The following is a 72089-nucleotide window of genomic DNA, read 5'->3' as shown; positions in this document are numbered from 1 at the left end:
CCTAACCCAAACACTAACCCTAATCCTAACACCTAAACCTAATGCTGACCATAAACCTAACCCTACCTTACCCCAAACCAAACTTAACTCTAATCCCAAACCTAACCCTAACCCTAAGCCTAACCTGAACCCTAATCTAAACCTAACCGTAACCCTAAACCTAACCCTATCCCTAAAGAACCCTAACCAAAATTAAACATAACCATAAACCTAAGCCTAACCCTAACCCAAACCTAAACCCTAACCCTAAACCTAAACTCTAACCATAACACAACACTAACCCTAACCCTAACCCTGACCCATACTCGAAGCCAAAGCCTAACCCTAACCCTCACCCTAACCATAACCATAACCCAAACCCAAACCTAACAGTACCTCTAACATTTAACCTAACCCTACCCCTAATAGTATCCCTAACCCTAACCCTAACCCTAACCCTAACCCTAACCCTAACCCAACGCTAACCCTAGCCCTAACCCTGACCCTAATGCAAAGCCTAACCCTATCCCTAACCCAAACAATAAAACCTAACCCAGCCCTAACCCTAACATTAACACTAAACCTAATCCTATCTCTAATCCTAACCCTAGCCCTAAGCCTAACGCTAACCCTGACCTAACCCTAAACCTAACCCAACCCTAAACCTAAACCTAACCCCTAATCCTAACCCTGACTCTAACCCTAACCCTAAACCTAACACTTACCCTAACCCAACCCTAACACTAACACTAACACAAACCGTAACCCTAACCCTAAGCCTAACCCAAACCCTAAGCCTAATGCTAACCCTAACCCTAACCCTAAGCCTAACCAACCCTAACCAAACCTAACCCTAACCCTAAACCTAACCCTTGCACTTACCCTAACCCAAACCCAAATGCCAACACCAAACCGTAACACAACCGCAAACCCTACCCTAACCCAACACTAAACCTATCCCTAACCCTAACACTAACCCAACCCTAACCCTATCCCTAACCCTAACTCTACCCTAACCCTAACCCTAAACCTAACACTAACCTTAAACCCAAACCCAACCCCAACCCCAACCTGAACCACAACCCCAACAGCAACCCTAACCCAACCCTAACCCTAACCCTAAACCTAACCCAACACGAACCCTAACCCTAACCCTAACCATAACCATAACCCTAACGATAAGAGTACCCTAACCCTAACGCTACCCTAACCCTACCATAAGCCTAAACCTAACCCTAACCCTAACACTAACCGTAACACAACCCTGACACTAAACCTAACCCTAAATCTAACCCTAACCCTAAACCTAACCCAACACGAACCCTAACCCTAACCATAACCATAACCCTAACGATAAGAGTACCCTAACCCTAACGCTACCCTTACCCTACCATAAGCCTAAACCTAACCCTAACCCTAACCCTAACCGTAACACAACCCTGACACTAAACCTAACCCTAAATCTAACCCTAACCCTAAACCTAAGCCTAAGCCTAGGCCTAACCCTAACCCTAACCAACTGAAACCAACACTAAATTAACCCTAAACTTAAAACTAACCAAAAGCCTAACCCTAACCCTAACCTGAAACCCAACCCTAACCCTAAACATAAATCTAACCCTAACCCTAACCCTAACCCTAACCCTAACTGTAACCCTAACCCAACCGTAACCCTAACCATAATACTAACCCTACCTTACCCATAAACCTAAGCCTAACACTTACCCTAACCAACCCTAACCAAATTTAAACCGAACCCTAACCCTAACCCTAACCCTAAAACTTGCCCTAAACCTATCGCCAACCACAACCACAACCCTAACCCCAACCCCAACCCTAACCATAACCCGAACCATAACACTAACACTAATGAAACCCTAACCCTAACACTAACTCTAACCCTACCCTTAACGTTAACCGTAACCCTAACCCTAACCTAACCCAAAATCTAACCCAAAGGTATCCCAAACACTAGCCGTAACCCTAACACTAAAGCAACCCGAACGCTAATACTAAGCCTAACCCAAACCTAACCCCAAACATAACCATAACCCTAACCCTAACCCTAACCCAAACCCAACCATAAAACCTCACACTAACCCTAACCCTAACCCTTACGCTAAGCCTAACCATAACCCTAACCCTAACCAAACCCTAACACTAACCCTATCCGTAACACTAACACGACCCGAACCCTAAACCTAACCCTAAGCCAAACGTAACCCTAACCCTAACCATAACCATAACCCAATAATATTAATCCTAGCCCGAACCCTAACCCTAACCCTAACTCTAAACCTAACACTAACACAACCCTAACCCTAAACCTAAACCTAACCCTAACTCTAACGCTAGCCCTAACCCTGAACCCGAACCTGATTCTCACCCTAACCCTAACCCTAATTCTCACCCTAACTCTAACCCAATTCTAACCCTAACCTAACCCTCACCCTCACCCTAACAGTAACCCCAAGGCTAACCCTAACCCTAACTCTAACCCAACACTAATCCTAACCCTAGGCCTAACCCTAAACCTAAACCTAACCAAACCCTAACCCTAAACCGAACACTACACCTAACCTGAGCCCTAACCCTAAATTTTACCCTAAACCTCCAACACTATCCCTAACCATCAAACCCTAAGTTAAACCCTAACGCTAGCCCTAACCCTTACCCTAACCCTTACCCCCACTCAAAGCCTAACCCCAACTCTAACCCTAAACTTAAACTAACCCTAACCATAACCGTAACACTAACTCTAAACTTACACCTAATCCAACACTAAACGTAACCCTAACCCTAAGACTAACCCTAATCTAACCCTAACCCAAACGTTAACCCTAAACTTAACGCTAACCCTAACCCTAACCCTAACCCAACCTTAATTCTAAACCTAACCCAACCCTAAACCTAACCCTAACCGGAAACCGAACCCAACCCGATACCTAACCCTAACCCAAACACTAACCATAACCCTAACACCTAAACCTAATGATGACCACTAACCTGACCCTAACCCTAACCCTAACACTAACTCTAACCCTAACCCTTACGAAAAGCCTAACCATAACCCTAAACCTAACCAAACCCTAACCCTAACCCTAACCCTAACCCTAACACTAACTCTAACGCTACCCCTAACATTAACCCTAACCCTAACCCTAACCTAACCCAAAACCTAAACCAAACGTAACCCTAACCCTAGCCCTATCCCTAACAGTAACTCAACCCGAACCCTAATACTAACCCTAACCCAATCCTAACCCAAAACATAACCCTAACCCTAACCCTAATCCAAACCCAACCATAAACCTAACCATAACACTAACCATAACCCAATAACACTAACCCTAACCCTAACCGTAACCCTAACCCAACCCTAACACTAACACTATCCCTAACTCTAACACAAACCTAACCCTAAAGCTAACAATAATCCTAACTCTAACACTAGCCCTAACCCTGACTCTGACCCTGATCCTCACCCTCACCCTAACCCTAATCCTCACCCTAACTCTAAACCAATCCTAACCCTAACCTAACCCTCACCCTCAGCCTAACACTAACCCCAAGGCTAACCCTAACCCTTATCCAAAACTAACCTTAACCCTATTCATAAGCATAACCCCTAAACCTAATCCTAACCATAAACCTAACCCTAACTCTAACTCTAACCCAGCACTAATCATAAAGCTAGCCCTAACCATAAACCTAAACCTAACCTAACGCTAAACTAAACCAACGCTACACCTAACCCGAGCCCTAACCCTAAATTTTACCCTAACCCTCCAACACTAACCCTAACCCTCAAACCCTAACCCTAGCCCAAACCCTAACCCTAACCCTTACAACCACTCAATCCTAACCCCAACTCTAACCCTAACCTTAAACTAACCCTAACACTAACCCTAACTCTAAGCCAATACCTAACCGAACACTAAACGTAACCCTAACCCTAACTATAAGCCTAACCATAATCTAACCCTTACCCAAACGCTAAATCTAACCTTAACGGTAACCCTAACCTTAACCCTAACCCTAACCCAACCCTAATTCTAAACCTTACCACACCCTAAACCTAACTCTAACCCGAAACCGAACCCAACCCTATACCTAACCCTAACCCAAACACTAACCCTAAACCTAACACCTAAACCTAATGCTGACCGTAAACCTAACCCTAACCTAAACCCAAACCAACCTTAACTCTAATCCCAACCCTAACCCTAACCCTAAGCCTAACCCGAACCCTAATATAAACCTAACCGTAACAATAACCCTAACGCTATCCCTAACGAACTCTAACCAAAACTAAACCTAACCCTAACCCTAAGCCTAACCCTAACCCAACCCTAAACCCTAACCCTAAACCTAAACTCTAACCATAACCCAACACTAACCCTAAACCTAACCCTGACCCATACCCGAAGGCAAAGCCTAACCCTAACCCTAACCATAACCATAACCATAACCCAAACCCAACCCTAACAGTACCTCTAACATTTAACCTAACACTAACACTAATAGTAAACCTAGCCCTAACCCTAACCCTAACCCTAACCCTAACCCTAACCCAATGCTAACTCTAACCCTAACCCTGACCCTAACCCAAAGCCTAACCCTATCCCTAACCCTAACCCTAACCCTAACCCTAAAACCAAACCCAACCACAACCCCAACCTGAACCACAACCCAACAGCAACCCTAACACAACCCTAACCCTAAACCTAAACCTAACCCAACACAAACCCTAACCGTAACCATAACCATAACCCTAACGATAAGAGTACCCTAACCCTAATGCAACCTTTACCCTACCATAAGCCTAAACCTACCCTAACCCTAACCCTAACCGTAGCACAACCCTGACACTAAACCTAACCATAATTCTAACTCGAACCCTAAACCTAAGCCTAAGCCTAACCCTAAACCTAACCAACTGAAACCAACCCTAAATTAACCCTAAACTTAAACCTAACCAAAAGCCTAACCCTAACCCTAACCTGAAACCCAACCCTAACCCTAAAAGTAAATCTAACCCTAACCCTAACCCTAACTGTAACCCTAACACTAACCCTAACCCAAACCTAACCCTAACCCTAACACTAACCCTACCCTACCCATAAACCTAAGCCTAACACTTACCCTAACCAACCCTAACCAAATCTAAACCGTACCCTAACCGTAACCCTATCCCTAAACCTTGCCGTAAACCTATCGCCAACCACAATCACAGCCCTAACCCCAAACACAACCCTAAACATAACCCGAACCATAACACTAACACTAATGAAACCCTAACCCTAACAATAACTCTAACCGTACCCCTATCCTTAGCCCTAACCCTAACCCTAACCTAACCCAAATCCTAACCCAAACGTATCCCTAACCCTATTCGTAACACTAAAACTAACCCAACCCAAACCCTAATACTAACCCTAACCCAACCCTAACCCAAAACATAACCCTAACCCTAAACCTAACCCTAACCAAACCATAAAACCTCACACTAACCCTACCCCTAACCCTTACGCTAAGCCTAACCATAACCCTAACCCTAACCAAACCCTAACACTAACCCTATCCCTAACACTAACACAACCCTAACCCTAAACCTAAGGCTAAGCCAAAAATAACCCTAACCCTAACCATAACCATAACCCAATAATATTAATCCTAGCCCGAACCCTAACCCTAACCCTAACTCTAAACCTAACCCTAACACAACCCTAACCCTAAACCTAAACCTAACCCTAACTCTAATGCTAGCCCTAACCCTGAAACTTAACCTGATTCTAACCCTAACACTAACTCTAATTCTCACCCTAACTCTAACCCAATCCTAACCCTAACCTAACCCTCACCCTCACCCTAACACTAACCCCAAGGCTAACCCTAACCCTAACTCTAAGGCAACACTAATCCTAAACCTAGCCCTAACCCTAAACCTAAACCTAACCTAACCCTAACCCTAAACCGAACGCTACACCTAACCTGAGCCCTAACCCTAAATTTTACCCTAAACCTCCAACACTAACCGTAACCCTCAAACCCTAAGCCTAACCCTAACCCTAGCCCTAACCCTAACCCTAACACTTACCCCCACCCAAAGCCTAACCTCAACTCTAACCCTAACCTTAAACTAACCCTAACCATAACCGTAACACTAACTCTAAACTTACACCTAATCCAACACTAAACGTAACCCTAACCCTAACTCTAAGCCTAACCCTAATCTAAACCTAACCCAAACGTTAACCCTAACCTTAATGGTAACCCTAACCCTAACCCTAACCGAACCTTAATTCTAAACCTAAACCAACCGTAAACCTAACCCTAACCCGAAACCGAACCGAACCCAATACCTAACCGTAACCCAAACACTAACGCTAACCCTAACACCTCAACCTACTGATGACCATTAACCTAACCCTAACCCTAACCCAAACCAACCTTAACTCTAATCCCAACCATAACCCTAAACCTAAGCCTAACCCGAACCCTAATCTAAACCTAACCCTAACCCTAACCCTAACCCAACCCTAATTCTAAACCTAACCCAACCCTAAACCTAAGTCTAACCCGAAACCGAACCCAACCCTATACCTAACCCTAACCCAAACACTAACCCTAACCCTAAACCTAACCTTAACCCTAACCCTAACCCTAACCCTAACCGTAAACCTAACCCTTACCTAATCCCAAACCAACCTTAACTCTAATCCCAACCCTAACCCTAACCCTAAGCCTAACCCGAACCCTAATCTAAACCTAAATGTAACCTTAACCCTAACCCTATCCCTAACTAACCCTAACCAAAACTAAACCTAACCCTAACCCTAAGCCTAACCTAACCCAACCCTAAATCCTAACCCTAAACCTAAACTCTAAACAAAACACAACACTAACCCTAAACCTAAACCTGACCCATACCCGAAGCCAAAGCCTAACCCTAACCCTAACCCTAACCATAACCATAACCCAAACCCAACCCTAACAGTACCTCTACCATTTAACCTAACCCTAACCCTAATAGTATCCCTAACCCTAACCCTAACCCTAACCCTAACCCTAACCCTAACCCTAACCCAACGCTAACCCTAACCCTAACCCTGACCCTAACCCAAAGCCTAACCCTAACCCTAACCCAAACAATAAAACCTAACCCAACCCTAACCCTAACACTAACACTAAACCTAATCATAACTCTAATCCTAACCCTTGCCCTAAGCCTAACGCTAACACTGACCCTAACCCTAAACCTAACACAAACCTAACCCTAACCCTAACCCCTAATCCTAACCCTAACTCTAACCCAAACCCTAACCCTAACACTTACACTAACCCAACCCTAATCCTAACACTAACCCAAACCTTAACCCTAACCCTAAGCCTAACCCTAACCCTAAGCCTAATGCTAACCCTAACCCTAACCCGAAGCCTAACCAACCCTAACCAAACCTAACCCTAACCCTAAACTTAACCCTAGCACTTACCCAAACCCAAACCCCAACGCCAACCCCAAACCGAAACACAACCGCAAACCCTACCCTAACCCAACCCTAAATCTATCCCTTACCCTAACACAAACCCAACCCTAACCCTATCCCTAACCCTAACCCTAACCCTAACCCTAAAACCAAACCCAACCCCAACCCCAACCTGAACCACAACCCCAACAGCAACCCTAACCCAACCCTAACCCTAACCCTAAACCTAACCCAACACGAACCCTAACCCTAACCATAACCATAACCCTAACGATAAGAGTACCCTAACCCTAACACTACCCTTACCCTACCATAGGCCTAAACCTAACCCTAACCCTAACCCTAACAGTAACACAACCCTGACACTAAACCTAACTCTAAATGTAACCCTAACTCTAAACGTAAGGCGAAGCCTAAGCCTAACCCTAAACCTAAACCTAACCCAACCCTATGCCTAACCCTAACCCAAACCCTAACACTAACCCTAACACCTAAACCTAATGCTAACCATAAATTTAACCCTATCCCTAAAACAGCCCAACCGTAACTCTATTCCTGCCCTAACCCAAACTCTAACCCTAAACCTAAACCTAAACCTCAACCTAAACCTAACCCTAACCTAAATCCTAAATGTAACTCTAACCCTAACCTTAAGCCTACCCCTAACCAGCCCTAACCATCACGAAACCTAACCCTAACCCTAAGGCTAACCCTAACCCAACACTAACCCTAACCCTAACCCTAACCACTAACCGTAAACCTAACACTAACCCTAACCCTGACCCTTACCCTAACCCAACGCTAACACTAACCCTAACCCTGACCCTAACCCAAAGCCTAAACCTAACCCTAACCCAAACAATAAAACCTAACCCAACCCTAACCCTAACACTAACACTAAACCTAATCCTATCTCTAATCCTAACCCTAGCTCTAAGCCTAACGCTAACCCTGACCCTAACATAACCCTAACCAAACCCTAACCCTAACCCTAACCCTAACACTAACCCCTAATCCTAACCCTAACTCGAACCCTAACCCTAACGTAACACTTACCCTAACCCCACCCTAACCTTAACAATAACCCAAACAGTAACCCTAACCCTAAGCCTTACCCTAACCCTAAGCCTAATGCTAACACTAAACGTAACACTAAGCCTAACCTACCCTAACCAAACCTAACCCTAACCCTAACCCTAACCAAAACTAAACCTAACACTAAACCTAAGCCTAACCTAACCCAACCCTAAATCCTAACCCTAAACCTAAACTCTAACCATAACACAACACTAACCCTAAACCTAACCCTGACCCATACCCGAAACCAAAGCCTAACCCTAACCCTAACCATAACCATAACCATAACCCAAATCCAACCCTAACAGTACCTCTACCATTTAACCTAACCCTAACCCTAATAGTATCCCTAACCCTAACCCTTACCCTAACCCTAACCCTAACCCTAACCCAACGCTAACCCTAACCCTAACCCTGACCCTAAACCAAAGCCTAACCCTAACCCTAACCCAAACAAGAAAACCTAACCCAACCCTAACCCTAACACTAACACTAAAGCTAATCCTATCTCTAAACCTAACCCTAGCTCTAAGCCTAACGCTAACCCTGACCCTAACATAACCCTAACCCAAACCTAACCCTAACCCTATCCCTAACACTAACCCCTAATCCTAACCCTAACTCGAACCCTAACCCTAACCCTAACGCTTACCCTAACCCCACCCTAACCCTAACAATAACCCAAACCGTAACCCTAACCCTAAGCCTTACCCTAACCCTAAGCCTAATGCTAACACTAACCGTAACACTAAGCCTAACCTACCCTAACCAAACCTAACCCTAACCCTAACCCTAACCCTAGCACTTACCCTAACCCAAACCCCAACGCCAACCCCAAACCGAAACACAACAGCAAACCCTACCCTAACCCAACCCTAAACCTATCCCTAACCATAACACTAACCCAACCCTAACCCTAACCCTAACCCTAACCCTAACCCTAACCCTAACCGTAACACAACCCTGACACTAAACCTAACTCTAAATGTAACCCTAACTCTAAACCTAAGCCTAAGCCTAAGCCTAACCATAACCCTAACCAACCGAAACAAACACTAAATTAACCCTAAACTTAAATCTAACCAAAAGCCTAACCCTAACCTGAAACCCAACCCTAACCCTAAACCTAAATCTAACCCTAAACCTAACCCTAACTATAACCCTAACACTAACCCTAACCCCACCCTAACCCTAAACCTAACACTAACCCTACCCTACCCATAAACCTAAGCCTAACACTAACACTAACCAACCCTAACCAAATCTAAACTGTACCCTAACCCTAACCCTATCCCTAAACCTTGCCGTAAACCTATCGCCAACCACAACCACAACCCTAACCCCAACCCCAAGCCTAACCCGAACCCGAACCATAACACTAACACTAATGAAACCCTAACCCTAACACTAACTCTAACCCTACCCCTAACCTTAACCCTAACCCTAACCATAACCTAACCCAAAACCTAACCCAAACGTAACCCTAACCATAGCCATAACCCTAACAGTAACCGAACCCGAAACCTAATACTAGGCCTAACCCAACCCTAACCCAAAACATAACCCTAACCCTAACCCAAACCCAACCATAAACCTAACTATAAGCCTAACCATGACCCAATAACACTAACCCTAACCCTAACCCTAACCCTAACCCTAACCCAACCCTAACACTAACCCAACCCGAACCCTAATACTAACCCTAACCCAACGCTTTCCCAAAACATAACCCTAACCCTAACCCTAAACCTAACCCAAACCCAAACATAATCGTAACCATAACCCTAACCATAACCCAATAACACTAACCCTAACCCTAACCGTATCCCTAACCCAACCCTAACACTAACCCTATCCCTAACTCTAACACAAACCTAACCCTAAACCTAACCCTAACCCTAACTCTAACACTAGCCCTAACCCTGACTCTGACCCTGATCCTCACCCTAACCCTAACCCTAATCCACACCCTAACTCTAAACCAATTCTAACCCTAACCTAACCCTCACCCTCACCCTAACGCTAACCCCAAGGGGAACCCTAACACTAATCCAAAACTAACCTTAACCCTATCCATAAGCATAACCCCTAACCCTAATCCTAACCATAAACCTAACCCTAACCCTAACTCTAACCCAACACTAATCCTAACCCTAGCCCTAACCATAAACCTAAACCTAACCTAACGCTAAACCTAAACCAACGCTACACCTAACACAAGCCCTAACCCTAAATTTTACCCTAACCCTCCAACACTAACCCTAACCCTCAAACCCTAACCCTAGCCCTAACCCTAACCCTAACCCTTACACCCACTCAAGCCTAACCCCAACTCTAACCCTAACCTTAATCTAACCCTAACCCTAACACTAAATCTAAGCCAACACCTAACCGAACACTAAACGTGACCCTAACCCTAACTCTAACCCTAACCCTAATCTAACCCTAACCCAAACGCTAAACCTAACCTTAACGCTAACCCTAACCCTAACCCTAACATAACCCTAACCCAACCCTAATTCTAAACCTAACCCAACCCTAAACCTAACTCTAACCCGAAACCGAACCCAACCCTATAGCTAACCCTAACCCAAACACTAACCCTAATCCTAACACCTAAACCTAATGCTGACCATAAACCTAACCCTAACCTTACCCCAAACCAAACTTAACTCTAATCCCAACCCTAACCCAAACCCTAAGCCTAACCTGAACCCTAATCTAAACCTAACCGTAACCCTAAACCTAACCCTATCCCTAATGAACCCTAACCAAAATTAAACATAACCATAAACCTAAGCCTAACCCTAACCCAACCCTAAACCCTAACCCTAAACCTAAACTCTAACCATAACACAACACTAACCCTAACACTAACCCTGACCCATACTCGAAGCCAAAGCCTAACCCTAACCCTCACCCTAACCATAACCATAACCCAAACCCAAACCTAACAGTACCTCTAACATTTAACCTAACCCTACCCCTAATAGTATCCCTAACCCTAACCCTAACCCTAAACCTAACCCTAACCCTAACCCTAACCCAACGCTAACCCTAACCCTAACCCTAACCCAACCTTAATTCTAAACCTAACCCAACCGTAAACCTAACCCTAACTCGAAACCGAACCCAACCCTATACCTAACCGTAACCCAAACACTAACCCTAACCCTAACACCTCAACCTAATGATGACCATTAACCTAACCCTAACCCTAAACCAAACCAACCGTAACGGTAATACCAACCATAACCCTAAACCTAAGCCTAACCCGAACCCTAATCTAAACCTAACCGTAACCCTAACCCTAACCCTATCCCTAACGAACCCTAACCAACACTAAACCTAACCCTAAACCTAAGCGTAACCCTAACCCAAACCTAACCGTAACTCTAAACCTAACACCTAACCCTAACCCTAGCACAAACCCTAACCCTAACCCCAACCCTAAACCCTCACCCTAACTCTAACCCTAAACCTAAACCTAACCCTTATGCTAAGCCTAACACTAAGCCTAAACCTAACCCAACCCTATACCTAACCCTAACCCAAACCCTAACACTAACCCTAACACCTAACCTATTGCTAACCATAAACTTAACCCTATCCCTAAGCCAACCCAACCTTAACTCTATTCCTACCCTAACCCAAACTCTAACCCTAAACCTAAATCTAAACCTAACCCTCAACCTAACCCTAACCCTAACCTAAAAATAAATATAACCGTAACCCTAACCTTAAGCCTACCCTAACCAACCCTAACCATCATTAAACCTAACCGTAACCCTAAGGCTAACCTTAACCCAACCCTAACTCTAACCCTAACCCTAACCCCTAACACTAACCCTAACACTAACCCTAACCTGACCCTCACCATAACCCAACGCTAACCCTAACCCTAACCCTGACCCTAACCCAAAGCCTAACGCTAACCCTAACCAAAACAATAAATCGTAACCCAACCCTAACCCTAACACTAACACTAAACCTAATCCTATCTCTAGTCCTAACCCTAGCTCTAAGCTTAACACTAAACCTGACCCTAACCCTAACCCTAACCCAAACCTAACCCTAACCCCTAATCCTAACCCTAACTCGAACCCTAACCCTAACCCTAACACTTACCCTAAACCAACCCTAACCCTAACACTAACCCAAACCGTAAACCTAACCCTAAGCCTTACCCTAACCCTAATCCTAATGCTAACCCTAACCCTAAAACTAAGCCTAACCAACCCTAACCAAATCTAACCCTAACCCTAACCTAACCCTAGCACTTACCCTAACCCAAAACCCAACGCCAACCCCAAACCGAAACACAACCACAAACCCTACCCTAACCCAACCCTAAACCTATCCCTAACCCTAACACTAACCCAAACCTAACCCTATCCCTAACCGTAACCCTACCCTAAACCTAACCCTAAACCTAACCCTAACCTTAAACCCAAACCCAACCCCAACCCCAACCTGAACAACAACCCCAACAGCAACCCTAACCCAACCCTAACCCTAAACCTAAACCTAACCCAACACGAACCCTAACCCTAACCATAACCATAACCCTAACGATAAGAGTACCCTAACCCTAACACTACCCTTACCCTACCATAGGCCTAAACCTAACCCTAACCCTAACCCTAACCGTAACACAACCCTGACACTAAACCTAACTCTAAATGTAACCCTAACTCTAAACGTAAGCCGAAGCCTAAGCCTAACCCTAAACCTAAACCTGACCCAACCCTATACCTAACCCTAACCCAAACCCTAACACTAACCCTAACACCTAAACCTAATGCTAACCATAAATTTAACCCTATCCCTAAAACAACCCAACCTTAACTCTATTCCTGCCCTAACCCAAACTCTAACCCTAAACCTAAACCTAAACCTCAACCTAAACCTAACCCTAACCTAAATCCTAAATGTAACTGTAACGCTAACTTTAAGCCTACCCCTAACCAGCCCTAACTATCACTAAACCTAAACCTAACCCTAAGGCTAACCCTAACCCAACACTAACCCTAACCCTAACCCTAACCACTAACCCTAAACCTAACACTAACCCTAACGCTGACCCTTACTCTAACCCAACGCTAACCCTAACCCTAAACCTGAACCTAACCCAAAGCCTAACCATAACCCTAACCCAAACAAGAAAACCTAACCCAACCCTAACACTAACACTAACACTAAACCTAATCCTATCTCTAATCCTAACCCTAGCTCTAAACCTAACGCTAACCCTGACCCTAACATAACCCTAACCCAACCCTAACCCTAACCCTAACCCTTACACTAACCCCTAATCCTAACCCTAACTCGAACCCTAACCCTAACCCTAACACTTACCCTAACCCCACCCTAACCCTAACAATAACCCAAACCGTAACCCTAACCCTAAGCCTTACCCTAACCCTAAGCCTAATGCTAACACTAACCGTAACACTAAGCCTAACCTACCCTAACCAAACCTAACCCTAACCCTAACCCTAACCCTAGCACTTACCCTAACCCAAACCCCAACGCCAACCCCAAACCGAAACACAACAGCAAACCCTACCCTAACCCAACCCTAAACCTATCCCTAACCATAACACTAACCCAACCCTAACCCTAACCCTAACCCTAACCCTAACCCTAACCGTAACACAACCCTGACACTAAACCTAACTCTAAATGTAACCCTAACTCTAAACCTAAGCCTAAGCCTAAGCCTAACCATAACCCTAACCAACCGAAACAAACACTAAATTAACCCTAAACTTAAATCTAACCAAAAGCCTAACCCTAACCTGAAACCCAACCCTAACCCTAAACCTAAATCTAACCCTAAACCTAACCCTAACTATAACCCTAACACTAACCCTAACCCCACCCTAACCCTAAACCTAACACTAACCCTACCCTACCCATAAACCTAAGCCTAACACTAACCCTAACCAACCATAACCAAATCTAAACTGTACCCTAACCCTAACCCTATCCCTAAACCTTGCCGTAAACCTATCGCCAACCACAACCACAACCCTAACCCCAACCCCAAGCCTAACCCGAACCCGAACCATAACACTAACACTAATGAAACCCTAACCCTAACACTAACTCTAACCCTACCCCTAACCTTAACCCTAACCCTAACCATAACCTAACCCAAAACCTAACCCAAACGTAACCCTAACCATAGCCATAACCCTAACAGTAACCGAACCCGAAACCTAATACTAACCTTAACCCAACCCTAACCCAAAACATAACCCTAAACCTAACCCTAACCCTAACCCTAACCCAAACCCAACCATAAACCTAACTATAAGCCTAACCATGACCCAATAACACTAACCCTAACCCTAACCCTAACCCTAACCCTAACCCAACCCTAACACTAACCCAACCCGAACCCTAATACTAACCCTAACCCAACCCTTTCCCAAAACATAACCCTAACCCTAACCCTAACCCTAACCCAAACCCAAACATAAACGTAACCATAACCCTAACCATAACCCAATAACACTAACCCTAACCCTAACCGTAACCCTAACCCAACCCTAACACTAACCCTATCCCTAACTCTAACACAAACCTAACCCTAAACCTAACCCTAACCCTAACTCTAACACTAGCCCTAACCCTGACTCTGACCCTGATCCTCACCCTAACCCTAACCCTAATCCACACCCTAACTCTAAACCAATTCTAACCCTAACCTAACCCTCACCCTCACCCTAACGCTAACCCCAAGGGGAACCCTAACACTAATCCAAAACTAACCTTAACCCTATCCATAAGCATAACCCCTAACCCTAATCCTAACCATAAACCTAACCCTAACCCTAACTCTAACCCAACACTAATCCTAAACCTAGCCCTAACCATAAACCTAAACCTAACCTAACGCTAAACCTAAACCAACGCTACACCTAACACAAGCCCTAACCCTAAATTTTACCCTAACCCTCCAACACTAACCCTAACCCTCAAACCCTAACCCTAGCCCTAACCCTAACCCTAACCCTTACACCCAATCAAGCCTAACCCCAACTCTAACCCTAACCTTAATCTAACCCTAACCCTAACACTAACTCTAAGCCAACACCTAACCGAACACTAAACGTGACCCTAACCCTAACTCTAAGCCTAACCCTAATCTAACCCTAACCCAAACGCTAAACCTAACCTTAACGCTAACCCTAACCCTAACCCTAACATAACCCTAACCCAACCCTAATTCTAAACCTAACCCAACCCTAAACCTAAATCTAACCCGAAACCGAACCCAACCCTATAGCTAACCCTAACCCAAACACTAACGCTAACCCTAACACCTAAACCTAATGCTGACCATAAACCTAACCCTAACCTTAACCCAAACCAACCTTAACTCTAATCCCAACCCTAACCCTAATCTAAACCTAACCGTAACCCTAAACCTAACCCTATCCCTAATGAACCCTAACCAAAATTAAACATAACCATAAACCTAAGCCTAACCCTAACCCAACCCTAAACCCTAACCCTAAACCTAAACTCTAACCATAACACAACACTAACCCTAACCCTAACCCTGACCCATACTCGAAGCCAAAGCCTAACCCTAACCCTCACCCTAACCATAACCATAACCCAAACCCAAACCTAACAGTACCTCTAACATTTAACCTAACCCTACCCCTAATAGTATCCCTAACCCTAACCCTAACCCTAACCCTAACCCTAACCCTAACCCAACGCTAACCCTAACCCTAACCCTGAACCTAATGCAAAGCCTAACCCTATCCCTAACCCAAACAATAAAACCTAACCCAGCCCTAACCCTAACATTAACACTAAACCTAATCCTATCTCTAATCCTAACCCTAGCCCTAAGCCTAACGCTAACCCTGACCTAACCCTAAACCTAACCCAATCCTAAACCTAACCCTAACCCCTAATCCTAACCCTAACTCTAACCCTAACCCTAAACCTAACACTTACCCTAACCCAACCCTAACACTAACACTAACACAAACCGTAACCCGAACCCTAAGCCTAACCCTAACCCTAAGCCTAATGCTAACCCTAACCCTAACCCTAAGCCTAACCAACCCTAACCAAACCTAACCCTAACCCTAAACCTAACCCTTGCACTTACCCTAACCCAAACCCAAATGCCAACACCAAACCGTAACACAACCACAAACCCTAACCTAACCCAATCCTAAATCTATCCCTAACCCTAACACTAACCCAACCCTAACCCTATCCCTAACCCTAACCCTACCCTAACCCTAACCCTAACCCTAAACCTAACACTAACCTTAAACCCAAACCCAACCCCAACCCCAACCTGAACCACAACCCCAACAGCAACCCTAACCCAACCCTAACCCTAACCCTAAACCTAACCCAACACGAACCCTAACCCTAACCATAACCATAACCCTAACGATAAGAGTACCCTAACCCTAACGCTACCCTTACCCTACCATAAGCCTAAACCTAACCCTAACCCTAACCCTAACCATAACACAACCCTGACACTAAACCTAACCCTAAATCTAACCCTAACCCTAAACCTAAGCTTAAGCCTAGGCCTAACCCTAACCCTAACCAACCGAAACCAACCCTAAATTAACCCTAAACTTAAACCTAACCAAAAGCCTAACCCTAACCCTAACCTGAAACCCAACCCTAACCCTAAACGTAAATCTAACCCTAACCCTAACCCTAACCCTAACTGTAACCCTAACCCAACCCTAACCCTAACGATAATACTAACCCTACCCTACCCATAAACCTAAGCCTAACACTTACCCTAACCAACCCTAACCAAATTTAAACCGAACCCTAAACCTAACCCTAACCCTAAAACTTGCCCTAAACCTATCGCCAACCACAACCACAACCCTAACCCCAACCCCAACCCTAACCATAACCCGAACCATAACACTAACACTAATGAAACCCTAACCCTAACACTAACTCTAACCCTACCCCTAACGTTAACCGTAACCCTAACCCTAACCTAACCCAAAACCTAACCCAAAGGTATCCCTAACCCTAGCCGTAACCCTAACACTAAAGCAACCCGAACGCTAATACTAAGCCTAACCCAAACCTAACCCCAAACATAACCAAAACCCTAACCCTAACCCTAAACCAAACAAAACCATAAAACCTCACCCTAACCCTAACCCTTACACTAAGCCTAACCATAACCCTAACCCTAACCAAACCCTAACACTAACCCTATCCGTAACACTAACACAACCCGAACCCTAAACCTAACCCTAAGCCAAACTTAACCCTAACCCTAACCATAACCATAACCCAATAATATTAATCCTAGCCCGAACACTAACCCTAATCCTAACTCTAAACCTAACACTAACACAACCCTAACCCTAAACCTAAACCTAACCCTAACTCTAACGCTAGCCCTAACCCTGAACCTTAACCTGATTCTCACCCTAACCCTAACCCTAATTCTCACCCTAACTCTAACCCAATTCTAACCCTAACCTAACCCTCACCCTCACCCTAACAGTAACCCCAAGGCTAACCCTAACCCTAACTCTAACCCAACACTAATCCTAACCCTAGGCCTAACCCTAAACCTAAACCTAACCTAACCCTAACACTAAACCGAACACTACACCTAACCTGAGCCCTAACCCTAAATTTTACCCTAAACCTCCAACACTATCCCTAACCGTCAAACCCTAAGTTAAACCCTAACCCTATCCCTAACCTTTACCCTAACCCTTACCCCCACTCAAAGCCTAACCCCAACTCTAACCCTAACCTTAAACTAACCCTAACCATAACCGTAACACTAACTCTAAACTTACACCTAATCCAACACTAAACGTAACCCTAACCCTAACTCTAAGCCTAAGCCTAATCTAACCCTAACCCAAACGTTAACCCTAACCTTAACGCTAACCCTAACCCTAACCCTAACCCAACCTTCATTCTAAAACTAACCCAGCCGTAAACCTAACCCTAACTCGAAACCGAACCCAACCCTATACCTAACCGTAACCCAAACACTAACCCTAACCCTAACACCTCAACCTAATGATGACCATTAACCTAACCCTAACCCTAAACCAAACCAACCGTAACGGTAATCCCAACCATAACCCTAAACCTAAGCCTAACCCGAACCCTAATCTAAACCTAACCGTAACCCTAACCCTATCCTTAACGAACCCTAACCAACACTAAACCTAACCCTAAACCTAAGCCTAACCCTAACCCAAACCTAACCCTAACTCTAAACCTAACACCTAACCCTAACCCTAGCACAAACCCTAACAATAACCTCAACCCTAAACCCTCACCCTAACTCTAACCCTAAACCTAAACCTAACCCTTATGCTAAGCCTAACACTAAGCCTAAACCTAACCCAACCCTATACCTAACCCTAACCCAAACCCTAACACTAACCCTAACACCTCACCTATTGCTAACCATAAACTTAACCCTATCCCTAAGCCAACCCAACCTTAACTCTATTCCTACACTAACCCAAACTCTAACCCTAAACCTAAATCTAAACCTAACCCTCAACCTAACCCTAACCCTAACCTAAACCTAAATATAACCGTAACCCTAAACTAAAGCCTACCCTAACCAACCCTAACCATCACTAAACCTAACCCTAACCCTAAGGCTAACCTTAACCCAACCCTAACTCTAACCCTAACCCTAACCCCTAACACTAACCCTAACACTAACCCTAACCTGACCCTCACCATAACCCAACGCTAACACTAACCCTAACCCTGACCCTAACCCAAAGCCTAACGCTAACCCTAACCAAAACAATAAATCCTAACCCAACCCTAACCCTAACACTAACACTAAACCTAATCCTATCTCTAGTCCTAACCCTAGCTCTAAGCTTAACACTAAACCTGACCCTAACCCTAACCCTAACCCAAACCTAACCCTAACCCCTAATCCTAACCCTAACTCGAACCCTAACCCTAACCCTAACACTTACCCTAAACCAACCCTAACCCTAACACTAACCCAAACCGTAAACCTAACCCTAAGCCTTACCCTAACCCTAATCCTAATGCTAACCCTAACCCTAAAACTAAGCCTAACCAACCCTAACCAAATCTAACCCTAACCCTAACCTAACCCTAGCACTTACCCTAACCCAAACCCCAACGCCAACCCCAAACCGAAACACAACCACAAACCCTACCCTAACCCAAACCTAAACCTATCCCTAACCCTAACACTAACCCAAACCTAACCCTATCCCTAACCGTAACCCTACCCTAAACCTAACCCTAAACCTAACCCTAACCTTAAACCCAAACCCAACCCCAACCCCAACCTGAACCACAACCCCAACAGCAACCCTAACCCAACCCTAACCCTAACCCTAAACCTAACCCAACACGAACCCTAACCCTAACCATAACCATAACCCTAACGATAAGAGTACCCTAACCCTAACACTACCCTTACCCTACCATAGGCCTAAACCTAACGCTAACCCTAACCCTAACCGTAACACAACCCTGACACTAAACCTAACTCTAAATGTAACCCTAACTCTAAACGTAAGGCGAAGCCTAAGCCTAACCCTAAACCTAAACCTAACCCAACCCTATGCCTAACCCTAACCCAAACCCTAACACTAACCCTAACACCTAAACCTAATGCTAACCATAAATTTAACCGTATCCCTAAAACAACCCAACCGTAACTCTATTCCTGCCCTAACCCAAACTCTAACCCTAAACCTAAACCTAAACCTCAACCTAAACCTAACCCTAACCTAAATCCTAAATGTAACTGTAACCCTAACCTTAAGCCTACCCCTAACCAGCCCTAACCATCACTAAACCTAACCCTAACCCTAAGGCTAACCCTAACCCAACACTAACCCTAACCCTAACCCTAACCACTAACCGTAAACCTAACACTAACCCTAACCCTGACCCTTACCCTAACCCAACGCTAAACCTAACCCTAACCCTGACCCTAACCCAAAGCCTAAACCTAACCCTAACCCAAACAATAAAACCTAACCCAACCCTAACCCTAACACTAACACTAAACCTAATCCTATCTCTAATCCTAACCCTAGCTCTAAGCCTAACGCTAACCCTGACCCTAACATAACCCTAACCAAACCCTAACCCTAACCCTAACCCTAACCCTAACACTAACCCCTAATCCTAACCCTAACTCGAAACCTTACCCTAACGTAACACTTACCCTAACCCCACCCTAACCTTAACAATAACCCAAACAGTAACCCTAACCCTACGCCTTACCCTAACCCTAAGCCTAATGCTAACACTAACCATAACACTAAGCCTAACCTACCCTAACCAAACCTAACCCTAACCCTAACCCTAACCAAAACTAAACCTAACACTAAACCTAAGCCTAACCTAACCCAACCCTAAATCCTAACCCTAAACCTAAACTCTAACCATAACACAACACTAACCCTAAACCTAACCCTGACCCATACCCGAAACCAAAGCCTAACCCTAACCCTAACCATAACCATAACCATAAACCAAATCCAACCCTAACAGTACCTCTACCATTTAACCTAACCCTAACCCTAATAGTATCCCTAACCCTAACCCTTACCCTAACCCTAACCCTAACCCTAACCCAACGCTAACCCTAACCCTAACCCTGACCCTAACCCAAAGCCTAACCCTAACCCTAACCCAAACAAGAAAACCTAACCCAACCCTAACCCTAACACTAACACTAAAGCTAATCCTATCTCTAAACCTAACCCTAGCTCTAAGCCTAACGCTAACCCTGACCCTAACATAACCCTAACCCAAACCTAACCCTAACCCTATCCCTAACACTAACCCCTAATCCTAACCCTAACTCGAACCCTAACCCTAACGTAACACTTACGCTAACCCCACCCTAACCTTAACAATAACCCAAACAGTAACCCTAACCCTAAGACTTACCCTAACCCTAAGCCTAATGCTAACACTAACCGTAACACTAAGCCTAACCTACCCTAACCAAACTTAACCCTAACCCTAACCCTAACCCTAGCACTTACCCTAACCCAAACCCCAACGCCAACCCCAAACCGAAACACAACAGCAAACCCTACCCTAACCCAACCCTAAACCTATCCCTAACCATAACACTAACCCAACCCTAACCCTAACCCTAACCCTAACCCTAACCGTAACACAACCCTGACACTAAACCTAACTCTAAATGTAACCCTAACTCTAAACCTAAGCCTAAGCCTAAGCCTAACCATAACCCTAACCAACCGAAACAAACACTAAATTAACCCTAAACTTAAATCTAACCAAAAGCCTAACCCTAACCTGAAACCCAACCCTAACCCTAAACCTAAATCTAACCCTAAACCTAACCCTAACTATAACCCTAACACTAACCCTAACCCCACCCTAACCCTAAACCTAACACTAACCCTACCCTACCCATAAACCTAAGCCTAACACTAACCCTAACCAACCCTAACCAAATCTAAACTGTACCCTAACCCTAACCCTATCCCTAAACCTTGCCGTAAACCTATCGCCAACCACAACCACAACCCTAACCCCAACCCCAAGCCTAACCCGAACCCGAACCATAACACTAACACTAATGAAACCCTAACCCTAACACTAACTCTAACCCTACCCCTAACCTTAACCCTAACCCTAACCATAACCTAACCCAAAACCTAACCCAAACGTAACCCTAACCATAGCCATAACCCTAACAGTAACCGAACCCGAAACCTAATACTAGGCCTAACCCAACCCTAACCCAAAACATAACCCTAACCCTAACCCTAACCCTAACCCTAACCCAAACCCAACCATAAACCTAACTATAAGCCTAACCATGACCCAATAACACTAACCCTAACCCTAACCCTAACCCTAACCCTAACCCAACCCTAACACTAACCCAACCCGAACCCTAATACTAACCCTAACCCAACGCTTTCCCAAAACATAACCCTAACCCTAACCCTAACCCTAACCCAAACCCAAACATAATCGTAACCATAACCCTAACCATAACCCAATAACACTAACCCTAACCCTAACCGTAACCCTAACCCAACCCTAACACTAACCCTATCCCTAACTCTAACACAAACCTAACCCTAAACCTAACCCTAACCCTAACTCTAACACTAGCCCTAACCCTGACTCTGACCCTGATCCTCACCCTAACCCTAACCCTAATCAACACCCTAACTCTAAACCAATTCTAACCCTAACCTAACCCTCACCCTCACCCTAACGCTAACCCCAAGGGGAACCCTAACACGAATCCAAAACTAACCTTAACCCTATCCATAAGCATAACCCCTAACCCTAATCCTAACCATAAACCTAACCCTAACCCTAACTCTAACCCAACACTAATCCTAACCCTAGCCCTAACCATAAACCTAAACCTAACCTAACGCTAAACCTAAACCAACGCTACACCTAACACAAGCCCTAACCCTAAATTTTACCCTAACCCTCCAACACTAACCCTAACCCTCAAACCATAACCCTAACCCTAACCCTAACCCTAACCCTTACACCCACTCAAGCCTAACCCCAACTCTAACCCTAACCTTAATCTAACCCTAACCCTAACACTAAATCTAAGCCAACACCTAACCGAACACTAAACGTGACCCTAACCCTAACTCTAAGACTAACCCTAATCTAACCCTAACCCAAAAGCTAAACCTAACCTTAACGCTAACCCTAACCCTAACTCTAACATAACCCTAACCCAACCCTAATTCTAAACCTAACCCAACCCTATACCTAACTCTAACCCGAAACCGAACCCAACCCTATAGCTAACCCTAACCCAAACACTAACCCTAATCCTAACACCTAAACCTAATGCTGACCATAAACCTAACCCTAACCTTACCCCAAACCAAACTTAACTCTAATCCCAAACCTAACCCTAACCCTAACCCTAACCCTAACACTTACCCCCACCCAAAGCCTAACCTCAACTCTAACCCTAACCTTAAACTAACCCTAACCATAACCGTAACACTAACTCTAAACTTACACCTAATCCAACACTAAACGTAACCCTAACCCTAACTCTAAGCCTAACCCTAATCTAAACCTAACCCAAACGTTAACCCTAACCTTAATGGTAACCCTAACCCTAACCCTAACCCAACCTTAATTCTAAACCTAAACCAACCGTAAACCTAACCCTAACCCGAAACCGAACCGAACCCAATACCTAACCGTAACCCAAACACTAACGCTAACCCTAACACCTCAACCTACTGATGACCATTAACCTAACCCTAACCCTAACCCAAACCAACCTTAACTCTAATCCCAACCATAACCCTAAACCTAAGCCTAACCCGAACCCTAATCTAAACCTAACCCTAACCCTAACCCTAACCCAACCCTAATTCTAAACCTAACCCAACCCTAAACCTAAGTCTAACCCGAAACCGAACCCAACCCTATACCTAACCCTAACCCAAACACTAACCCTAACCCTAAACCTAACCCTAACCCTAACCCTAACCGTAAACCTAACCCTTACCTAAACCCAAACCAACCTTAACTCTAATCCCAACCCTAACCCTAACCCTAAGCCTAACCCGAACCCTAATCTAAACCTAAATGTAACCTTAACCCTAACCCTATCCCTAACGAACCCTAACCAAAACTAAACCTAACCCTAACCCTAAGCCTAACCTAACCCAACCCTAAATCCTAACCCTAAACCTAAACTCTAAACATAACACAACACTAACCCTAAACCTAACCCTGACCCATACCCGAAGCCAAAGCCTAACCCTAACCCTAACCCTAACCATAACCATAACCCAAACCCAACCCTAACAGTACCTCTACCATTTAACCTAACCCTAACCCTAATAGTATCCCTAACCCTAACCCTAACCCTAACCCTAACCCTAACCCTAACCCAACGCTAACCCTAACCCTAACCCTGACCCTAACCCAAAGCCTAACCCTAACCCTAACCCAAACAATAAAACCTAACCCAACCCTAACCCTAACACTAACACTAAACCTAATCATAACTCTAATCCTAACCCTTGCCCTAAGCCTAACGCTAACACTGACCCTAACCCTAAACCTAACACAAACCTAACCCTAACCCTAACCCCTAATCCTAACCCTAACTCTAACCCAAACCCTAACCCTAACACTTACACTAACCCAACCCTAATCCTAACACTAACCCAAACCTTAACCCTAACCCTAAGCCTAACCCTAACCCTAAGCCTAATGCTAACCCTAACCCTAACCCGAAGCCTAACCAACCCTAACCAAACCTAACCCTAACCCTAAACTTAACCCTAGCACTTACCCAAACCCAAACCCCAACGCCAACCCCAAACCGAAACACAACCGCAAACCCTACCCTAACCCAACCCTAAATCTATCCCTTACCCTAACACAAACCCAACCCTAACCCTATCCCTAACCCTAACCCTAACCCTAACCCTAAAACCAAACCCAACCCCAACCCCAACCTGAACCACAACCCCAACAGCAACCCTAACCCAACCCTAACCCTAACCCTAAACCTAACCCAACACGAACCCTAACCCTAACCATAACCATAACCCTAACGATAAGAGTACCCTAACCCTAACACTACCCTTACCCTACCATAGGCCTAAACCTAACCCTAACCCTAACCCTAACAGTAACACAACCCTGACACTAAACCTAACTCTAAATGTAACCCTAACTCTAAACGTAAGGCGAAGCCTAAGCCTAACCCTAAACCTAAACCTAACCCAACCCTATGCCTAACCCTAACCCAAACCCTAACACAAACCCTAACACCTAAACCTAATGCTAACCATAAATTTAACCCTATCCCTAAAACAACCCAACCGTAACTCTATTCCTGCCCTAACCCAAACTCTAACCCTAAACCTAAACCTAAACCTCAACCTAAACCTAACCCTAACCTAAATCCTAAATGTAACTCTAACCCTAACCTTAAGCCTACCCCTAACCAGCCCTAACCATCACTAAACCTAACCCTAACCCTAAGGCTAACCCTAACCCAACACTAACCCTAACCCTAACTCTAACCACTAACCGTAAACCTAACACTAACCCTAACCCTGACCCTTACCCTAACCCAACGCTAACACTAACCCTAACCCTAAGCCTAACCCAAAGCCTAAACCTAACCCTAACCCAAACAATAAAACCTAACCCAACCCTAACCCTAACACTAACACTAAACCTAATCCTATCTCTAATCCTAACCCTAGCTCTAAGCCTAACGCTAACCCTGACCCTAACATAACCCTAACCAAACCCTAACCCTAACCCTAACCCTAACCCTAACACTAACCCCTAATCCTAACCCTAACTCGAACCCTAACCCTAACGTAACACTTACCCTAACCCCACCCTAACCTTAACAATAACCCAAACAGTAACCCTAACCCTAAGACTTACCCTAACCCTAAGCCTAATGCTAACACTAAACGTAACACTAAGCCTAACCTACCCTAACCAAACCTAACCCTAACCCTAACCCTAACCAAAACTAAACCTAACACTAAACCTAAGCCTAACCTAACCAACCCTAAATCCTAACCCTAAACCTAAACTCTAACCATAACACAACACTAACCCTAAACCTAACCCTGACCCATACCCGAAACCAAAGCCTAACCCTAACCTAACCATAACCATAACCATAACCCAAATCCAACCCTAACAGTACCTCTACCATTTAACCTAACCCTAACCCTAATAGTATCCCTAACCCTAACCCTTACCCTAACCCTAACCCTAACCCTAACCCAACGCTAACCCTAACCCTAACCCTGACCCTAACCCAAAGCCTAACCCTAACCCTAACCCAAACAATAAAACCTAACCCAACCCTAACCCTAACACTAACACTAAACCTAATCATAACTCTAATCCTAACCCTTGCCCTAAGCCTAACGCTAACACTGACCCTAACCCTAAACCTAACCCAACCCTAACCCTAACACTAACACTAAAGCTAATCCTATCTCTAAACCTAACCCTAGCTCTAAGCCTAACGCTAACCCTGACCCTAACATAACCCTAACCCAAACCTAACCCTAACCCTATCCCTAACACTAACCCCTAATCCTAACCCTAACTCGAACCCTAACCCTAACCCTAACGCTTACCCTAACCCCACCCTAACCCTAACAATAACCCAAACCGTAACCCTAACCCTAAGCCTTACCCTAACCCTAAGCCTAATGCTAACACTAACCGTAACACTAAGCCTAACCTACCCTAACCAAACCTAACCCTAACCCTAACCCTAACCCTAGCACTTACCCTAACCCAAACCCCAACGCCAACCCCAAACCGAAACACAACAGCAAACCCTACCCTAACCCAACCCTAAACCTATCCCTAACCATAACACTAACCCAACCCTAACCCTAACCCTAACCCTAACCCTAACCCTAACCCTAACCGTAACACAACCCTGACACTAAACCTAACTCTAAATGTAACCCTAACTCTAAACCTAAGCCTAAGCCTAAGCCTAACCATAACCCTAACCAACCGAAACAAACACTAAATTAACCCTAAACTTAAATCTAACCAAAAGCCTAACCCTAACCTGAAACCCAACCCTAACCCTAAACCTAAATCTAACCCTAAACCTAACCCTAACTATAACCCTAACACTAACCCTAACCCCACCCTAACCCTAAACCTAACACTAACCCTACCCTACCCATAAACCTAAGCCTAACACTAACCCTAACCAACCCTAACCAAATCTAAACTGTACCCTAACCCTAACCCTATCCCTAAACCTTGCCGTAAACCTATCGCCAACCACAACCACAACCCTAACCCCAACCCCAAGCCTAACCCGAACCCGAACCATAACACTAACACTAATGAAACCCTAACCCTAACACTAACTCTAACCCTACCCCTAACCTTAACCCTAACCCTAACCATAACCTAACCCAAAACCTAACCCAAACGTAACCCTAACCATAGCCATAACCCTAACAGTAACCGAACCCGAAACCTAATACTAGGCCTAACCCAACCCTAACCCAAAACATAACCCTAACCCTAACCCAAACCCAACCATAAAACTAACTATAAGCCTAACCATGACCCAATAACACTAACCCTAACCCTAACCCTAACCCTAACCCTAACCCAACCCTAACACTAACCCAACCCGAACCCTAATACTAACCCTAACCCAACCCTTTCCCAAAACATAACCCTAACCCTAACCCTAAACCTAACCCAAACCCAAACATAATCGTAACCATAACCCTAACCATAACCCAATAACACTAACCCTAACCCTAACCGTATCCCTAACCCAACCCTAACACTAACCCTATCCCTAACTCTAACACAAACCTAACCCTAAACCTAACCCTAACCCTAACTCTAACACTAGCCCTAACCCTGACTCTGACCCTGATCCTCACCCTAACCCTAACCCTAATCCACACCCTAACTCTAAACCAATTCTAACCCTAACCTAACCCTCACCCTCACCCTAACGCTAACCCCAAGGGGAACCCTAACACTAATCCAAAACTAACCTTAACCCTATCCATAAGCATAACCCCTAACCCTAATCCTAACCATAAAACTAACCCTAACCCTAACTCTAACCCAACACTAATCCTAACCCTAGCCCTAACCATAAACCTAAACCTAACCTAACGCTAAACCTAAACCAACGCTACACCTAACACAAGCCCTAACCCTAAATTTTACCCTAACCCTCCAACACTAACCCTAACCCTCAAACCCTAACCCTAGCCCTAACCCTAACCCTAACCCTTACACCCACTCAAGCCTAACCCCAACTCTAACCCTAACCTTAATCTAACCCTAACCCTAACACTAAATCTAAGCCAACACCTAACCGAACACTAAACGTGACCCTAACCCTAACTCTAAGCCTAACCCTAATCTAACCCTAACCCAAACGCTAAACCTAACCTTAACGCTAACCCTAACCCTAACCCTAACATAACCCTAACCCAACCCTAATTCTAAACCTAACCCAACCCTAAACCTAACTCTAACCCGAAACCGAACCCAACCCTATAGCTAACCCTAACCCAAACACTAACCCTAATCCTAACACCTAAACCTAATGCTGACCATAAACCTAACCCTAACCTTACCCCAAACCAAACTTAACTCTAATCCCAACCCTAACCCTAACCCTAAGCCTAACCTGAACCCTAATCTAAACCTAACCGTAACCCTAAACCTAACCCTATCCCTAATGAACCCTAACCAAAATTAAACATAACCATAAACCTAAGCCTAACCCTAACCCAACCCTAAACCCTAACCCTAAACCTAAACTCTAACCATAACACAACACTAACCCTAACACTAACCCTGACCCATACTCGAAGCCAAAGCCTAACCCTAACCCTCACCCTAACCATAACCATAACCCAAACCCAAACCTAACAGTACCTCTAACATTTAACCTAACCCTACCCCTAATAGTATCCCTAACCCTAACCCTAACCCTAACCCTAACCCTAACCCTAACCCAACGCTAACCCTAACCCTAACCCTGACCCTAATGCAAAGCCTAACCCTATCCCTAACCCAAACAATAAAACCTAACCCAGCCCTAACCCTAACATTAACACTAAACCTAACCCTAACCCTAATCCTAACCCTAGCCCTAAGCCTAACGCTAACCCTGACCTAACCCTAAACCTAACCCAACCCTAAACCTAACCCTAACCCCTAATCCTAACCCTAACTCTAACCCTAACCCTAAACCTAACACTTACCCTAACCCAACCCTAACACTAACACTAACACAAACCGTAACACTAACCCTAAGCCTAACCCAAACCCTAAGCCTAATGCTAACCCTAACCCTAACCCTAAGCCTAACCAACCCTAACCAAACCTAACCCTAACCCTAAACCTAACCCTTGCACTTACCCTAACCCAAACCCAAATGCCAACACCAAACCGTAACACAACCGCAAACCCTACCCTAACCCAACACTAAACCTATCCCTAACCCTAACACTAACGCAACCCTAACCCTATCCCTAACCCTAACTCTACCCTAACCCTAACCCTAAACCTAACACTAACCTTAAACCCAAACCCAACCCCAACCCCAACCTGAACCACAACCCCAACAGCAACCCTAACCCAACCCTAACCCTAACCCTAAACCTAACCCAACACGAACACTAACCCTAACCCTAACCATAACCATAACCCTCACGATAAGAGTACCCTAACCCTAACGCTACCCTTACCCTACCATAAGCCTAAACCTAACCCTAACCCTAACCCTAACCGTAACACAACCCTGACACTAAACCTAACCCTAAATCTAACCCTAACCCTAAACCTAACCCAACACGAACCCTAACCCTAACCATAACCATAACCCTAACGATAAGAGTACCCTAACCCTAACGCTACCCTTACCCTACCATAAGCCTAAACCTAACCCTAACCCTAACCCTAACCGTAACACAACCCTGACACTAAACCTAACCCTAAATCTAACCCTAACCCTAAAGCTAAGCCTAAGCCTAGGCCTAACCCTAACCCTAACCAACTGAAACCAACCCTAAATTAACCCTAAACTTAAAACTAACCAAAAGCCTAACCCTAACCCTAACCTGAAACCCAACCCTAACCCTAAACATAAATCTAACCCTAACCCTAACCCTAACCCTAACCCTAACTGTAACCCTAACCCAACCCTAACCCTAACCATAATACTAACCCTACCTTACCCATAAACCTAAGCCTAACACTTACCCTAACCAACCCTAACCAAATTTAAACCGAACCCTAACCCTAACCCTAACCCTAAAACTTGCCCTAAACCTATCGCCAACCACAACCACAACCCTAACCCCAACCCCAACCCTAACCATAACCCGAACCATAACACTAACACTAATGAAACCCTAACCCTAACACTAACTCTAACCCTACCCTTAACGTTAACCGTAACCCTAACCCTAACCTAACCCAAAATCTAACCTAAAGGTATCCCAAACCCTAGCCGTAACCCTAACACTAAAGCAACCCGAACGCTAATACTAAGCCTAACCCAAACCTAACCCCAAACATAACCATAACCCCAACCCTAACCCTAACCCAAACCCAACCATAAATCCTCACACTAACCCTAACCCTAACCCTTACGCTAAGCCTAACCATAACCCTAACCCTAACCAAACCCTAACACTAACCCTATCCGTAACACTAACACGACCCGAACCCTAAACCTAACCCTAAGCCAAACGTAACCCTAACCCTAACCATAACCATAACCCAATAATATTAATCCTAGCCCGAACCCTAACCCTAACCCTAACTCTAAACCTAACACTAACACAACCCTAACCCTAAACCTAAACCTAACCCTAACTCTAACGCTAGCCCTAACCCTGAACCCGAACCTGATTCTCACCCTAACCCTAACCCTAATTCTCACCCTAACTCTAACCCAATTCTAACCCTAACCTAACCCTCACCCTCACCCTAACACTAACCCCAAGGCTAACCCTAACCCTAACTCTAACCCAACACTAATCCTAACCCTAGGCCTAACCCTAAACCTAAACCTAACCAAACCCTAACCCTAAACCGAACGCTACACCTAACCTGAAACCTAACCCTAAATTTGACCCTAAACCTCCAACACTATCCCTAACCGTCAAACCCTAAGTTAAACCCTAACCCTAGCCCTAACCCTTACCCTAACCCTTACCCCCACTCAAAGCCTAACCCCAACTCTAACCCTAAACTTAAACTAACCCTAACCATAACCGTAACACTAACTCTAAACTTACACCTAATCCAACACTAAACGTAACCCTAACCCTAACTCTAAGACTAACCCTAATCTAACCCTAACCCAAACGTTAACCCTAAACTTAACGCTAACCCTAACCCTAACCCTAACCCAACCTTAATTCTAAACCTAACCCAACCCTAAACCTAACCCTAACCGGAAACCGAACCCAACCCGATACCTAACCCTAACCCAAACACTAACCATAACCCTAACACCTAAACCTAATGATGACCACTAACCTGACCCTAACCCTAACCCTAACCCTAACTCTAACCCTAACCCTTACGAAAAGCCTAACCATAACCCTAAACCTAACCAAACCCTAACCCTAACCCTAACCCTAACCCTAACACTAACTCTAACGCTACCCCTAACCTTAACCCTAACCCTAACCTTAACCTAACCCAAAACCTAAACCAAACGTAACCCTAACCCTAGCCCTATCCCTAACAGTAACTCAACCCGAACCCTAATACTAACCCTAACCCAATCCTAACCCAAAACATAACCCTAACCCTAACCCTAATCCAAACCCAACCATAAACCTAACCATAACACTAACCATAACCCAATAACACTAACCCTAACCCTAACCGTAACCCTAACCCAACCCTAACACTAACACTATCCCTAACTCTAACACAAACCTAACCCTAAAGCTAACAATAATCCTAACTCTAACACTAGCCCTAACCCTGACTCTGACCCTGATCCTCACCCTCACCCTAACCCTAATCCTCACCCTAACTCTAAACCAATCCTAACCCTAACCTAACCCTCACCCTCAGCCTAACACTAACCCCAAGGCTAACCCTAACCCTTATCCAAAACTAACCTTAACCCTATTCATAAGCATAACCCCTAAACCTAATCCTAACCGTAAACCTAACCCTAACTCTAACTCTAACCCAGCACTAATCATAAAGCTAGCCCTAACCATAAACCTAAACCTAACCTAACGCTAAACTAAACCAACGCTACACCTAACCCGAGCCCTAACCCTAAATTTTACCCTAACCCTCCAACACTAACCCTAACCCTCAAACCCTAACCCTAGCCCAAACCCTAACCCTAACCCTTACAACCACTCAAGCCTAACCCCAACTCTAACCCTAACCTTAAACTAACCCTAACACTAACCCTAACTCTAAGCCAATACCTAACCGAACACTAAACGTAACCCTAACCCTAACTATAAGCCTAACCATAATCTAACCCTTACCCAAACGCTAAATCTAACCTTAACGGTAACCCTAACCTTAACCCTAACCCTAACCCAACCCTAATTCTAAACTTAACCACACCCTAAACCTAAATCTAACCCGAAACCGAACCCAACCCTATACCTAACCCTAACCCAAACACTAACCCTAAACCTAACACCTAAACCTAATGCTGACCGTAAACCTAACCCTAACCTAAACCCAAACCAACCTTAACTCTAATCCCAACCCTAACCCTAACCCTAAGCCTAACCCGAACCCTAATATAAACCTAACCGTAACAATAACCCTAACGCTATCCCTAACGAACTCTAACCAAAACTAAACCTAACCCTAACCCTAAGCCTAACCCTAACCCAACCCTAAACCCTAACCCTAAACCTAAACTCTAACCATAACCCAACACTAACCCTAAACCTAACCCTGACCCATAACCGAAGGCAAAGCCTAACCCTAACCCTAACCATAACCATAACCATAACCCAAACCCAACCCTAACAGTACCTCTAACATTTAACCTAACACTAACACTAATAGTATCCCTAGCCCTAACCCTAACCCTAACCCTAACCCTAACCCTAACCCAATGCTAACTCTAACCCTAACCCTGACCCTAACCCAAAGCCTAACCCTATCCCTAACCCTAACCCTAACCCTAACCCTAAAACCAAACCCAACCACAACCCCAACCTGAACCACAACCCAACAGCAACCCTAACACAACCCTAACCCTAAACCTAAACCTAACCCAACACAAACCCTAACCGTAACCATAACCATAACCCTAACGATAAGAGTACCCTAACCCTAATGCTACCTTTACCCTACCATAAGCCTAAACCTACCCTAACCCTAACCCTAACCGTAGCACAACCCTGACACTAAACCTAACCATAATTCTAACTCTAACCCTAAACCTAAGCCTAAGCCTAACCCTAAACCTAACCAACTGAAACCAACCCTAAATTAACCCTAAACTTAAACCTAACCAAAAGCCTAACCCTAACCCTAACCTGAAACCCAACCCTAACCCTAAAAGTAAATCTAACCCTAACCCTAACCCTAACTGTAACCCTAACACTAACCCTAACCCAAACCTAACCCTAACCCTAACACTAACCCTACCCTACCCATAAACCTAAGCCTAACACTTACCCTAACCAACCCTAACCAAATCTAAACCGTACCCTAACCGTAACCCTATCCCTAAACCTTGCCGTAAACCTATCGCCAACCACAATCACAGCCCTAACCCCAAACACAACCCTAAACATAACCCGAACCATAAAACTAACACTAATGAAACCCTAACCCTAACACTAACTCTAACCGTACCCCTATCCTTAGCCCTAACCCTAACCCTAACCTAACCCAAATCCTAACCCAAACGTATCCCTAACCCTAGTCGTAACACTAAAACTAACCCAACCCAAACCCTAATACTAACCCTAACCCAACCCTAACCCAAAACATAACCCTAACCCTAAACCTAACCCTAACCCAACCATAAAACCTCACACTAACCCTACCCCTAACCCTTACGCTAAGCCTAACCATAACCCTAACCCTAACCAAAACCTAACACTAACCCTATCCCTAACACTAACACAACCCTAACCCTAAACCTAAGGCTAAGCCAAAAATAACCCTAACCTTAACCATAACCATAACCCAATAATATTAATCCTAGCCCGAACCCTAACCCTAACCCTAACTCTAAACCTAACCCTAACACAACCCTAACCCTAAACCTAAACCTAACCCTAACTCTAATGCTAGCCCTAACCCTGAAACTTAACCTGATTTTCACCCTAACACTAACTCTAATTCTCACCCTAACTCTAACCCAATCCTAACCCTAACCTAACCCTCACCCTCACCCTAACACTAACCCCAAGGCTAACCCTAACCCTAACTCTAAGGCAACACTAATCCTAACCCTAGCCCTAACCCTAAACCTAAACCTAACCTAACCCTAACCCTAAACCGAACGCTACACCTAACCTGAGCCCTAACCCTAAATTTTACCCTAAACCTCCAACACTAACCGTAACCCTCAAACCCTAAGCCTAACCCTAACCCTAGCCCTAACCCTAACCCTAACCCTTACCCCCACCCAAAGCCTAACCTCAACTCTAACCCTAACCTTAAACTAACCCTAACCATAACCGTAACACTAACTCTAAACTTACACCTAATCCAACGCTAAACGTAACCCTAACCCTAACTCTAAGCCTAACCCTAATCTAAACCTAATCCAAACGTTAACCCTAACCTTAATGGTAACCCTAACCCTAACCCTAACCCAACCTTAATTCTAAACCTAAACCAACCGTAAACCTAACCCTAACCCGAAACCGAACCGAACCCAATACCTAACCGTAACCCAAACACTAACGCTAACACTAACACCTCAACCTACTGATGACCATTAACCTAACCCTAACCCTAACCCAAACCAACCTTAACTCTAATCCCAACCATAACCCTAAACCTAAGCCTAACCCGAACCCTAATCTAAACCTAACCCTAACCCTAACCCTAACCCAACCCTAATTCTAAACCTAACCCAACCCTAAACCTAAGTCTAACCCGAAACCGAACCCAACCCTATACCTAACCCTAACCCAAACACTAACCCTAACCCTAAACCTAACCCTAACCCTAACCCTAACCGTAAACCTAACCCTTACCTAAACCCAAACCAACCTTAACTCTAATCCCAACCCTAACCCTAACCCTAAGCCTAACCCGAACCCTAATCTAAACCTAAATGTAACCTTAACCCTAACCCTATCCCTAACGAACCCTAACCAAAACTAAACCTAACCCTAACCCTAAGCCTAACCTAACCCAACCCTAAATCCTAACCCTAAACCTAAACTCTAAACATAACACAACACTAACCCTAAACCTAACCCTGACCCATACCCGAAGCCAAAGCCTAACCCTAACCCTAACCCTAACCATAACCATAACCCAAACCCAACCCTAACAGTACCTCTACCATTTAACCTAACCCTAACCCTAATAGTATCCCTAACCCTAACCCTAACCCTAACCCTAACCCTAACCCTAACCCAACGCTAACCCTAACCCTAACCCTGACCCTAACCCAAAGCCTAACCCTAACCCTAACCCAAACAATAAAACCTAACCCAACCCTAACCCTAACACTAACACTAAACCTAATCATAACTCTAATCCTAACCCTTGCCCTAAGCCTAACGCTAACACTGACCCTAACCCTAAACCTAACACAAACCTAACCCTAACCCTAACCCCTAATCCTAACCCTAACTCTAACCCAAACCCTAACCCTAACACTTACACTAACCCAACCCTAATCCTAACACTAACCCAAACCTTAACCCTAACCCTAAGCCTAACCCTAACCCTAAGCCTAATGCTAACCCTAACCCTAACCCGAAGCCTAACCAACCCTAACCAAACCTAACCCTAACCCTAAACTTAACCCTAGCACTTACCCAAACCCAAACCCCAACGCCAACCCCAAACCGAAACACAACCGCAAACCCTACCCTAACCCAACCCTAAATCTATCCCTTACCCTAACACAAACCCAACCCTAACCCTATCCCTAACCCTAACCCTAACCCTAACCCTAAAACCAAACCCAACCCCAACCCCAACCTGAACCACAACCCCAACAGCAACCCTAACCCAACCCTAACCCTAACCCTAAACCTAACCCAACACGAACCCTAACCCTAACCATAACCATAACCCTAACGATAAGAGTACCCTAACCCTAACACTACCCTTACCCTACCATAGGCCTAAACCTAACCCTAACCCTAACCCTAACAGTAACACAACCCTGACACTAAACCTAACTCTAAATGTAACCCTAACTCTAAACGTAAGGCGAAGCCTAAGCCTAACCCTAAACCTAAACCTAACCCAACCCTATGCCTAACCCTAACCCAAACCCTAACACAAACCCTAACACCTAAACCTAATGCTAACCATAAATTTAACCCTATCCCTAAAACAACCCAACCGTAACTCTATTCCTGCCCTAACCCAAACTCTAACCCTAAACCTAAACCTAAACCTCAACCTAAACCTAACCCTAACCTAAATCCTAAATGTAACTCTAACCCTAACCTTAAGCCTACCCCTAACCAGCCCTAACCATCACTAAACCTAACCCTAACCCTAAGGCTAACCCTAACCCAACACTAACCCTAACCCTAACCCTAACCACTAACCGTAAACCTAACACTAACCCTAACCCTGACCCTTACCCTAACCCAACGCTAACACTAACCCTAACCCTAAGCCTAACCCAAAGCCTAAACCTAACCCTAACCCAAACAATAAAACCTAACCCAACCCTAACCCTAACACTAACACTAAACCTAATCCTATCTCTAATCCTAACCCTAGCTCTAAGCCTAACGCTAACCCTGACCCTAACATAACCCTAACCAAACCCTAACCCTAACCCTAACCCTAACCCTAACACTAACCCCTAATCCTAACCCTAACTCGAACCCTAACCCTAACGTAACACTTACCCTAACCCCACCCTAACCTTAACAATAACCCAAACAGTAACCCTAACCCTAAGACTTACCCTAACCCTAAGCCTAATGCTAACACTAAACGTAACACTAAGCCTAACCTACCCTAACCAAACCTAACCCTAACCCTAACCCTAACCAAAACTAAACCTAACACTAAACCTAAGCCTAACCTAACCAACCCTAAATCCTAACCCTAAACCTAAACTCTAACCATAACACAACACTAACCCTAAACCTAACCCTGACCCATACCCGAAACCAAAGCCTAACCCTAACCTAACCATAACCATAACCATAACCCAAATCCAACCCTAACAGTACCTCTACCATTTAACCTAACCCTAACCCTAATAGTATCCCTAACCCTAACCCTTACCCTAACCCTAACCCTAACCCTAACCCAACGCTAACCCTAACCCTAACCCTGACCCTAAACCAAAGCCTAACCCTAACCCTAACCCAAACAAGAAAACCTAACCCAACCCTAACCCTAACACTAACACTAAAGCTAATCCTATCTCTAAACCTAACCCTAGCTCTAAGCCTAACGCTAACCCTGACCCTAACATAACCCTAACCCAAACCTAACCCTAACCCTATCCCTAACACTAACCCCTAATCCTAACCCTAACTCGAACCCTAACCCTAACCCTAACGCTTACCCTAACCCCACCCTAACCCTAACAATAACCCAAACCGTAACCCTAACCCTAAGCCTTACCCTAACCCTAAGCCTAATGCTAACACTAACCGTAACACTAAGCCTAACCTACCCTAACCAAACCTAACCCTAACCCTAACCCTAACCCTAGCACTTACCCTAACCCAAACCCCAACGCCAACCCCAAACCGAAACACAACAGCAAACCCTACCCTAACCCAACCCTAAACCTATCCCTAACCATAACACTAACCCAACCCTAACCCTAACCCTAACCCTAACCCTAACCCTAACCGTAACACAACCCTGACACTAAACCTAACTCTAAATGTAACCCTAACTCTAAACCTAAGCCTAAGCCTAAGCCTAACCATAACCCTAACCAACCGAAACAAACACTAAATTAACCCTAAACTTAAATCTAACCAAAAGCCTAACCCTAACCTGAAACCCAACCCTAACCCTAAACCTAAATCTAACCCTAAACCTAACCCTAACTATAACCCTAACACTAACCCTAACCCCACCCTAACCCTAAACCTAACACTAACCCTACCCTACCCATAAACCTAAGCCTAACACTAACCCTAACCAACCCTAACCAAATCTAAACTGTACCCTAACCCTAACCCTATCCCTAAACCTTGCCGTAAACCTATCGCCAACCACAACCACAACCCTAACCCCAACCCCAAGCCTAACCCGAACCCGAACCATAACACTAACACTAATGAAACCCTAACCCTAACACTAACTCTAACCCTACCCCTAACCTTAACCCTAACCCTAACCATAACCTAACCCAAAACCTAACCCAAACGTAACCCTAACCATAGCCATAACCCTAACAGTAACCGAACCCGAAACCTAATACTAGCCCTAACCCAACCTTAACCCAAAACATAACCCTAACCCTAACCCTAACCCTAACCCTAACCCAAACCCAACCATAAACCTAACTATAAGCCTAACCATGACCCAATAACACTAACCCTAACCCTAACCCTAACCCTAACCCAACCCTAACACTAACCCAACCCGAACCATAATACTAACCCTAACCCAACGCTTTCCCAAAACATAACCCTAACCTTAACCCTAAACCTAACCGAAACCCAAACATAATCGTAACCATAACCCTAACCATAACCCAATAACACTAACCCTAACCCTAACCGTAACCCTAACCCAACCCTAACACTAACCCTATCCCTAACTCTAACACAAACCTAACCCTAAACCTAACCCTAACCCTAACTCTAACACTAGCCCTAACCCTGATTCTGACCCTGATCCTCACCCTAACCCTAACCCTAATCCACACCCTAACTCTAAACCAATTCTAACCCTAACCTAACCCTCACCCTCACCCTAACGCTAACCCCAAGGGGAACCCTAACACTAATCCAAAACTAACCTTAACCCTATCCATAAGCATAACCCCTAACCCTAATCCTAACCATAAACCTAACCCTAACCCTAACTCTAACCCAACACTAATCCTAACCCTAGCCCTAACCATAAACCTAAACCTAACCTAACGCTAAACCTAAACCAACGCTACACCTAACACAAGCCCTAACCCTAAATTTTACCCTAACCCTCCAACACTAACCCTAACCCTCAAACCCTAACCCTAGCCCTAACCCTAACCCTAACCCTTACACCCACTCAAGCCTAACCCCAACTCTAACCCTAACCTTAATCTAACCCTAACCCTAACACTAAATCTAAGCCAACACCTAACCGAACACTAAACGTGACCCTAACCCTAACTCTAAGCCTAACCCTAATCTAACCCTAACCCAAACGCTAAACCTAACCTTAGCGCTAACCCTAACCCTAACCCTAACATAACCCTAACCCAACCCTAATTCTAAACCTAACCCAACCCTAAACCTAACTCTAACCCGAAACCGAACCCAACCCTATAGCTAACCCTAACCCAAACACTAACCCTAATCCTAACACCTAAACCTAATGCTGACCATAAACCTAACCCTAACCTTACCCCAAACCAAACTTAACTCTAATCCCAACCCTAACCCTAACCCTAAGCCTAACCTGAACCCTAATCTAAACCTAACCGTAACCCTAAACCTAACCCTATCCCTAATGAACCCTAACCAAAATTAAACATAACCATAAACCTAAGCCTAACCTTAACCCAACCCTAAACCCTAACCCTAAACCTAAACTCTAACCATAACACAACACTAACCCTAACACTAACCCTGACCCATACTCGAAGCCAAAGCCTAACCCTAACCCTCACCCTAACCATAACCATAACCCAAACCCAAACCTAACAGTACCTCTAACATTTAACCTAACCCTACCCCTAATAGTATCCCTAACCCTAACCCTAACCCTAAGCCTAACCCTAACCCTAACCCAACGCTAACCCTAACCCTAACCCTGACCCTAATGCAAAGCCTAACCCTATCCCTAACCCAAACAATAAAACCTAACCCAGCCCTAACCCTAACATTAACACTAAACCTAATCCTATCTCTAATCCTAACCCTAGCCCTAAGCCTAACGCTAACCCTGACCTAACCCTAAACCTAACCCAAACCTAAACCTAACCCTAACCCCTAATCCTAACCCTAACTCTAACCCTAACCCTAAACCTAACACATACCCTAACCCAACCCTAACACTAACACTAACACAAACCGTAACACTAACCCTAAGCCTAACCCAAACCCTAAGCCTAATGCTAACCCTAACCCTAACCCTAAGCCTAACCAACCCTAACCAAACCTAACCCTAACCCTAAACCTAACCCTTGCACTTACCCTAACCCAAACCCAAATGCCAACACCAAACCGTAACACAACCGCAAACCCTACCCTAACCCAACACTAAACCTATCCCTAACCCTAACACTAACCCAACCCTAACCCTATCCCTAACCCTAACTCTACCCTAACCCTAACCCTAAACCTAACACTAACCTTAAACCCAAACCCAACCCCAACCCCAACCTGAACCACAACCCCAACAGCAACCCTAACCCAACCCTAACCCTAACCCTAAACCTAACACAACACGAACACTAACCCTAACCCTAACCATAACCATAACCCTAACGATAAGAGTACCCTAACCCTAACGCTACCCTTACCCTACCATAAGCCTAAACCTAACCCTAACCCTAACCCTAACCGTAACACAACCCTGACACTAAACCTAACCCTAAATCTAACCCTAACCCTAAACCTAACCCAACACGAACCCTAACCCTAACCATAACCATAACCCTAACGATAAGAGTACCCTAACCCTAACGCTACCCTTACCCTACCATAAGCCTAAACCTAACCCTAACCCTAACCCTAACCGTAACACAACCCTGACACTAAACCTAACCCTAAATCTAACCCTAACCCTAAAGCTAAGCCTAAGCCTAGGCCTAACCCTAACCCTAACCAACTGAAACCAACCCTAAATTAACCCTAAACTTAAAACTAACCAAAAGCCTAACCCTAACCCTAACCTGAAACCCAACCCTAACCCTAAACATAAATCTAACCCTAACCCTAACCCTAACCCTAACCCTAACTGTAACCCTAACCCAACCCTAACCCTAACCATAATACTAACCCTACCTTACCCATAAACCTAAGCCTAACACTTACCCTAACCAACCCTAACCAAATTTAAACCGAACCCTAACCCTAACCCTAACCCTAAAACTTGCCCTAAACCTATCGCCAACCACAACCACAACCCTAACCCCAACCCCAACCCTAACCATAACCCGAACCATAACACTAACACTAATGAAACCCTAACCCTAACACTAACTCTAACCCTACCCTTAACGTTAACCGTAACCCTAACCCTAACCTAACCCAAAATTTAACCCAAAGGTATCCCAAACCCTAGCCGTAACCCTAACACTAAAGCAACCCGAACGCTAATACTAAGCCTAACCCAAACCTAACCCCAAACATAACCATAACCCCAACCCTAACCCTAACCCAAACCCAACCATAAAACCTCACACTAACCCTAACCCTAACCCTTACGCTAAGCCTAACCATAACCCTAACCCTAACCAAACCCTAACACTAACCCTATCCGTAACACTAACACGACCCGAACCCTAAACCTAACCCTAAGCCAAACATACCCCTAACCCTAACCATAACCATAACCCAATAATATTAATCCTAGCCCGAACCCTAACCCTAACCCTAACTCTAAACCTAACACTAACACAACCCTAACCCTAAACCTAAACCTAACCCTAACTCTAACGCTAGCCCTAACCCTGAACCCGAACCTGATTCTCACCCTAACCCTAACCCTAATTCTCACCCTAACTCTAACCCAATTCTAACCCTAACCTAACCCTCACCCTCACCCTAACACTAACCCCAAGGCTAACCCTAACCCTAACTCTAACCCAACACTAATCCTAACCCTAGGCCTAACCCTAAACCTAAACCTAACCAAACCCTAACCCTAAACCGAACGCTACACCTAACCTGAGCCCTAACCCTAAATTTTACCCTAAACCTCCAACACTATCCCTAACCGTCAAACCCTAAGTTAAACCCTAACCCTAGCCCTAACCCTTACCCTAACCCTTACCCCCACTCAAAGCCTAACCCCAACTCTAACCCTAAACTTAAACTAACCCTAACCATAACCGTAACACTAACTCTAAACTTACACCTAATCCAACACTAAACGTAACCCTAACCCTAACTCTAAGACTAACCCTAATCTAACCCTAACCCAAACGTTAACCCTAAACTTAACGCTAACCCTAACCCTAACCCTAACCCAACCTTAATTCTAAACCTAACCCAACCCTAAACCTAACCCTAACCGGAAACCGAACCCAACCCGATACCTAACCCTAACCCAAACACTAACCATAACCCTAACACCTAAACCTAATGATGACCACTAACCTGACCCTAACCCTAACCCTAACCCTAACTCTAACCCTAACCCTTACGAAAAGCCTAACCATAACCCTAAACCTAACCAAACCCTAACCCTAACCCTAACCCTAACCCTAACACTAACTCTAACGCTACCCCTAACCTTAACCCTAACCCTAACCTTAACCTAACCCAAAACCTAAACCAAACGTAACCCTAACCCTAGCCCTATCCCTAACAGTAACTCAACCCGAACCCTAATACTAACCCTAACCCAATCCTAACCCAAAACATAACCCTAACCCTAACCCTAATCCAAACCCAACCATAAACCTAACCATAACACTAACCATAACCCAATAACACTAACCCTAACCCTAACCGTAACCCTAACCCAACCCTAACACTAACACTATCCCTAACTCTAACACAAACCTAACCCTAAAGCTAACAATAATCCTAACTCTAACACTAGCCCTAACCCTGACTCTGACCCTGATCCTCACCCTCACCCTAACCCTAATCCTCACCCTAACTCTAAACCAATCCTAACCCTAACCTAACCCTCACCCTCAGCCTAACACTAACCCCAAGGCTAACCCTAACCCTTATCCAAAACTAACCTTAACCCTATTCATAAGCATAACCCCTAAACCTAATCCTAACCGTAAACCTAACCCTAACTCTAACTCTAACCCAGCACTAATCATAAAGCTAGCCCTAACCATAAACCTAAACCTAACCTAACGCTAAACTAAACCAACGCTACACCTAACCCGAGCCCTAACCCTAAATTTTACCCTAACCCTCCAACACTAACCCTAACCCTCAAACCCTAACCCTAGCCCAAACCCTAACCCTAACCCTTACAACCACTCAAGCCTAACCCCAACTCTAACCCTAACCTTAAACTAACCCTAACACTAACCCTAACTCTAAGCCAATACCTAACCGAACACTAAACGTAACCCTAACCCTAACTATAAGCCTAACCATAATCTAACCCTTACCCAAACGCTAAATCTAACCTTAACGGTAACCCTAACCTTAACCCTAACCCTAACCCAACCCTAATTCTAAACTTAACCACACCCTAAACCTAACTCTAACCCGAAACCGAACCCAACCCTATACCTAACCCTAACCCAAACACTAACCCTAAACCTAACACCTAAACCTAATGCTGACCGTAAACCTAACCCTAACCTAAACCCAAACCAACCTTAACTCTAATCCCAACCCTAACCCTAACCCTAAGCCTAACCCGAACCCTAATATAAACCTAACCGTAACAATAACCCTAACGCTATCCCTAACGAACTCTAACTAAAACTAAACCTAACCCTAACCCTAAGCCTAACCCTAACCCAACCCTAAACCCTAACCCTAAACCTAAACTCTAACCATAACCCAACACTAACCCTAAACCTAACCCTGACCCATAACCGAAGGCAAAGAATAACCCTAACCCTAACCATAACCATAACCATAACCCAAACCCAACCCTAACAGTACCTCTAACATTTAACCTAACATTAACACTAATAGTATCCCTAGCCCTAACCCTAACCCTAACCCTAACCCTAACCCTAACCCAACGCTAACCCTAACCCTAACCCTGACCCTAACCCAAAGCCTAACCCTAACCCTAACCCAAACAAGAAAACCTAACCCAACCCTAACCCTAACACTAACACTAAAGCTAATCCTATCTCTAAACCTAACCCTAGCTCTAAGCCTAACGCTAACCCTGACCCTAACATAACCCTAACCCAAACCTAACCCTAACCCTATCCCTAACACTAACCCCTAATCCTAACCCTAACTCGAACCCTAACCCTAACCCTAACGCTTACCCTAACCCCACCCTAACCCTAACAATAACCCAAACCGTAACCCTAACCCTAAGCCTTACCCTAACCCTAAGCCTAATGCTAACACTAACCGTAACACTAAGCCTAACCTACCCTAACCAAACCTAACCCTAACCCTAACCCTAACCCTAGCACTTACCCTAACCCAAACCCCAACGCCAACCCCAAACCGAAACACAACAGCAAACGGTACCCTAACCCAACCCTAAACCTATCCCTAACCATAACACTAACCCAACCCTAACCCTAACCCTAACCCTAACCCTAACCCTAACCCTAACCCTAACCCTAACCGTAACACAACCCTGACACTAAACCTAACTCTAAATGTAACCCTAACTCTAAACCTAAGCCTAAGCCTAAGCCTAACCATAACCCTAACCAACCGAAACAAACACTAAATTAACCCTAAACTTAAATCTAACCAAAAGCCTAACCCTAACCTGAAACCCAACCCTAACCCTAAACCTAAATCTAACCCTAAACCTAACCCTAACTATAACCCTAACACTAACCCTAACCCCACCCTAACCCTAAACCTAACACTAACCCTACCCTACCCATAAACCTATGCCTAACACTAACCCTAACCAACCCTAACCAAATCTAAACTGTACCCTAACCCTAACCCTATCCCTAAACCTTGCCGTAAACCTATCGCCAACCACAACCACAACCCTAACCCCAACCCCAAGCCTAACCCGAACCCGAAGCATAACACTAACACTAATGAAACCCTAACCCTAACACTAACTCTAACCCTACCCCTAACCTTAACCCTAACCCTAACCATAACCTAACCCAAAACCTAACCCAAACGTAACCCTAACCATAGCCATAACCCTAACAGTAACCGAACCCGAAACCTAATACTAGCCCTAACCCAACCCTAACCCAAAACATAACCCTAACCCTAACCCTAACCCTAACCCTAACCCAAACCCAACCATAAACCTAACTATAAGCCTAACCATGACCCAATAACACTAACCCTAACCCTAACCCTAACCCTAACCCTAACCCAACCCTAACACTAACCCAACCCGAACCCTAATACTAACCCTAACCCAACGCTTTCCCAAAACATAACCCTAACCCTAACCCTAACCCAAACCCAAACATAATCGTAACCATAACCCTAACCATAACCCAATAACACTAACCCTAACCCTAACCGTAACCCTAACCCAACCCTAACACTAACCCTATCCCTAACTCTAACACAAACCTAACCCTAAACCTAACCCTAACCCTAACTCTAACACTAGCCCTAACCCTGACTCTGACCCTGATCCTCACCCTAACCCTAACCCTAATCCACACCCTAACTCTAAACCAATTCTAACCCTAACCTAACCCTCACCCTCACCCTAACGCTAACCCCAAGGGGAACCCTAACACTAATCCAAAACTAACCTTAACCCTATCCATAAGCATAACCCCTAACCCTAATCCTAACCATAAACCTAACCCTAACCCTAACTCTAACCCAACACTAATCCTAAACCTAGCCCTAACCATAAACCTAAACCTAACCTAACGCTAAACCTAAACCAACGCTACACCTAACACAAGCCCTAACCCTAAATTTTACCCTAACCCTCCAATACTAACCCTAACCCTCAAACCCTAACCCTAGCCCTAACCCTAACCCTAACCCTTACACCCACTCAAGCCTAACCCCAACTCTAACCCTAACCTTAATCTAACCCTAACCCTAACACTAAATCTAAGCCAACACCTAACCGAACACTAAACGTGACCCTAACCCTAACTCTAAGCCTAACCCTAATCTAACCCTAACCCAAACGCTAAACCTAACCTTAACGCTAACCCTAACCCTAACCCTAACATAACCCTAACCCAACCCTAATTCTAAACCTAACCCAACCCTAAACCTAACTCTAACCCGAAACCGAACCCAACCCTATAGCTAACCCTAACCCAAACACTAACCCTAATCCTAACACCTAAACCTAATGCTGACCATAAACCTAACCCTAACCTTACCCCAAACCAAACTTAACTCTAATCCCAACCCTAACCCTAACCCAAAGCCTAACCTGAACCCTAATCTAAACCTAACCGTAACCCTAAACCTAACCCTATCCCTAATGAACCCTAACCAAAATTAAACATAACCATAAACCTAAGCCTAACCCTAACCCAACCCTAAACCCTAACCCTAAACCTAAACTCTAACCATAACACAACACTAACCCTAACCCTAACCCTGACCCATACTCGAAGCCAAAGCCTAACCCTAACCCTCACCCTAACCATAACCATAACCCAAACCCAAACCTAACAGTACCTCTAACATTTAACCTAACCCTACCCCTAATAGTATCCCTAACCCTAACCCTAACCCTAACCCTAACCCTAACCCAACGCTAACCCTAACCCTAACCCTGACCCTAATGCAAAGCCTAACCCTATCCCTAACCCAAACAATAAAACCTAACCCAGCCCTAACCCTAACATTAACACTAAACCTAATCCTATCTCTAATCCTAACCCTAGCCCTAAGCCTAACGCTAACCCTGACCTAACCCTAAACCTAACCCAACCCTAAACCTAACCCTAACCCCTAATCCTAACCCTAACTCTAACCCTAACCCTAAACCTAACACTTACCCTAACCCAACCCTAACACTAACACTAACACAAACCGTAACCCTAACCCTAAGCCTAACCCAAACCCTAAGCCTAATGCTAACCCTAACCCTAACCCTAAGCCTAACCAACCCTAACCAAACCTAACCCTAACCCTAAACCTAACCCTTGCACTTACCCTAACCCAAACCCAAATGCCAACACCAAACCGTAACACAACCGCAAACCCTACCCTAACCCAACACTAAACCTATCCCTAACCATAACACTAACCCAACCCTAACCCTATCCCTAACCCTAACTCTACCCTAACCCTAACCCTAAACCTAACACTAACCTTAAACCCAAACCCAACCCCAACCCCAACCTGAACCACAACCCCAACAGCAACCCTAACCCAACCCTAACCCTAACCTAAACCTAACCCAACACGAACCCTAACCCTAACCATAACCATAACCCTAACAATAAGAGTACCCTAACCCTAACGCTACCCTTACCCTACCATAAGCCTAAACCTAACCCTAACCCTAACCCTAACCGTAACACAACCCTGACACTAAACCTAACCCTAAATCTAACCCTAACCCTAAACCTAACCCAACACGAACCCTAACCCTAACCATAACCATAACCCTAACGATAAGAGTACCCTAACCCTAACGCTACCCTTACCCTACCATAAGCCTAAACCTAACCCTAACCCTAACCCTAACGGTAACACAACCCTGACACTAAACCTAACCATAATTCTAACCCTAACCCTAAACCTAAGCCTAAGCCTAACCCTAAACCTAACCAACCGAAACCAACCCTAAATTAACACTAAACTTAAACCTAACCAAACGCCTAAACCTAACCCTAACCTGAAACCCAACCCTAAAACTAAACGTAAATCTAACCCTAAACCTAACCCTAACTGTAACCCTAACACTAACCCTAAACCAAACCTAACCCTAACCCTAACACCGTACCCTAATCCTAACCCTATCCCTAAACCTTGCCGTAAACCTATCGCCAACCACAACCACAAACCTAACCCCAAACCCAACCCTAACCATAACCCGAACCATAACACTAACACTAATGAAACCCTAAACCTAGCACTAACTTTAACCCTACCCCTATCATTAGCCCTAACCCTAACCCTAACCTAACCCAAATCCTAACCCAAACGTAACCCTAACCCTAGCCGTGACCCTAAAACTAACCCAACCCGAACCCTAATACTAACCCTAACCCAACCTTAACCCAAAACATAACCCTAACCCTAAACCTAACCCTAACCCTAACCCTTACGCTAAGCCTAACCATAACCCTAACCCTAACCAAACCCTAACACTAACCCTATCCCTAACACTAACACAACCCTAACCCTAAACCTACCCTAACCCTAACTCTAATGCTAGCCCTAACCATGAACCTTAACCTGATTCTCACCCTAACCCTAACCCTAATTCTCACCCTAACTCTAACCCAATCCTAACCCTAACCTAACCCTCACCCTCACCCTAACACTAACCCCAAGACTAACCCTAACCCTAACTCTAACCCAACACTAATCCTAACCCTAGCCCTAACCCTAAACCTAAAACTAACCTAACCCTAACCCTAAAGCGAATGCTACACCTAACCTGAGCCCTAAACCTAAATTTTACCCTAAACCTCCAACACTAACCCTAACCCTCAAACCCTAAGCCTAACCCTAACCCTAGCCCTAACCCTAACCCTAACCTTTACCCCCATGCAAAGCCTAACCCAACTCTAACCCAAACCTTAAACTAACCCTAACCATAACCGTAACACTAACTCGAAACTTACACCTAATCCAAAATTAAACGTAACCCAAACCGTAACGCTAAGCCTAACCCTAATCTAACCCTAACCCAAACGTTAACCTTAACCTTAACGCTAACCCTAACCCTAACCCTAACCCAACCTTAATTCTCAACCTAAACCAACCGTAAACCTAACCCTAACCCGAAACCGAACCCAACCCTATACCTAACTGTAACCCAAACACTAACCCTAACCCTAACACCTCAAACTAATGATGACCATTAACCTAACCCTAACCCTAACACAAACCAACCTTAACGCTAATCCCAACCATAACCCTAAACCTAAGCCTAACCCGAATCCTAATCTAAACCAAACTGTAACCCTAACCCTAACCTTATCCCTAACGATCCTTAACCAACACTAAACCTAACCCTAACCCTAAGCCTAACCCTAACCCAACCCTAACCCTAACTCTAAACCTAACACCTAACCCTAACCCTAGCACTAACCCTAACCCTAACCCGAACCCTAAACCCTCACCCTAACTCTAACCCTAAACCTAAACCTAACCCTTATGCTAAGCCTAACCCTAACCCTAAACCTAACCCAACCCTATACATAACCCTAACCCAAACCCCAACACTAACCCTAACACCTAAACCTAATGCTAACTATAAACTTAACCCTATCCCTAACCCAAACCAACCTTGACTCTATTCATACCCTAAATCAAACTCTAACCCTAAACCTAAACCTAAACTTAAACCTCAACCTAAACCTAACCCAAACCTAAACCTAAATATAACCATAACCCTAACCTTAAGCCTACTCCTAACGAACCCTAACCATCACTAAACCTAACCCTAACCCTAAGGATAACCCTAACCCAACCATAACCCTAACCCTAACCCTAACCCCTAACCCTAACCCTAACACTAACACTAACCCTGACCCTAACCCTAACCCAACGCTAACCCTAATCCTAACCCTGACCCTAAACCAAAGCCTAACCCTAACCCTATCCCAAACAATAAAACCTTACCTAACCCTAACCCTAACACTAACACTAAACCTAATCCTATCTCTAATCCTAACCCTAGCTCTAAGCCTAACGCTAACCTTAACCCTAACCGTAACCCTAACCCAACGCTAACCCTAACACTAATCAGAAACCTAACCCTAACCCTAACCCCTAATCCTAACCCTAACTCGAACCCTAACCCTAACCCTAACACTTACCCTAAACCAACCCGAAACCTAACACTAACCCAAACCGTAACCCTAACCCTAAGCCTTAACCTAACCCTAAGCCTAATGCTAACCCCAACCCTAACCAACCCTAACCATAACTAAACCTAACCCTAACCCTAAGGTTAACCCTAACCCAACCCTCACCCTAACCCTAACACTAACCCCTAACCGTAACCTAACACTAACACTAACCCTGACCCTAACCCTAACCCAATGCTAACCCTAACCTTAACCCTGACCCATACCCTAAGCCAAAGCCTAACCCTAACCCTAAGCCTAACCATAACCATAACCCAAACTCAACCCTAACAGTACCTCTAACATTTAACCTAACCCTACCCCTAATAGTATCCCTAACCCTAACCCTAACCCTAACCGAAACCCAATGCTAACACTAACCCTAACCCTGACCCTAACCCAAAGCCTAACCCTAACCCTAACCCAAACAATAAAACCTAACCCAACCCTAACCCTAAAACTAACACTAAACCTAATCCTATCTCTAATCCTAACCCTGCTCTAAGCATAACGCTAACCCTGACCCTAACCCTAACACTAACCCAACCCTAACCCTAACCCTAAGCCTAAAACTAACCCTAACCCTAAACCTAACCCTGACCCTAACCGAAACGCTAACCCTAACCCTAACCCTAACACTAACCCTAACCCTGACCCTAACCATAACCCAACGCTAAAACTAACCCTAACTCTGTCCCTAAACCAAAGCCTAACCCTAACCCTAATCCAAACAATAAAACCTAACCCAACCCTAACCCTAACACTAACACTAAACCTAATCCTATCTCTAATCCTAAACCTAGCTCTAAGCCTAACGCTAACCCTGACCCTAACCCTAACCCTAACCCAACCCTAACCCTAACCTTAACCCTAACCCTAACCCTAAACCTAACCCTACCCCTTATGCTAAGCCTAACCCTAACCCTAAACCTAACCCACCCCTATACCTAAACCTAACCCAAACCCTAACACCTAAACCTAATGCTAACCATATATTTAACCCTATCCCTAACCCAACCCAACCTTAACTCTATTCCTGCCCTAACACAAACTCTAACCCTAAACCTAAACCTAAACCTAAACCTCAACCTAACCCTAACCCGAACCTAAACCTAAATGTAACCGTAACCCTAACCTTAAGCCTACCTCTAACCAACCCTAACCATCACTAAACCTAACCCTAACCCTAAGGCTAACCCTAACCCAACCCTAACCCTAACTCTAACCCAAACTCCTAACCCTAACCCTGACAATAACCCTAACCCAACGCTAACCCTAACCATAACCCTAACCCTAACCCTAACCCTAACCCTAACCTGAAACCCAACCCTAACCCTAAAGGCAAATCTAAACCTGACCCTAACTCTATCCCTAACCCAACCCTAACCCTAACCCTAACCCTAAAACTAAACCTAACCCCTAATCTTAACCCTAACTCGAACCCTACCCTACCTCTAACACTTAACCTAACCCAACCCTAACCCTAACCCTAACCCCTAACCCTAACCCTAACACTAACCCTAAGCCAGACCCTAACACTAACCCAATGCTAACCCTAACCCTAACACTAACACTAACCATAACCTTAACCCTAACCCTAACCCAACGCTAACCCTAACCCTAACCCTGACCCTACACCAAAGCCTAACCCTAACCCTAACCCAAACAATAAAACCTAACCCAACCCTAACCCTAACACTAACACTAAACCTAATGCTATCTCTAATCTTAACCCTAACCCTAAGCCTAATGCTAACGCTAACCCTAACCAACCCTAACCATCACTAAACCTATCCCTAATGCTAAGATTAACCCTAACCCAACCCTAACCCTAACCCCTAACACTAACCCTAAAACTAACACTAACCCTAACCCTGACCCTAACCCTAACCCAATGCTAACCCTAACCCTAACACTAACACTAACCATAACCCTAACCCTAACCCTAAACCAACACTAACCCTAACCCTAACCCTGACCCTACCCCAAAGCCTAACCCTAACCCTAACCCAAACAATAAAACCTAACCCAACCATAACCCTAACACTAACACTAAACCTAATCCTATCTCTAATCTTAATCCTAGCTCTAAGCCTAATGCTAACCCTGACCCTAACCCTAACCCTAACCCAACCCTAAAACTAACCCTAACCCTAAGCCTAACCCCTAATCCTAACCCTAACTCGAACCCTAGCCCTAACCCTAAACCAACCCTAACCCTAACACTAACCCAAACCCTAACCCTAAACCTAAGCCTTACGCTAACCCTAAGCCTAATGCTAACCCTAACACTAACCAACCCTAACCATCACTAAACCTATCCCTAACCCTAAGGTTAATCCTAACCAAACCCTCACCCTAACCCTAACCCTAACCCCTAACCCTAACCCTAACACTAACCCTAACCCTGACCCTAACCGAAACCCAACGCTAACCCTAACCCTAACCCTGACACTAACCCTAACCCTGACCCTAACCATAACCCAACGCTCACACTAACGCTAACCCTGTCCCTAACCCAAAGGCTAACCCTAACCCTAACCCAAACAATAAAACCTAACCCAACCCTAACCCTAACACTAACACTAAACCTAATCCTATCTCTATTCCTAACCCTAGCTCCAAGCCTAACGCTAACCCTGACCCTAACCCTAACCCTAACCAAACCCTAACCCTAACCCTAACCCTAACACCTAATCCTAACCCTAACTCAAACCCTTACCCTAACCCTAGCACTTACCCTAACCCAAACCCCAACGCCAACCCCAAACCAAAACACAACCGCAAAGCCTACCCTAACCCAACCCTAAACCTATCCCTAACCCTAACACTAACCCAAACCTAACCCTATCCCTAAACCTAACCCTACCCTAAACCTAACCCTAAAACTAACATTAACCTTAAATCCAAACCCAACCCCAACCCCAACCTAAACCACAACCCCAACAGCAACCCCAACCCAACCCTAACCCTAACCCTAAACCTAACCCAACACGAACCCTAACCCTAAGCATAACCATAACACTAATGATAAGAGTACCCTAACCCTAATGCTACCCTTACGCTACCATAGGCCTAAACCTAACCCTAACACAAACCCTAACCGTAACACAACCCTGACACTAAACATAACTCTAAATGTAACCCTAAATCTAAACCTAACCCTAAGCCTAATGCTAACCATAACCCTAACCAACCATAACCATCACTAACACTAAGCCTAACCCTAACCCTAACCCAACCCTAACCCTAACCCTAACCCTAACCCCTAATCCTAACCCTAACTCGAACCCTAACCCTGACCCTAACCCTAACCCAAAGCTAACCCTAACCCTAACCCTAACACTAACCCTAAACCTGACCCTAACCCTAACCCAAAGCTAACCTTAACCCTAACCCTAACCCTAACCCAAAGCCTAACCCTAACCCTAACCCAAACAATAAAACCTAACCCAACCCTAACCCTAACAATAACACTAAACCTAATCCTAACTCTAATCCTAACCCTAGCTCTAAGCCTAACGCTAACCCTGACCCTAACCCAAACCCTAACCCAACCCTAACCCTAACCCTAACCCTAACCCTAAACCTAAAGCTAAACCTAACCATTATGCTAAGCCTAACCCTAACCCTAAACCTAACCCACCCCTATACCTAACCCTAACCCAAACCCTAACACTAACCCTAACACCTAAACCTAATGCTAACCATACACTTAACCCTATCCCTAACCCAACCCAACCTTAAATCTATTCCTGCCCTAACCCAAACTCTAACCCTAAAACTAAACCTAAACCTAAACCTCAACCTAAACCTAACCTTAACCTAAAGCTAAATGTAACCGTAACCCTAACCTTAAGCCTACCCCTAACCAACCCTAACCATCACTAAACGTAACCCTAACCCTAAGGCTAACCCTAACCCAACCCTAAACCTAACTCTAACCCAAACTCGTAACCCTAACCCTAACACTAACCCTAACCCTGACCCTAACCCTAACCCAACGCTAACCCTAACCCTAACCCTATCCCTATACTTAACCTGAAACCCAACCCTAACCCTAAAGGCAAATCTAAACCTGACCCTAACTCTAACCCTAACCCAACCCTAAACCTAACCCTAACCCTAACCCTAACCCTAACCCTAACCCCTAATCCTAACCCTAACTCGAACCCTACCCTAACTCTAACACTTACCCTAAAACAACACTAACACTAACCCAAACCGTAACACTAACCCTAAGCCTTACCCTAACCCTAAGCCTAATGCTAACCATAAACCTAACCAACCGTAACCATCACTAAACATATCCCAAACCCTAAGGTTAACCCTAACCCAACCCTAACGCTAACCCTAACCCTAACCCCTAACCCTAACCCTAACCCTAACACTAACCCTAACCCTGACCCTAACCCTAACCCAACGCTAACCCTAACCCTAACCCTAACACTAACCCTAACCCTGACCCTAACCCTAACCCAACGCTAACCCTAACCCTAACCCTGACCCTAACCCAAAGCCTAACCCTAACCCTAACCCAAACAATAAAACCTAACCCAACCCTAACCCTAACACTAACACTAAACCTAATCCTATCTCTATTGCTAACCCTAGCTCGAGCCTAATGCTAACCCTGACCCTAACCCTAACCCTAACCCAACCCTAACACTAACCCTATCCCTAACACTAACACAACCCTAACCCTAAACCTAACCCTAACCCTAACTCTAACACTAGCCCTAACCCTGACTCTGAACCTGATCCTCAACCTAACACTAACCCTAATTCTCACCTTAACTCTAAACCAATCGTAGCCCTAACCTAACCCTCACCCACACCCTAACGCTAACCCAAAGGCTAACCCTAACCCTAATCCAAAACTAACCTTAATCCTATCCATAAGCACAACCCCTAACCCTAATCCTAACCGTAAACCTAATCCTAACCCTAACTCTAACCCAACACTAATCCTAACCCTAGCCCTAACCCTAAACCTAAACCTAACCTAACCCTAACCCTAAACCAACGCCACACATAACCTGAGCCAAAACCCTAAATTTTACCCTAACCCTCCATCACAAACCCTAACCCTCAAATCCTAACCCGAGCCCTAACCCTAACCATAACCCTTACAACCACTCAAGCCTAACCCCAACTCTAACCCTAACCTTAAACTAACCCTAACCCTAACACTAACTCTAAGCCAACACCGAACCGAACACTAAACGTAACCCTAACCCTACCTCTAAGCCTAACCCTAATCTAACCCTAACCCAAACCCAAACAATAAAACCTAACCCAACCCTAACCCTAACACTAACACTAAACCTAATCCTATCTCTAATCCTAAACCTAGGTCTAAGCCTAACGCTAACCCTGACCCTAACCCTAACCCTAACCCAACCCGAACCCTAACCTTAACCATAACCCTAACCCTAAACCTAACCCTACCCCTTATGCTAAGCCTAACCCTAACCCTAAACCTAACCCACCCCTATACCTAACCCTAACCCAAACCCTAACACTGACCCTAACACCTAAACCTAATGCTAACCATATATTTAACCCTATCCCTAACCCAACCCAACCTTAACTCTATTCCTACCCTAACCCAAACTCTAACCCTAACCCTAACCCTAAACCTAAACCTCAACCTAACCCTAACCCTAACCTAAACCTAAATGTAACCGTAACCCTAACCTTAAGCCTACCCCTAACCAACCTTAACCATCACTAAACCTAACCCTAACCCTAAGGCTAACCCTAACCCAACCCTAACCCTAACTCTAACACAAACTCCTAACCCTCACCCTGACAATAACCCTAACCCAACGCTAACCCTAACCATAACCCTAACCCTAACCCTAACCCTAACCCTAACCCAAACCGTAACCCTAACCCTAACCCTAACCCTAACCCGAAGCCTAACCAACCCTAACCAAACCTAACCCTAACCCTAACCCTAACCCTAGCACTTACCCTAACCCAAATCCCAACGCCAACCCCAAACCGAAACACAACCGCAAACCCTACCCAAACCCAACCCTAAATCTATCCCTAAGCCTAACACTAACCAAACCCTAACCCTAACCCTAACCCTAACCCTAAAACCAAACCCAACCCCTGCCCCAACCTGAACCACAACCCCAACAACAACCCTAAACCAAACCTAACCCTAACCCTAAACCTAAACCTAACCCAACACGTACCCTAAACGTAACCATAACCATAACCCTAACGATAAGAGTACACTAACCCTAACGCTACCCTTACCATACCATAAGCCTAAACCTAACCCTAACCCTAACCCTAACCGTAACACAACCCTGACACTAAACCTAACCATAATTCTAACCCTAACCCTAAACCTAAGCCTAAGCCTAACCCTAAACCTAACCAACCGAAACCAACCCTAAATTAACACTAAACTTAAACCTAACCAAACGCCTAAACCTAACCCTAACCTGAAACCCAACCCTAAAACTAAAGGTAAATCTAACCCTAACCCTAACCCTAACTGTAACTCTAACACTAACCCTAAACCAAACCTAACCCTAACCCTAACACCGTGCCCTAATCCTAACCCTATCCCTAAACCTTGCCGTAAACCTATCGCCAACCACAGCCACAACCCTAACCCCAAACCCAACCCTAACCGTAACCCGAACCATAACACTAACACTAATGAAACCCTAAACCTAACACTAACTCTAACCCTACCCCTATCCTTAGCCCTAATCCTAACCCTAACCTAACCCAAATCCTAACCCAAACGTATCCCTAACTCTAGCCGTAACCCTAAAACTAACCCAACCCGAACCCTAATACTAACCCTAACCCAACCCTAACCCAAAACATAACCCTAACCCTAAACCTAACCCTAACCCTAACCCTTACGCTAAGCCTAACCATAACCCTAACCCTAACCAAACCCTAACACTAACCCTATGCCTAACACTAACACAACCTAACCATAAACCTAAGGCTAAGCCAAAAATAACCCTAACCCTAACCATAACCATAACCCAATAATATTAATCCTAGCCCAAACCCTAAATCTAACCCTAACTCTAAACCTAACCGTAACACAACCCTAACCCTAAACCTAAACCTAACCCTAACTCTAACGCTAGCCCTAACCCTGAACCTTAACCTGATTCTCACCCTAACCCTAACCCTAATTCTCACCCTAACTCTAACCCAATCCTAACATTAACCTAACCCTCACCCTCACCCTCACTAACCCCAAGGCTAAGCCTAACCCTAACTCTAACCCAACACTAATCCTAACCCTAGCCCTAACCCTAAACCTAAACCTAACCTAAGCCTAACCCTAAACCGAACGCTACACCTAACCTGAGCCCTAACCCTAAATTTTACCCTAAACCTCCAACACTAACCCTAACCCTCAAACCCTAAACCTAACCCTAACCCTAGCCCTAACCCAAACCCTAACCCTTACCCCCACCCAAAGCCTAACCTCAACTCTAACCCTAACCTTAAACTAACCCTAACCATAACCGTAACACTAACTCTATACTTAAACCTAATCCAACACTAAACGTAACCCTAACCCTAACTCTAAGCCTAACCCTAATCTAACCCTAACCCAAACGTTAACCCTAACCTTAACGCTAACCCTAACCCTAACCCTAACCCAACCTTAATTCTAAACCTAACCCAACCCTAAACCTAACCCTAACCCGAAACCAAACCCAACCCTATACCTTACCCTAACCCAAACACTAACCCTAACCCTAACACCTCAACCTACTGATGACCATTAACCTAACCCTAACCCTAACCCAAACCAACCTTAACTCTAATCCCAACCATAACCCTAAACCTAAGCCTAACCCGAACCCTAATCTAAACGTAACGCTAACCCTAACCCTAACCCAACCCTAATTCTAAACCTAACCCAACCCTAAACCTAAGTCTAACCCGAAACCGAACCCAACCCTATACCTAACCCTAACCCAAACACTAACCCTAACCCTAACACCTAAACCTAATGCTGACCGTAAACCTAACCCTAACCTAAACCCAAACCAACCTTAACTCTAATCCCAACCCTAACCCTAACCCTAAGCCTAACCCGAACCCTAATCTAAACCTAACCGTAACACTAACCCTAACCCTATCCCTAACGAACCCTAACCAAAACTAAACCTAACCCTAACCCTAAGCCTAACAGTAACCCAACCCTAAATCCTAACCCTAAACCTAAACTCTAACCATAACACAACACTAACCCTAAACTTAACCCTGACCCATACCCGAAGCCAAAGCCTAACCCTAACCCTAACCCTAACCGTAACCATAACCCAAACCCAACCCTAACAGTACCTCTAACATATAACCTAACACTTACCCTAATAGTATCCCTAACCCTAACCCTAACCCTAACCCTAACCCTAACCCAACGCTAACCCTAACCCTAAACCAGACCCTAACCCAAAGCCTAACCCTATCCCTAAACCAAACAATAAAACCTAACCCAACCCTAACCCTAACACTAACACTAAACCTAATCCTAACTCTAATCCTAACCCTAGCCCTAAGCCTAACGCTAACACTGACCGTAACCCTAACCATAACACAACCCTAACCCTAACCCTAACCCCTAATCCTAACCTTAACTCTAACCCAAACCCTAACCCTAACACTTACCCTAACCCAACCCTAATCCTAACACTAACCCAAACCGTAACCCTAACCCTAAGCCTAACCCTAACCCTAAGCCTAATGCTAACCCTAACCCTTACACGAAGCCTAACCAACCTTAACCAAACCTAACCCTAACCCTAACCCTAACCCAAGCACTTACCCTAACCCAAACCCCAATGCCAACCCCAAACCGAAACACAACCGCAAACCCGACCCTAACCCAACCCTAAATCTATCCCTTACCCTAACACAAACCCAACCCTAACCCTATCCCTAACCCTAAACCTAACCTTAACCCTAACCTTAACCCTAAAACCAAACCCAACCCCAACCCCAACCTGAACCACAACCCCAACAGCAACCCTAAACCAACCCTAACCCTAACCCTAACCCTAACCCAACACGAACCCTAACCGTAACAATAACCATAACCCTAACGATAAGAGTACCCTAACCCTAACGCTACCCTTACCATACCATAAGCCTAAACCTAACCCTAACCCTAACCCTAACCGTAACACAACCCTGACACTAAACCTAACCATAATTCTAACCCTAACCCTAAACCTAAGCCTAAGCCTAACCCTAAACCTAACCAACCGAAACCAACCCTAAATTAAGCCTAAAGTTAAACCTAACAAAAAGCCTAACCCTAACCCTAACCTGAAACCCAAACCCTAACCCTAAACGTAAATCTAACCATAACCCTAAACCTAACTGTAACCCTAACACTAATGCTAACCCAAACCTAACCCTAACCCTAACACTAACCCTACCCTACCCATAAACCTAAGCCTAACACTTACCCTAACCAACCCTAACCAAATCTAAACCGTACCCTAATCCTAACCCTATCCCTAAACATTACCGTAAACCTATCGCCAACCACAACCACAACCCTAACCCGAAACCCAACCCTAACCATAACCCAAACCATAACACTAACACTAATGAAACCCTAAACCTAGCACTAACTTTAACCCTACCCCTATCATTAGCCCTAACCCTAACCCTAACCTAACCCAAATCCTAACCCAAACGTAACCCTAACCCTAGCCGTGACCCTAAAACTAACCCAACCCGAACCCTAATACTAACCCTAACCCAACCCTAACCCAAAACATAACCCTAACCCTAAACCTAACCCTAACCCTAACCCTTACGCTAAGCCTAACCATAACCCTAACCCTAACCAAACCCTAACACTAACCCTATCCCTAACACTAACACAACCCTAACCCTAAACCTACCCTAACCCTAACTCTAATGCTAGCCCTAACCCTGAACCTTAACCTGATTCTCACCCTAACCCTAACCCTAATTCTCACCCTAACTCTAACCCAATCCTAACCCTAACCTAACCCTCACCCTCACACTAACATTAACCCCAAGACTAACCCTAACCCTAACTCTAACCCAACACTAATCCTAACCCTAGCCCTAACCCTAAACCTAAACCTAACCTAACCCTAACCCTAAAGCGAATGCTACACCTAACCTGAGCCCTAAACCTAAATTTTACCCTAAACCTCCAACACTAAGCCTAACCCTCAAACCCTAAGCCTAATCCTAACCCTAGCCCTAACCCTAACCCTAACCTTTACCCCCACCTAAAGCCTAACCCAACTCTAACCCAAACCTTAAACTAACCCTAACCATAACCGTAACACTAACTCTAAACTTACACCTAATCCAAAATTAAACGTAACCCTAACCCTAACGCTAAGCCTAACCCTAATCTAACCCTAACCCAAACGTCAACCTTAACCTTAACGCTAACCCTAACCCTAACCCTAACCCAACCTTAATTCTAAACCTAACCCAACCGTAAACCTAACCCTAACCCGAAACCGAACCCAACCCTATACCTAACTGTAACCCAAACACTAACCCTAACCCTAACACCTCAAACTAATGATGACCATTAACCTAACCCTAACCCTAACACAAACCAACCTTAATGCTAATCCCAACCATAACCCTAAACCTAAGCCTAACCCGAACCGTAATCTAAACCTAACCGTAACCCTAACCGTAACCTTATCGATAACGAACCCTAACCAACACTAAACCTAACCCTAACCCTAAGCCTAACCCTAACCCAACCCTAACCCTAACTCTAAACCTAACACCTAACCCTAACCCTAGCACTAACCCTAACACTAACCCCAACCCTAAACTCTCACCCTAACTCTAACCCTAAACCTAAACCTAACCCTTATGCTAAGCCTAACCCTAACCCTAAACCTAACCCAACCCTATACATAACCCTAACCCAAACCCTAACACTAACCCTAACACCTAAACCTAATGCTAACTATAAACTTAACCCTATCCCTAACCCAAACCAACCTTAACTCTATTCCTACCCTAAACCAAACTCTAACCCTAAACCTAAACCTAAACTTAACCCTCAACCTAAACCTAACCCAAACCTAAACCTAAATGTAACCGTAACCCTAACCTTAAGCCTACTCCTAACCAACCCTAACCATCAATAAACCTAAACCTAACCCTAAGGATAACCCTAACCCAACCATAACCCTAACCCTAACCCTAACCCCTAACCCTAACCCTAACACTAACACTAACCCTGACCCTAACCCTAACCCAACGCTAACCCTAATCCTAACCCTGACCCTCAACCAAAGCCTAACCCTAACCCTATCCCAAACAATAAAACCTAACCCAACCCTAACCCTAACACTAACACTAAACCTAATCCTATCTCTAATCCTAACCCTAGCCCTAAGGCTAACGCTAACCTTAACCTTAACCGTAACCCTAACCCAACCTTAACACTAACACTAATCCTAAACCTAACCCTAACCCTAACCCCTAATCCTAACCCTAACTCGAACCCTAACCCTAACCCTAACACTTACCCTAAACCAACCCGAACCCTAACACTAACCCAAACCGTAACCCTAACCCTAAGACTTACCCTAACCCAAAGCCTAATGCTAACCCCAACCCTAACCAACCTTAACCATAACTAAACCTAACCTTAACCCTAAGGTTAACCCTAACCCAACCCTCACCCTAACCCTAACACTAACCCCTAACCGTAACCTAACACTAACACTAACCCTGACCCTAACCCTAACCCAACGCTAACCCTAACCTTAACCCTGACCCATACCCTAAGCCAAAGCCTAACCCTAACCCTAAGCCTAACCATAACCATAACCCAAACTCAACCCTAACAGTACCTCTAACATTTAACCTAAGCCTAACCCTAATAGTATCCCTAACCCTAACCCTAACCCTAACCGTAACCCAATGCTAACACTAACCCTAACACTGACCCTAACCCAAAGCCTAACCCTAACGCTATCCCAAACAATATAACCTAACCCAACCCTAACCCTAACACTAACACTAAACCTAATCCTATCTCTAATCCTAACCCTGCTCTAAGCATAACGCTAACCCTGACCCTAACCCTAACACTAACCCAACCCTAACCCTAACCCTAACCCTAAAACTAACCCTAACCCTACACATAACCCTGACACTAACCGAAACGCTAACCCTAACCCTAACCCTAACACTAACCCTAAACCTGACACTAACCATAACCCAACGCTAAAACTAACCCTAACTCTGTCCCTAAACCAAAGCCTAACCCTAACCCTAATCCAAACAATAAAACCTAACCCAACCCTAACCCTAACACTAACACTAAACCTAATCCTATCTCTAAACCTAAACCTAGCTCTAAGCCTAACGCTAACCCTGACCCTAACCCTAACCCTAACCCAACCCTAACCCTAACCTTAACCCTAACCCTAACCCTAAACCTAAACCTAACCCTACCCCTTATGCTAAGCCTAACCCTAACCCTAAACCTAACCCACCCCTATACCTAACCCTAACCAAAACCCTAACACTAACCCTAACACCTAAACCTAATGCTAACCATATATTTAACCCTATCCCTAACCCAACCCAACCTTAACTCTATTCCTGCCCTAACCCAAACTCTAACCCTAAACCTAAACCTAAACCTAAACCTAAACCTCAACCTAACCCTAACCCTAACCTAAACCTAAATGTAACCTTAACCCTAACTTTAAGCCTACCCCTAACCAACCCTAAACATCACTAAACCTAACCCTAACCCTAAGGCTAACCCTAACCCAACCCTAACCCTAACTCTAACCCTAACCCCTAAACCTAACCCTAAAAGTAACCCTAACCCTGACCCTAACCCTTACCCAACGCTAAACCTAACCCTAGCCCGGACCCTAACCCAAAGCCTAACCATAACCCTAACCCAAACAAGAAAACCTAACCCAACCCTAACCCTAACACTAACACTAAACCTAATCCTATCTCTAATCCTAACCCTAGCTCTAAACCTAACGCTAACCCTGACCCTAACATAAACCTAACCCAACCCTAACCCTAACCCTAACCCTTACACTAACCCCTAATCCTAACCCTAACTCGAACCCTAACCCTAACCCTAACACTTACCCTAACCCCACCCTAACCCTAACAATAACCCAAACCGTAACCCTAACCCTAAGCCTTACCCTAACCCTAAGCCTAATGCTAACACTAACCGTAACACTAAGCCTAACCTACCCTAACCAAACCTAACCCTAACCCTAACCCTAACCCTAGCACTTACCCTAACCCAAACCCCAACGCCAACCCCAAACCGAAACACAACAGCAAACGGTACCCTAACCCAACCCTAAACCTATCCCTAACCATAACACTAACCCAACCCTAACCCTAACCCTAACCCTAACCCTAACCGTAACACAACCCTGACACTAAACCTAACTCTAAATGTAACCCTAACTCTAAACCTAAGCCTAAGCCTAAGCCTAACCATAACCCTAACCAACCGAAACAAACACTAAATTAACCCTAAACTTAAATCTAACCAAAAGCCTAACCCTAACCTGAAACCCAACCCTAACCCTAAACCTAAAACTAACCCTAAACCTAACCCTAACTATAACCCTAACACTAACCCTAACCACACCCTAACCCTAAACCTAACACTAACCCTACCCTACCCATAAACCTAAGCCTAACACTAACCCTAACCAACCCTAACCAAATTTAAACTGTACCCTAACCCTAACCCTATCCCTAAACTTTGCCGTAAACCTATCGCCAACCACAACCACAACCCTAACCCCAACCCCAAGCCTAACCAGAACCCGAACCATAACACTAACACTAATGAAACCCTAACCCTAACACTAACTCTAAACCTACCCCTAACCTTAACCCTAACCCTAACCATAACCTAACCCAAAACCTAACCCAAACGTAACCCTAACCATAGCCATAAACCTAACACTAACCGAACCCGAAACCTAATACTAACCCTAACCCAACCCTAACCCAAAACATAACCCTAACCCTAACCCTAACCCTAACCCAAACCCAACCATAAACCTAACTATGAGCCTAACCATGACCCAATAACACTAACCTTAACCCTAACCCTAACCCTAACCCAACCCTAACACTAACCCAACCCGAACCCTAATACTAACCCTAACCCAACCCTTTCCCAAAACATAACCCTAACCCTAACCCTAACCCTAACCCTAACCCTGACCCTAACCCAAAGCCTAACCCTAACCCTAACCCAAACAATAAAACCTAACCCAACCCTAACCCTAACACTAACACTAAACCTAATCCTATCTCTATTCCTAACCCTAGCTCGAGCCTAATGCTAACCCTGACCCTAACCCTAACCATAACCCAACCCTAACCCTAACCCTAACCCTAAGCCTAACCCCTAATCCTATCCCTAACTCGAACCCTAACCCTAACCCTAACACTTACCCTAACTCAACACTAACCCTTACACTAACCCAAACCGTAACACTAAGCCTAAGCCTTACCTTAACCCTAAGCCTAATGCTAACCCTAATCCTAACACTAAGCCTAACCAACCCTAACCAAACCTAGCCCTAATCCTAACCCTAACCCTAGCACTTACCCTAACCCAAACCCCAACGCCAACCCCAAACCGAAAAACAACCGCAAACCCTAACCCTAACCCAACCCGAACACTAACCCTATCCCTAACACTAACACAACCCTAACCCTAAACCTAACCCTAACCCTAACTCTAACACTAGCCCTAACCCTGACTCTGAACCTGATCCTCAACCTAACACTAACCCTAATTCTCACCCTAACTCTAAACCAATCGTATCCCTAACCTAACCCTCACCCACACCCTAACGCTAACCCAAAGGCTAACCCTAACCCTAATCCAAAACTAACCTTAACCCTATCCATAAGCACAACCCCTAACCCTAATCCTAACCGTAAACCTAACCTTAACCCTAACTCTAACCCAACACTAATCCTAACCCTAGCCCTAACCCTAAACCTAAACCTAACCTAACCCTAACCCTAAACCAACGCCACACCTAACCTGAGCCCTAACCCTAAATTTTACCCTAACCCTCCATCACAAACCCTAACCCTCAAACCCTAACCCGAGCCCTAACCCTAACCGTAACCCTTACAACCACTCAAGCCTAACCCCAACTCTAACCCTAACCTTAAACTAACCCTAACTCTTAACACTAACTCTAAGCCAACACCTAACTGAACACTAAACGTAACCCTAACCCTACCTCTAAGCCTAACCCTAATCTAACCCTAACCCAAACCCAAACAATAAAACCTAACCCAACCCTAACCCTAACACTAACACTAAACCTAATCCTATCTCTAATCCTAAACCTAGCTCTAAGCCTAACGCTAACCCTGACCCTAACCCTAACCCTAACCCAACCCTAACCCTAACCTTAACCCTAACCCTAACCCTAAAGCTAACCCTACCCCTTATGCTAAGCCTAACCCTAACCCTAAACCTAACCCACCCCTATACCTAACCCTAACCCAAACCCTAACACTAACCCTAACACCTAAACCTAATGCTAACCATATATTTAACCCTATCCCTAACCCAACCCAACCTTAACTCTATTCCTGCCCTAACCCAAACTCTAACCCTAAACCTAAACCTAAACCTAAACCTAAACCTCAACCTAACCCTAACCCTAACCTAAACCTAAATGTAACCGTAACCCTAAACTTAAGCCTACCCCTAACCAACCCTAACCATCACTAAACCTAACCCTAACCCTAAGGCTAACCCTAACCCAACCCTAACCCTAAATCTAACCCAAACTCCTAACCCTAACCCTGACAATAACGCTAACCCAACGCTAACCCTAACCATAACCTTAACCCTAACCCTAACCCTAACCCTAACCCTAACCTGAAACCCAACCCTAACCCTAAAGGCAAATCTAAACCTGACCCTAACTCTATCCCTAACCCAACCCTAACCCTAACCCTAACCCTAAACCTAAACCTAACCCCTAATCTTAACCCTAACTCGAACCCTACCCTAACTCTAACACTTAACCTAAACCAACCCTAACCCTAATATTAACCCAAACCATAACCCTAACCCTAAGCCTTACCCTAACCCTAAGCCTAATGCTAACCCTAACCCTAACCAACCCTAACCATCACTAAACCTTACCCTAACCCTAAGGCTAACCCTAACCCAACCCTAACCCTAACTCTAACCCAAACTCCTAACCCTAACCCTGACAATAACCCTAACCCAACGCTAACCCTAACCATAACCCTAACTCTAACCCTAACCCTAACCCTAACCTGAAACCCAACCCTAACCCTAAAGGCAAATCTAAACCTGACCCTAATTCTATCCCTAACCCAACCCTAACCCTAACCCTAACCCTAAACCTAAACCTAACCCCTAATCTTAACCCTAACTCGAACCCTACCCTAACTCTAACACTTAACCTAAACCAAGCCTAACCCTAATACTAACCCAAACCATAACCCTAACCCTAAGCCTTACCCTAACCCTAAGCCTAATGCTAACCCTAACCCTAACAAACAATAACCATTACTAAACCTATCCCTAACGCTAAGATTAACCCTAACCCAACCCTAACCCTAACCCTAACCCTAACCCTAACCCCTAACCCTAACCCTAACACTAACACTAACCCTGACACTAACCCTAACCCAATGCTAACCCTAACCCTAACACTAAAACTAACCATAACCATAACCCTAACCCTAAACCAACGCTAACCCTAACCCTAACCCTGACCCTAACCCAAAGCCTAACCCTAACCCTAACCCAAATAATAAAACCTAACCCAACCCTAACCCTAACACTAACACTAAACCTAATCCTATCTCTAATCTTAACCCTAGCTCTAAGCCTAATGCTAACCCTGACCCTAACCCTAACCCTAACCCAACCCTAACCCTAACCCTAAGCCTAACCCCAATCCTAACCCTAACTCGAACCCTAACCCTAACCCTAACACTTACCCTAACTCAACACTAACCCTTACACTAACCCAAACCGTAACACTAACTCTAAGCCTTACCCTAACCCTAAGCCTAATGCTAACCCTAACCCTAACAGTAAGCCTAACCAACCCTAACCAAACCTATCCCTAACCCTAACCCTAACCCTAGCACTTACCCTAACCCAAACCCCAACGCCAACCCCAAACCGAAAAACAACCGCAAACCCTAACCCTAACCCAACCCTAACACTAATCCTATCCCTAACACTAACACAACCCTAACCCTAAACCTAACCCTAACCCTAACTCTAACACTAGCCCTAACCCTGACTCTGAACCTGATCCTCACCCTAAACCTAACCCTAATCCTCACCCTAACCTTAAACAAATCGTAACCCTAACCTAACCCTCACCCTCACCCTAACGCTAACCCCAAGGCTAACCCTAACCCTAATCCAAAACTAACCTTAACCCTATCCATAAGCACAAACCCTAACCCTAATCCTAACCGTAAACCTAACCCTAACCCTTACTCTAACCCAACACTAATCCTAACTCTACCCTAACCCTAAGCCTAAAACTAACCTAACCCTAAACCTAAACCAATGCCACACCTAACCTGAGCCCTAACCCTAAATTTTACCCTAACCCTCCAACACTAACCCTAATCCTCAAACCCTAACCCTAACCCTAACCCTAACCCTAACCCTAACCCAACGCTAACCCTAACCATAACCCTAACCCTAAACCTAACCCTAACCCTAACCCTAAAGGCAAATCTAAACCTGACCCTAACTCTATCCCTAACCCAACCCTAACCCTAACCCTAACCCTAAACCTAAACCTAACCCCTAATCTTAACCCTAACTCGAACCCTACCCTAACTCTAACACTTAACCTAAACCAACCCTAACCCTAATACTAACCCAAACCATAACCCTAACCCTAAGCCTTACCCTAACCCTAAGCCTAATGCTAACCCTAACCCTAACCAACCCTAACCATCACTAAACCTATCCCTAACGCTAAGATTAACCCTAACCCAACCCTAACCCTAAAGCTAACCCTAACCCTAACCCCTAACCCTAACCCTAACACTAACACTAACCCTGACACTAACCCTAACCCAATGCTAACCCTAACCCTAACACTAACACTAACCATAACCCTAACCCTAACCCTAACCCAACGCTAACACTAACCCTAACCCTGACCCTAACCCAAAGCCTAACCCTAACCCTAACCCAAACAATAAAACCTAACCCAACCCTAACCCTAACACTAACACTAAACCTAATCATAACTCTAATCCTAGCCCTAGCTCTAAGCCTAACGCTAACCCTGACCCTAACCCTAACCCTAACCCAACCCTAACCCTAACCCTAACCCTAACCCTAACCCTAACACAAAAACCTAACCCTTATGCTAAGCCTAACCCTAACCCTAAACCTAACCCAACCCTATACCTAACCCTAACCCAAACCCTAACACTAACCCTAACACCTAAAGCTAATGCTAACCATACACTTAACCCTATCCCTAACCCAACCCAACCTTAAATCTATTCCTGCCCTAACCCAAACTGTAATCCTAAAACTAAACCTAAACCTAAACCTCAACCTAAACCTAACCTTAACCTAAACCTAAATGTAACCGTAACCCTAACCTTAAGCCTACCCCTAACCAACCCTAACCATCACTAAACGTAACCCTAACCCTAAGGCTAACCCTAACCCAACCCTAACCCTAACTCTAACCCAAACTCGTAACCCTAACCCTAACACTAACCCTAACCCTGACCCTAAACCTAACCCAACGCTAACCCTAACCCTAACCCTGACCCTAAACCAAAGCCTAACCCTAACCCTAACCCAAACAATAAAACCTAACCCAACCCTAACCCTAACACTAACACTAAACCTAATCCTATCTCTATTCCTAACCCTAGCTCGAGCCTAATGCTAACCCTGACCCTAACCCTAACCATAACCCAACCGTAACCCTAACCCTAACCCTAAGCCTAACCCTAAACCTAACCCTACCCCTTATGCTAAGCCTAACCCTAACCCTAACAAACCCCTATACCTAACCCTAACCCAAACCCTAACACTAACCCTAACACCTAAACCTAATGCTAACCATATATTTAACCCTATCCCTAACCCAACCCAACCTTAACTCTATTCCTGCCCTAACCCAAACTCTAACCCTAAACCTAAACCTAAACCTAAACCTCAACCTAACCCTAACCCTAACCTAAACCTAAATGTAACCGTAACCCTAACCTTAAGCCTACCCCTAACCAACCCTAACCATCACTAAACCTAACCCTAACCCTAAGGCTAACCCTAACCCAACCCTAACCCTAAATCTAACCCAAACTCCTAACCCTAACCCTGACAATAACCCTAACCCAACGCTAACCCTAACCATAACCCTAACCCTAACCCTAACCCTAACCCTAACCTGAAACCCAACACTAACCCTAAAGGCAAATCTAAACCTGACCCTAACTCTATCCCTAACCCAACCCTAACCCTAACCCTAACCCTAAACCTAAACCTAACCCCTAATCTTAACCCTAACTCGAACCCTACCCTAACTCTAACACTTAACCTAAACCAACCCTAACCCTAATACTAACCCAAACCATAACCCTAACCCTAAGCCTTACACTAACCCTAAGCCTAATGCTAACCCTAACCCTAACCAACCCTAACCATCACTAAACCTTACCCTAACCATAAGGCTAACCCTAACCCAACCCTAACCCTAACCCTAACCCTAACCCTAACCCTAACCCTAACCTGAAACCCAACCCTAACACTAAAGGCAAATCTAAACCTGACCCTAACTCTATCCCTAACCCAACCCTAACCCTAACCCTAACCCTAAACCTAAACCTAACCCCTAATGTTAACCCTAACTCGAACCCTACCCTAACGCTAACACTTAACCTAAACCAACCCTAACCCTAATACTAACCCAAACCATAACCCTAACCCTAAGCCTTACCCTAACCCTAAGCCTAATGCTAACCCTAACCCTAACCAAACCTAACCATCACTAAACCTATCCCTAACGCTAAGATTAACCCTAACCCAACCCTAACCCTAACCCTAACCCTTAACCCTAACCCTAACCCTAACCCTAACCCTGACCCTAACCCTAACCCAATGCTAACCCTAACCCTAACACTAACACTAACCATAACCCTAACCCTAACCCTAACCCAACGCTAACCCTAACCCTAACCCTGACCCTAACCCAAAGCCTAACCCTAACCCTAACCCAAACAATAAAACCTAACCCAACCCTAACCCTAACACTAACACTAAACCTAATCCTATCTCTAATCTTCACCCTAGCTCTAAGCCTAATGCTAACCCTGACCCTAACCCTAACCCTAACCCAACCCTAACCCTAACCCTAACCCTAAGCCTAACCCCTAATCCTAACCCTAACTCGAACCCTAACCCTAACCCTAACACTTACCCTAACTCAACACTAACCCTTACACTAACCCAAAACGTAACACTAACCCTAAGCCTTACCCTAACCCTAAGCCTAATGCTAACCCTAACCCTAACACTAAGCCTAACCAACCCTAACCAAACCTATCCCTAACCCTAACCCTAACCCTAGCACTTACCCTAACCCAAACCCCAACGCCAACCCCAAACCGAAAATCAACCGCAAACCCTAACCCTAACCCAACCCTAACACTAACCCTATCCCTAACACTAACACAACCCTAACCCTAAACCTAACCCTAACCCTAACTCTAACACTAGCCCTAACCCTGACTCTGAACCTGATACTCACCCTAACCCTAACCCTAATCCTCACCCTAACCTTAAACCAATCGTAACCCTAACCTAAACCTCACCCTCACCCTAACGCTAACCCCAAGGCTAACCTTAACCCTAATCCAAAACTAACCTTAACCCTATCCATAAGCACAACCCCTAACCCTAATCCTAACCGTAAACCTAACCCTAACCCTTACTCTAACCCAACACGAATCCTAACCCTACCCTAACCCTAAGCCTAAAACTAACCTAACCCTAAACCTAAACCAATGCCACACCTAACCTGAGCCCTAACCCTAAATTTTACCCTAACCCTCCAACACTAACCCTAACCCTCAAACCCTAACCCGAGCCCTAAGCCTAACCGTAAAGCTTACAACCACTCAAGCCTAACCCCAACTCTAACCCTAACCTTAAACTAACCCTAACACTAACACTAACTCTAAGCCAACACCTAACCGAACACTAAACGTAACCCTAACCCTACCTCTAAGCCTAACCCTAATCTAACCCTAACCCAAACCCAAACAATAAAACCTAACCCAACCCTAACCCTAACACTAACACTAAACCTAATCCTATCTCTAATCCTAACCCTAGATCTAAGCCTAATGCTAACCCTGACCCTAACACTAACCCTAAACTGAAACGCAACCCTAAACCTAAACGTAAATCTAACCCTGACCCCAACCCTAACCCTAACCCAACACTAACCCTAACCCTAACCCTAACCCTAAACCTAACGCTAATCCTAACCCTAACTCGAACCCTAACCCTAAATCTAACACTTACCCTAAACCAACCCTAACCCTAACACTAACCCAAACCGTAACCCTAAACCTAAGCCTTACGCTAACCCTAAGCCTAATGCTAACCCTAACCCTAACCAACCCTAACCATCACTAAACCTATTCCTAACCCTAAGGTTAATCCTAACCAAACCCTC

The sequence above is a fragment of the Cavia porcellus genome, unplaced genomic scaffold (assembly GCF_034190915.1).
Source record: "Cavia porcellus strain 051 isolate PalLab524CR breed Dunkin Hartley unplaced genomic scaffold, mCavPor4.1 scaffold_64, whole genome shotgun sequence".
Taxonomy (NCBI): domain Eukaryota; kingdom Metazoa; phylum Chordata; class Mammalia; order Rodentia; family Caviidae; genus Cavia; species Cavia porcellus.
Note: the sequence above shows the minus strand (reverse complement) of the source record.